The 72089-nt window shown below is 43.7% G+C and overlaps 1 protein-coding gene across 2 annotated transcripts; it reads right to left on the reverse strand.

Moving 5' to 3' along the window:
• Positions 1–25493: 25493 nt before the first annotated feature.
• LOC123119104 (putative receptor-like protein kinase At4g00960) lies at positions 25494–33306 on the reverse strand. 2 transcript variants are annotated; one of them, XM_044538780.1, is made up of 11 exons: positions 33173–33306; positions 30186–30346; positions 29810–30065; positions 29476–29704; positions 29207–29384; positions 28889–29113; positions 28047–28187; positions 26836–27094; positions 26537–26759; positions 26193–26349; positions 25494–26092 (listed from the first exon to the last, which is right to left on the reverse strand). In XM_044538780.1, exons 2-11 carry the CDS (start codon positions 30315–30317, stop codon positions 25931–25933), a joined length of 1962 nt encoding a protein of 653 aa, XP_044394715.1. In that variant the 5' UTR covers positions 30318–30346; positions 33173–33306; the 3' UTR covers positions 25494–25930. The 2 variants fall into 2 exon arrangements, with proteins under 2 accessions (XP_044394715.1, XP_044394716.1); XM_044538781.1 differs by lacking the exon at positions 28047–28187.
• Between the last annotated feature and the right edge of the window lie 38783 nt (positions 33307–72089).

Below are 72089 nucleotides of genomic sequence, written 5' to 3' on the forward strand. Positions count from 1 at the left end.
CAGAAGGGCGATACCTTTCACATGAACAAGGCTACCATGAATATTTAGGCAAGATTGACCAAATTAACTAAATTTGCAAACACTCTCATTCATTCAGCAGTAACCCATCACCTCTCCTGAAACTTAAAGATGCCAAGTTTGAGAAACCTGTAAATCACTGGAAGTGAAAGCCTGTGCCTGCATACATGCATAAGCCAAGGGAGAGTTGAGCGTACCAACATAAAGTGAGTTTAACTTATGTAACAACCAATTCCAAAACCTGCTCGGATGCAACAGTTGCAAGCTCATATTTAAACGCTAAACCCATCTAACACTAAGACATTTAAACAAGAGTACCTAAGTAAGCAGTGTGTCACTGACCTGACAAAACTCCAAGTCATGTTCTGGGATTTAGCCACCCTGATTACATGACAGCTTTTGCATGTTCAAGCAATCACTAAGAAAATTTAAGCCACTATAAGCAAATTTGGAGCAAAAATGTCAACGGATAATCAGGACTGCCTTTGTGAAGGCACCACTTTCATGTGTATCCTTGATCTGACAACATTCGTAGTTCCTTGGCTATCACACCATCCTGTCTGCAATGTGAACAATGCCATCCAAACACGCAGACATCAGAGGATCATCCAATACTCTCTTATCATTTGCAGCAGCATCGTATGCTTATTTTGTCAAAAGGTAAAAAGGATTGTGGAGGACTATATGCTAGTATTTTCTAGTAGGTAATACACTGAAACAACACAAATAGGCAAGCCTGACATGGCAAGAACAATTTTCAAAGATGCATCATCAAACCCTTTGTACAAACTTTCAAAGATTAAACCCCTACACATGAAAGAAAGAGAATTGAAATGTAAACTTAGTGCGAGGAGGCTACCGACAGGATTGTGGAGAATTGAAATGGGGCGTGCGGGGGGGGGGCGCGTTGCTTTGTGCCACCGACAGGCGTGCCAGGGGAGGACAAGCGCGCGCGTCCCATCCGTCCGCGCGCTGTCCGTTTCACCCCAAAAACGGCGCAAACTTTGGCCGGGATGGGTCTAAAGCGAACAGAAAACGGACAAATGTCCGTTTGTGACCGCGCGCTAGGCCGTCTGGTTCGTCCGTTTTACCCCAAACGGACGCATCCGGACAGAATGGGGTCCCGCGCTGGAGTTGGCCTAACAGAAAATCTGAGGTTCTAGCTTTGGCGCCACGGTGTTGTTATCCCTGCTGACGGCATTTATAAAATTTGGACAGTTAACCTAGTCCAATAAACATCGCTGTTGCTTCTGCCTCCTTCCACTGATTGACATACACCGACGTGCAGAAAAGAAAGACCTCGCCGCGAGTATTTCTGTTATTGTCACTAGTAGGAAAAGGGGCTTTTACCCCTTTAGTCCCGGTTGTTGAACCGGGACTAAAGGGTCGTTACTAATGCCCTAGCCCTTTAGTCCCGGTTCTTACACGAACCGGGACTAAAGGTCGTCCACGTGGCCGGTGCGGGGAGCCCAGGCAGGAGGGCCTTTGGTCCCGGTTGGTGCCACCAACCGGGACCAATAGGCATCCACGCGTCAGCACCTGGCAGGAGCTGAGGTTTTTGTTTTTTTGTTGAAAGGGGGTGGTTTAGGGGTTTTGGGGGGTTAATTTAGGTGTTTCATATATTATGTTAGCTAGCTAATTAATAGAGAGAAGTGTCCTCTCTTATCTCCGTGCTTGGTCGACGCTACGTATGGAGAGGAGTAGACACACTAGCTAGTAATCAAATGAAGGAAACAGAAAATCGTCATGAACATATGCATACAGAGAGAAGTGATATCGACCACCTCTCCTTCTCCGAGATATTGGTCGAACAACAAGTTCTCGTATATCTATCCGACACTACCAACTACATATATACAATAATTATCTCTTACAATACAATCTCCTAATTATATTGTAGGAACACAGGGTCCACATAGTATTCTCCGTTTTCAGCGATCACGTGGTCAAGTAAGAATGCCGCCAATTCCTCTTGAATTCCTCGCATACCATCTTCTGCTAGGAGTTCATCCCGCTTCCGAAAAATCTAATTTGAAGAAGGGGGTCAATACATATATATATGAATAAATGAAACTCAACACAAATGATGGTAATAAAATAAAATTGTGAATATTATTGCTTACGCACTTCATATTGTTCTTCAGTGTAGCCCCGCTCACAGGTATGGTAGCGGATGGACTCGCAAACTTAGTATCCACAGTAATTATTCCCGGGTTGCTGCCACAACCACTTTACAAGAAATAGAGATCTATCAAACTGATAAGCAAGCATGCTAAATGGTATTGATCAAACTAGCGCTTGAATCACTAGGAGATGCGCGGAACATGCTACTATAGTACTTACTTTCGGGTGTCTAAATTGCAGCTGGTTTGGCAGTCCCGGGGCTTTTGAGGTGAATTTTCTCCAAACCCTGCCAGACAAAGAAAACAATTACTTGATATCAGGAAATGAACAAAGTTGCTGATATGGTGGATAATGATCGATTTAACTTACTTCTGGAGCATTTGAGTCATGTTCGCATAGTCCTGGGGATCTTTTCGTCTCGAGTCTAAGACGGTTACTACTCCCGGCTCAAGCTTAATCTCTAGGAGAATATAGTGGAAGCTGCGCATGCATGCATAAGTCATCAATTACATTACCATAACCTGGACTAATAAGGGAAACTGAATATGCACAAGACAGTAACACTCACTTGAAGTTGTAAGGAAAGAGTATTATATCTTTGTTTTGATTTAATACCAACGATTGTAGCAAGTTGGCCTCGGCTTCTTTGGGATGTTTTTCAACCGTATATGCATCTATGAGATTTGTGTTAATGAACCCAATATCACCGATTTGTCTTTTCTTCAATTCGGCGATCTTCAATCTGCATAATATAGTGAGGATAAGTATAAATACATGCAATGAAAGAGCTGACCTATATAGAGAGACTTAATGACAGAAGTAGTACTACTTACAGACAGTAGCAAGTGATCGTTGTTTTATCGAGGGACTTTTGATTGTAAAACTGGAAGAAATCCTCAAATGGAACATTCAGCAGTTCAATTCCAACGAGGTCATGCTCCGGTTAACTCTCAGCGTCAAAGTACTCATCCCATCAGACTCTCTGCAGGTTTTCATGTACCAATTATGTAGTCTTCGCATCATCGTGCTTAGAGATCTGACATCTTTGACGAGAGGCTTCCCGTAATGGTATTTGTGTTCGTCCACCTCCATGATTTCATAATGTACATCGTCGGGCAGGTAATCTCCAAGATTGCTATAACCGGGCACCATACCCGGATCATTAGCGACGATGTCTTTTGACACCTTGAGCGGGGGGCACGATTGGTTCGCTTGTTCGCCGAGCTGGGTAATTTTTTTCCCAGCTCGTCGTTCTTTCATCCTTTTATCACTGACAGTACTTCCCGACCGCTCCGCTTCGGCATATGCCTTTCCAAGAACGCGCTCATAGTTGCCTCTCGGCGGAGACTTTGGTGGTTTTGTCAGGGCAGCCAGAGTGCGTTTTGCTTTCACCGGATCTACCTTCTCTTTCGGAGGTGGATGTTTCTTTGCTTTCACCCCTTCAAAGAAGTTCTTCACTTCGGCTCGCACGATCTCCGCGTTCTCCTCCTCGGTCCTCTCATATGGTAACTTCTCTGAAGTCTTCAGAGAAGGACCGAATCTGTATTGCCTGCCGCCTCTGGCAGCTGTACTGCTAGACGCCGGCAGAGCAGACGGAGCGGCTGCGGCTGTCTTCTTTCCTTGCTTACGAGGCGAAGGAGAAGGACTACGACGCGCCGGAGCAGCCGCAGCGGCGGCAGGTCTCTTCCGCCCTTGCTGACGAGGCGGAGAAGGAGGAGGCTGGCTGCTCTGGCGCGCTGGCGCTGGCGGAGAAGGAGGCGGAGTGCCGTCACGCGCCGGAGAAGGAGGCTGAGTGCCCTGATCACTCGCCGGAGGAGGAGGCGGAGGAGGAGGCGGAGTGCCCTTACTCGCCGGAGCCGTCCAGTTCGGAAGCTTGATGAGCTCCTTCCGCCATAGGCATGGAGTCTTCGGAGCTAAACCCAGCCGAGTCTCCCCTTCACCGGTAGGGTGGTCAAGCTGGAGGTCCTCAAATCCCTCCGTTATTTCATCCACCATCACCCTAGCATATCCTTCTGGAATCGGCCGGCAGTGGTAGGTTGCGCCGGGTTCAGTAGGTAAAACAGAGCCAACAGCCGCCTTGACTTTCAAGTTCTGCCATTCCGCCATAAGGTGGCAATGTTGAGACTCCGTGATAGCATCCACGGGGTAGCTAGGAGTAGCCGCATGCTCCAGCTGAGGCAGCTCGGTGGAAGCCACGCTGCTTCTACGCTGAGATGGCGGTGTAGCTTCGGGGGCAGTTTCGGCATCTCGATTGCCGTCTCGTTCCTCTAGCACTTGAATCCTTTCGTGCAGACGCTGAATTTGGATCTGCTCCACTTTTTTCCTCCTCTCCTGGGTTTTGTAACCGCCCGCGTCCGGAAAACCAGCCTTCCACAGAACGGAGCCTGGCGTGCCTCGTGTCCGTCCAGGGTGCTCAGGATTCCCGAGGGCCATTGTGAGCTCGTCGTTCTCTCTGTCTGGAACGAACGTCCCTTGCTGCGCTGCATCGATATAGTGCTTAAGCTTCTTGACGGGTATTGCAAGTTGCTCGTCCGTCCAACGACACCTCCCTGATACAGGGTCCAAGGTTCCGCCAGCCCCGAAGAACCAAGTCCGGCAACGGTCTGGCCAGTTCATTGTCTCTGGTTCGATCCCTTTATCAAGCAGATCCCTCTCAGACTTGGCCCACTTAGGCCGGACTTTGAGGTAGCCACCTGACCCCATGCGATGGTGAAGCTTCTTCTTCGTAGCATTCTTCTTGTTTGTCACTGACATCTTCTTACTCTTTTCCGATGTCTTGTGGGCCACAAATGCGGGCCAGTGATCTCTGATCTTCTCATACCGGCCGATGAATTGTGGTGTCTCTTCTTTGTCAACAAACGTTTTCAGCTCATTCTTCCACCTCCTGAATAGGTCTGCCATCTTCTTAAGATCATGAGACTTGATTAATTGCTCTATAACTGGCTTCTCCGGATCCTCCTCTGGCGGTAGGGTGAAATTTGCCTTCAGCTCAGTCCAAAGATCATCTTTCTGCATATCATTGACATAAGACACCTCAGGGTCTTCCTTCTTAGGCTTATACCATTGGTGGATGCTGATCGGGATCTTGTCCCTAACTAGAACCCCGCACTGAGCAGCAAAAGCATCCTTTGTCCGGAGGGGTTCAATCGGTTGGCCGTCGCGCGCGATTGCTGTGATCTCAGACCTTTCATCCGAGCGCAACTTTCTCTTCGGGCCTCGTCTCTTTACCGCAGTTGTGCTCGATCCGGAGGGCTAGAAAAAAGAAGAAAGACGAGTGTTAATTAATATGTGTACATACCAAAACAATGAATGCATCAATTAGCTAGTCAGCACAGGCTTAACTAATATATTTACCTGGCCGGACTCTGTTCGGTCACCGGAGCCGTCACCATGGGCTCCTTCTTGCACCAGCATTGGGTCACCGGAGCCATCATAATCATGTCTTTCCTCCTCCACTCTTCGATCACCGCAGCCTGCTTCTTCACCCTGTTCTTCCAGACCATCATTGTCGTTAAGATACGACAAGATATCACCTCCGGCTAAGATTATGTCCCCCAACACATCTTTTGCTTGCTCATCTCGTCCGTGCTCCATTGTTTCTGCAAATATTACAACATGGCAATTATTACACAAACATGACAGCAGGTAGATATATTAGTGCAAACGTAGACCTAGCTTATTCCGGGTTTGGGGTGGCCTAGGCAACGCTTCAAGGGTAGGGGCGCGGCGGGAGGGGGTAGGAGACCGACATCGTTTTTTTTCTAGGGTTTGGGTGTCCTCGAGAGTTTTGGTCGAGCGAGAGGGCCGGGGGGTGCTCCCGTGGTATAAGTTATCACGGTCGAGAGGGGGTATACATATCGACTGTCCATCATGTCGAAGTTATCTGGGAGGGAGTTATATATATCGACAACGACGACATACATACACGGGGAAATAATGTTATCGGGGAGGGGGTATATATCGACCCCCCCCCCCACGTGTTGAAGTTATCGGGAGGGGGTTTTATATCGACAGCGACGACATACATACATGGGAAAATAATGTTATCGAGGAGGGGGTATATCGACCCCCCCTCGTGTTGAAGTTATATCCCCCCTCGTGTTGAAGTTATCGGGAGGGGGTAATATCGACAACGACAACATACATACACGGGAAAATAATGTTATCGGGGAGGGGGTATATCGACCCCCCCCACGTGTTGAAGTTATCAGGAGGGGGTTATATCGACAACGACGACATATATACACGGGAAAATAATGTTATCGGGGAGGGGGTATATCGACCCCCCCTCGTGTTGAAGTTATCCCCCCTCGTGTGTTGAAGTTATCGGGAGGGGTATATATATATCGACAACGACAGACCCGATAAAACATAACAAAACGAAGAAGAAATAAAAAGAGGAGAGAAAAAGAAAGGAATAGAGGAGAGGATTGAAGAAAAAATAAGAAGAAAAAAAACAGGAGAAGAAGAAAGGAATAGAGGAGAAGAAGAAAAAATAGAATAAGAAGAGGAAAAAAGAAGAAAAAGAAGAGGAGAAGAAGAAAAAATAGAAAATATTCTATTTTTTCTTCTTCTCCTCTATTCCTTTCTTCTTCTCCTCTTCTTTTTCTTCTTCTCCTCTTCTTTTTCTTCTTTTTTCCTCTTCTTATTTATTTCTCCTCTTCTTCCTCTCCTCTTCTTCTTTCTTTCCTCTTCTTATTTTCTTCTTTCCTATCCTTCTTTTTCTTCTTCTTCCCTTCCTAGCTAGATATATAAAACTTTTCTAAAATAGTAACTTTTGCATATATAAAACTTTTCCATGTGGATCATCATTTCTCATATATATCGAATATATATCCATTGTCATATATAAAAACTTCCTATATATGAACAAAAAACTTTCTATGAACAAAAAAACATTTTTGACATATATATTCATACATTTTGAACATCTACATACATACAAATTTTTTTTGTTCACATATACATTATAGCCACATACACATATACATCACATATGAACAAAAAAATTAAACTAATAAAAATAAAAAAACAGAGCCGGGGCGGCGGCTCTCACAGCGGGGGCGGCTAGGACGATGGCGACGGCGGGGGCGGCGAGGGCGCCGGCGCGCGGGGCGGGACAGGGCGGGGCGGCGAGGGCGCCGGCGAGCACGCGCGGGCCGGGCAGGGGGCTCGGGGCGCCGAGGCGGCGCGCACGAGCAGGGGAGCACGAGGCGGGGCGGCGCGTGGGGGCAGGGCGACGACGACGAGCACCGGGCGGCGACCCGTCGAGGCAAGGGCGCGGGGCGACGGCGACGAGGAGCGGGCGGCGACGGCGAGCACGGGCAGCCTGGCGGCGTCGGGGGCAACTGGCGAGGTATCTCGAAAATTTCCTAAGTGTGGACTTATATAGCAAAGCCTTTAGTCCCGGTTCGTGGCACCAACCGGGACTAAAGGTGGGCATTAGTCTCGGTTGGTGCCACCAACCGGGACCAAAGGTCCCTTTTCAGCAGCCCAAAGGGCGGGAAGCGGCGGCCTTTGGTCCCGGTTGGTTGCACCAACCGGGACTAAAGGGGGGCATTGGTCCCGGTTGGTGCCACCAACCGGGACCAAAGGCCTTGCGCTGCCCGCGGCCAAAAGTTTAGTCCCACCTTGCTAGTTGAGAGGGGCTCGGAGTGGTTTATAAGCCCCACTGCGGCTGCCCTCTCGAGCTCCTCTCAAATGCAGGCTTACGGGCCTAATGTCACACTGTGCTGTCTGTTGGCCTATTGGGCCTTCTGCGGGCCTGAATCCTGGCCCAGGTTGGGTTTCTAGTCGTATTCAGGCCGTGGTGGCCCAATAGGGGCAGTTTTTTAAAAAAAAAATCCAGTTTTTTGGCTCTGTTTTTTGCATTATTTATTTTCTTTTGTTTTTTGCTTTATTTTTTAATTCTTTTTGCTTTTAGGTCAGCAAAATTATAAACTGTCTGTTAGTGCCATTAGTTTTAGAAAACATATAAACTTTCTATTAGTGCCATTAGTTCTTTATGAAAATTCTTTTTGCTGTATTTAGTTTTTTTTTTTTCTTTTTTACTATATTTATTTTGTTTTGTTTCTACTTACAACAGAAAACTTATTTATTTTATTTTATTTTGTTTCTATTACTTATTTATTTTACTTTATGATAATTCTTTCTGCTATTAAAGTTTCTATCAAAAAAGTTCTTTATGAAAATTCTTTTTGCTTTTAATGATTAAAAATAAAAAAGAGGCGCAATGCGCGTTGATTTGCTTCAAGCCTTTCGGAATAGTGTAGACTGCACTGCACATAGCTCAATGCAGTCTACCTTATTCCTCAAGGCTTGAAGCTAAGCAACGTGAGCATTGCGCCTCTTCTTCATCGTTTCATCCACATAGCATGTGCAAGAAAGTTGAGAGGGTTACGGCAAAAACTAGATGCACTTTTTGTACAAAACGGACAATGGTATCATACTCGTCTATTACAAAGTTGGCATGGTATCATCATAATAGTTGCGGGAGAAAGTCTTCACTTTTTCTTCGCTTGTGTCATTTGCTTATTGCGCCGTAACCATGGATAATCTTCATCGTTTATCAGGATGCTTGGGTCAGCCTTGACTTTGAAAGGAGGAATTTCATGAAACTTTTCATAATCTTCAGACATGTCTGTCTTGCCCTCCACTCCCATAATGTCCCTTTTTCCTGAAAGAACTATGTGCCGCTTTGGCTCACCGTATGATGTATTCGCTTCCTTATCTTTTCTTTTCCTCGGTCTGGTAGACATGTCCTTCACATAGATAACCTGTGCCACATCATTGGCTAGGACGAACGGTTCGTCAGTGTACCCAAGATTGTTCAGATCCACTGTTGTCATTCCGTACTGTGGGTCTACCTGTACCCCGCCTCCTGAGAGATTGACCCATTTGCACTTAAACAAAGGGACCTTAAAATCATGTCCGTAGTCAGGTTCCCATATGTCCATTATGTAACCATAATATGTGTCCTTTCCCCTCTCGGTTGCTGCATCAAAGCGGACACCGCTGTTTTGGTTGGTGCTCTTTTGATCTTGGGCGATCGTGTAAAATGTATTCCCATTTATCTCGTATCCTTTGTAAGTCAATACAGTCGAAGATGGTCCCCTGGACAACGAGTACAACTCATCACAAACAGTGGTGTCACCTCTGAGACGTGTTTCCAACCAACTGCTGAAAGTCCTGATGTGTTCACATGTAATCCAGTCGTCACACTGCTCCGGGTGTTTGGAGCGCAGACTGTTCTTGTGTTCACCGACATACGGGGTCACCAAGGTAGAGTTCTGTAGAACTGTGTAGTGTGCTTCAGACCAAGATTATCTGTCCCTGCATATTATTGAGCCCCCCCCCTCCAAGCGTGTCTTTTCCAGTCAGTCTCCCCTCATACCGCGATTTAGGGAGACCTATCTTCTTAAGGCCAGGAATGAAGTCAACACAAAACCCAATGACATCCTCTGTTTGATGGCCCATGGAGATGCTTCCTTCTGGCCTAGCGCGGTTACAGACATATTTCTTTAGGACTCCCATGAACCTCTCAAAGGGGAACATATTGTGTAGAAATACGGGCCCCAGAATGACAATCTCGTCGACTAGATGAACTAGGACGTGCGTCATGATATTGAAGAAGGATGGTGGGAACACCAGCTCGAAACTGACAAGACATTGCGCCACATCACTCCTTAGCCTTGGTATGATTTCTGGATCGATCACCTTCTGAGAGATTGCATTGAGGAATGCACATAGCTTCATAATGGACGTTTTCCGGTAGAAGCCCCCTCAATGCAACCGGAAGCAGTTGCGTCATAATCACGTGGCAGTCATGAGACTTTAGGTTCTGGAACTTTTTCTCTGGCATATTTATTATTCCCTTTATATTCGACGAGAAGCCAGTCGGGACCTTCATACTGAGCAGGCATTCAAAGAAGATTTATTTCTCTTCTTTCGTAAGAGCGTAGCTGGCAGGACCTTCATACTGCTTCGGAAGCATGCCGTCTTTTTCGTGCAAACGTTGCAGGTCCTCCCGTGCCTCAGGTGTATCTTTTGTCTTCCCATACACGCCCAAGAAGCCTAGCAGGTTCACGCAAAGGTTCTTCGTCACGTGCATCACGTCGATTGAAGAGCGGACCTCTAGCTCTTTCCAGTAGGGTAGGTCCCAAAATATAGATTTCTTCTTCCACATGGGTGCATGTCCCTCAGCGTCATTCGGAACAGCTAGTCCGCCGGGACCCTTTCCAAAGATTACGTGTAAATCATTGACCATAGCAAGTACGTGATCACCGGTACGCATGGCGGGCTTCTTCCAGTGATCTGCCTCGCCTTTGAAATGCTTGCCTTTCTTTCGACATTGATGGTTGGTCAGAAGAAATCGACGATGGCCCAGGTACACATTCTTCCTGCTTTTGTCCAGGTATATACTTTCAGTGTCATCTAAACAGTGCGTGCATGCGTGGTATCCCTTGTTTGTCTGTCCTGAAAGGTTACTGAGAGCGGGCCAATCGTTGATGGTTACAAACAGCAACGCGTGCAGGTTAAATTCCTCCTGTTTGTGCTCATCCCACGTACGTACACCGTTTCCATTCCACAGCTATAAAAGTTCTTCAACTAATGGCCTTAGGTACACATCAATGTCGTTGCCGGGTTGCTTAGGGCCTTGGATGAGAACTGGCATCATAATGAACTTCCGCTTCATGCACATCCAAGGAGGAAGGTTATACATACATAGAGTCACGGGCCAGGTGCTGTGATTGCTGCTCTGCTCCCCGAAAGGATTAATGCCATCCGCGCTTAAACCAAACCATACGTTCATTGGGTCAGCTGCAAACTCAGCCCAGTACTTTCTCTCGATTTTTCTCCACTGCGACCCGTCAGCGGGTGCTCTCAACTTCCCGTCTTTCTTACGGTCCTCACTGTGCCATCGCATCAACTTGGCATGCTCTTCGTTTCTGAACAGACGTTTCAACCGTGGTATTATAGGAGCATACCACATCACCTTCGCAGGAACCCTCTTCCTGGGGGCTCGCCGTCAACATCACCAGGGTCATCTCGTCTGATCTTATACCGCAATGCACCGCATACTGGGCATGCGTTCAGATCCTTGTACGCACCGCGGTAGAGGATGCAGTCATTAGGGCATGCATGTATCTTCTGCACCTCCAATGCTAGAGGGCATACGACCTTCTTTGATGCGTATGTACTGTCGGGCAATTCGTTATCCTTTGGAAGCTTCTTCTTCAATATTTTCAATAGCTTCTCAAATCCTTTGTCAGGCACAACATTCTCTGCCTTCCACTGCAGCAATTCCAGTACGGTACCGAGCTTTGTGTTGCCATCTTCACAATTGGGGTACAACCCTTTTTTGTGATCCTCTAACATGCGATCGAACTTCAGCTTCTCATTTTGACTTTCGCATTGCGTCCTTGCATCGACTATGACCCGGCGGTGATCATCATCATCGGGCACTGGTTCCTCTTGATCTTCAGCAGCTTCCCCCCTTGCAGCATCATTGGGCACATCGTCCGGTTCCTCTTGATCTTCAGCAGCTTCCCCCGTTGCAGCATCACCGTATTCAGGGGGCACATAGTTGTCATCGTCCTCTTCTTCTTCGCCGTCTTCCATCATAACCCCCATTTCTCCGTGCCTCGTCCAAACATTATAGTGTGGCATGAAACCCTTGTAAAGCAGGTGGGCGTGAAGGATTTTCCGGTCAGAGTAAGACTTCGTATTCCCACATATAGGGCATGGACAACACATAAAACCATTCTGCTTGTTTGCCTCAGCCACTTCGAGAAAATCATGCACGCCCTTAATGTACTCGGAGGTGTGTCTGTCACCGTACATCCATTGCCGGTTCATCTGCATGCATTATATATAATTAAGTGTGTCAAAAACCATTACAGAACATCATGAATAGATAATTAAGTGACCAAATTAATAGAAGTTCATCATCACATTAGAACCAAAGTACATACATAGTTCTCATCTAACAACATATATATAGCTCTCCAGAGCATCTAATTAATTAAACCATACATTGAAACTATGTAAAACATTTTAATGCGAAAACAAATGCGATCATAATCGCAACCAAGGTAACAATTGATCCAACGGCATAATGATACCAAGCCTCGGTATGAATGGCATATTTTCTAATCTTTCTAATCTTCAAGCGCATTGCATCCATCTTGATCTTGTGATCATCGACGACATCCGCAACATGCAACTCCAATATCATCTTCTCCTCCTCAATTTTTTTTATTTTTTTCTTCAAGTAATTGTTTTCTTCTTCAACTAAATTTAACATCTCGACAATAGGGTCGGTTAGAATTTCCGGTTCAACCACCTCCTAGATAAATAAAATCTATGTCACGCTGGTCGATATATTTGTCATAAACAATAAATAAATCAAATAGTTATAAAAAGATAATATATACCACATCCGAATCATAGACAGGACGAGGGCCGACGGGGGCGGATACCAAAACCATCGCACTATGTAATAAGAAGGAATAAAATAGTAAGAAAATTAGACAAGTATCTATCTGAAGTAAGAATTTTTTTTCTTTCAAAAAGAAGATAAGAACAAGAGGCTCACCACGGTGGTGCCGGCGACGAGATCGGCGCAGGCGGTCGACGGCGGTGAAGACGGGAATGGGACGTGACGGGCCGCTAAACCTAGACAAATCTCGAGGAAAATGGAGTTTTGAGGTCGAGCTTCGAGAGGACAAAGCTTAACTAGTGTGGCTCGGGCATTTCATCGAACACCTCATGTGCATAGAAGGTGAGCTAGAGCACCACAAAGCCCTCCCCTCGCCGGCCAGAGAAAAACAGAGCACTGGAGTGCTCTGCTCGCGGGCGAGGGGTATATATAGGCACCTCATTGGTCCCGGTTCGTGGCATGAACCGGTACTAAATCCGGGCCTTCTGTCCCGGTTCATGCCAAAAACCGGGACCAATGGTTGTGGGCCAGGAGCGAGGACCATTACTCCCGGTTCGTGCCTCGAACCGGGACAAATGGTTCCATACGAACCGGGACCAATGCCCACGAGGCCCCGGCCGGCCCCCTGGGCTCACGAACCAGGACCTATGTGAAAACTGCCCTGTGACCTAGGCCCTGTTTTCTACTAGTGTGTTTAAGGGGTCAATGCGAGCTTTGTGGCGTGCCCGCTTTTCCGGCCGGTCATGTGATCGATACGGGCAAGCAGTTCTGTAACCTAGACTCTAGACTGGCTGTCGTGATGGCATGCAGCGGATTTTACGTCCATCTCTGCTTCCTTCACGGGATATATAGTCAAGTCAAACAAACAGCCGTATCCGTATGGCTGCTCGGTGACAACGATGCTGGTGGTGGACCTCAGTACACCATCACCAACACAATATGCCGCAGGTGGCGTCTCGTGTTGATTCGGTCGGTCCTGCTGCTCCCGCTCCACCGTTAATAAACTACAGCAAAAACAATCATGTAGTACTAGTACATCATCCTCTATAACACTACACTAAGGGCCTGTTCGTATTCACTCCACTCCGTCAGATCCTTAGCTCCACTCCCAGCTCCTAGGTTGCTAGCTCCACAGGGCAAACGAGGAGCAGACAACTTGTTCGGCAACTCACTCCACTCTGCACTCTGGATTACAGGCTCCCCACAACACATCAAGCTGGTTTGATACTGGTCAGTACGTGGATCACTTGTTGTGCCAATGATGCAACACAGTGCAGAAAAAATGCACAAATATGCTGAGTTTACTGAAAATAATGCTGAAGTTTCGCACATAATTTCTTTGTGCAAAAATTCACTTTATCGCACAAGAACGCTTCAGCATGAGTTTGCTGAAATTACATGATTTTAGCAACATAGACAAATAGGGTTTTTCATAAGATAAACACAAACAATGGCAGCATAAACACATGTACTTTGTAGACATCACTCTAGTCCAGTGGAGGTCCTGCAGAAACAATTTTCAACACATGAAAACCTTTATGCATTGCTGGTGATTGCTTGAATAGAACCAAAAACATATATACTCTGCTTCGGATGGTTTCACCTACAAAATTACGAAATTTGTTAATAGGTACAGATACATATCAATTGTGAAAGAAGAAAATCATGTTATGATTGAACTAGCTAAGAACATCTTCTGGATTCTAGACTTATGCATCTTGCTACAAGGAAATAAATGACAAGTAATATTGTGACTAATATTTCAGCTACTGACAAAGACAGTGAACAGTTTCGACATGTTTGGAGACAACATTCACTTGTTTAACTTTACGACCAGTCATCTATGAGAAAGCATGAATTTATCAAGCAAGGTAAAAACTAAAGAATTGTAGCAAATAAAAACACATGAATGCGGTAGAAACTAGTATACTCACATTTATAGCAGAACTGGAAGTCACCAACCAAGAGCAATATCAGTTGCTAGTCTATTACGGAACCGGTCCATGTCTTTATCACTAGCCTCCGAGGTTGACGCATCCGATGCATTCCGAGGGATGGCATACCGTTGATACCTTGAAGGGATAGTTGGGACATAGTTGGGATCTCTGTCGACTCGAAGAAAGTGAAGATCCCCCTTATCATGATATCGAACGTAGTTGTGGAGGGCCATAGTTGCAGCCACTATCATCTTTTGAGTTTCAACTGAATAATTGGGCATCTTTAGTAGAATCTGCCACTTCATTTTCCACACACCAAACGCTCTCTCGATCACATTACGCTTGGATGAGTGTATCTTGTCAAATTTCTCCTTAGGTGTTCTTGGCGCCACACCTCGTTGAAAATCAGGCACGTGGTACCTTTCCCCCTTGTAAGGTGCGAGATATCCAGGTCTATTAGGATAGCCCGCGTCCACAAGATAGTACTTACCTACAAACAACAAGCAGATTGCATGTAAGGCCTATGATTTGTTTACAGAATTTAAATAAAAGAAATTATTATAGGAACTACTAACCATTTGGAGGATGAGGGAAGGTATCTTTGTCAGCTTCAATTGCATGATACAAGACACTGGTATCATGCATAGAGCCGGGTTGACCAACTGAAGTGTACATGAAATGCATGTCAAAATCACATATTGCCAGAACATTCTGTGTTGTTGATCCTGACCTTCCAATGTATCTAACTTGGTCACCAGCAGGAATGGTAGCTCTGACGTGAGTACCATCTAGTGCGCCGATGCAGTCCTTAAGATGTGGATAAGCCCTTCTATCCTTTTGAATCCTTGGGTGCACACTACTAAAGTTTGGGTCCTTAGGTTTCAGGTAATCTGCTGCCATCTTAATCACACAGAGTAAAACCTCATGAAACTTCCGGTGGACTGTATCTCCTGAGTGCTTGAAACGATTTTGTGTTCTCCTATTAGACTCGCAACCCCCTAAAGTCCACAAGAACATTGCAAGCGCCTCATAACTGCTCACGAAACAGGTTGATTTGAAGCCATACCTTTTGACCAACAAGTCATGCAATTGAAAGAAGAGGCGTGCGTTCATCCTCAACATGGTATATGTTTCTCCAGGTGTTGACACTGTCTCTTGCAGCCATCCGAACCCACTGAGAATAGAATTCCTTGGGTCTGCCTTGATGATGCACCGGCATAGATGTTGGACATTGATTGGACATGGTGGCATACCCTCTTCTTCCTTTCTTCATAACTATCACTATCATTGTCACTATCCGATGACATCTGAACATACACAAGTAACAACAATTAGTACTTAATTATCAACCAGATTAGTCATAGAAGAAAGATAAGTAAGAATCATATGTAACATTAAAGACAAGTCATATGTAACAACATTTATCATGTAACCATCAGCAAGATGAGTCATAGCAGTAATATAAGTAAGATTACAAGAAATATTACCCAGATTGAAGACATACGGCTGAAACAAGGTAAATGAAGACAAACAACTGAAAAAGGGAAGAATGGGACTAACATAGTAATGTTACAACCCAAATAGTCTTACAAGTAAACCAGAGTACATAATTAAGTTCAAACTTTAAATTAGTATTACATCCCAATAGGCACAAACAACATCAGTAGCATCTAATGCCCATACTTGGTGTTGTATTTCCTACATTATACATTAATTGCAAGCATTACAATTTAACACATATCGATGAACAATCATCAATCATGCTCCTAGTTACATACCAACAAAGACCATGGTGAAAAAGAATCAACACAGCTACTGTAGTACAAACAAATAATAATGTCTTAAGAAAATCCTGAAACAACTAATAATCTCTTAAGCAATCTCAATACTAACATATTTCAAAGACAAGTAATATTGACTCAACTGCACTAGCTAGAGTTTATGAGCATCGGAGCAGATATCATATCCTATTCTCTCGCTAAAGGAAAAATAATAGTTACAGGTTATAGGCAGAGAAGGGGTTCACTAGCTAGTTCACTCCATCCATGTCAATCAAGGCAAATAAAAGAAACAGATGCAATACGTATATGTTTACAACATCCATGGTAATCATGCAGTGTGTATTTGTTATCTCTGAAGAAAAGGAAACTCTATCTGTCTCTATGCACTCTGTCGCTCATCCCCTTTCTATACCAACTCCCCTAATTCATCCCCTTCCTCTCAATTTCCTCACATAATCCTTGCAGGAATTATAGACATGTTGTACTACTACTTACTGGAATCAAGAACCAAGAATCAAGAACACCTGGAACTATACAGGAATATGAATCAAGAACAGTAGAGGAACAAGGGTGAAGAGGAGATATGGATCTCACCTTGATGGATGTGATGTAGGTGTGGATGCCGACCTTGCAAACGACGAATCCGAGCTGCCGGGGACGAGGACGAGGCCCTGGTGATCTCAGCCGCCAGAGGTCCACTCAAACCGTATGCCCTCACAGTGGTTGCCGAACAGAAAAGCCGCCTTGGATGAGGAGGGGGCGAGGAGATGGCGAGGTCGCAGGGGCATGGATTTGGCCGGAGGGGAGCTGGGGATCCGCGGCGGCGGGGTGGCGGCGGGCGGCGGCGCAGCGCTAGGGTTCCATGGTCACGGGAGGACAGGGGAGTCGCTGCACGGGGGAGAGAGAAAAGGATCGAGTGAAGCGGTAAGTTGTGCGGGGAGTGGCACGCGGAGCTCGGTTTCGCTGACTCCGCTGAATTGAACTATGGTCTGGTCCGCTCCGCTCTTCCTACTCCGTGGAGTCGGACCGTTCGGCACTGCTCCGTCCGCTCCGGGAGCAGAGTCGGGGAGCGGAGTGAATCCGAACACGCCCTAAGCTCCCTAATTTTAAAAAGCTCACGTTCAATTGAGGTTTTCAGTTACAATTTGGCCACCTAATTTTAACCGGGCAACAATTTCTCAAAGTTCTCTCAATCAATTTTTTCTATACTATACACCATGCTTCCTAATTTTTAAGGTGTCACAATTAATTGAGGTGTTCAATTTAAAATATATCCTCTAAAATACTATGCTTCCTAATTTTTAAGGCCAGGCTATACATTCAATTAAGGTCTTCAATTTGGAATTGGATCATCAATTTTGACCAGGTCAATGATTTAAGGTGCTCTCTCTTCAATTCTTTTATGATCTAATACACCATGCTCCATAATTTTTAGAGCTCTTCCATTCAATTCAGGTGTTACACATTCAATTAAGGTCTCTAATTTGAAATTGGGTCATTGATTTTGACCGGGTCAATGATTTAAGGGGCTCTTTCTTTAATTCTTTTATCATCTATCTAATGCACTATGCTGCCTAATTTTTGGAGCTCTCCCGCTCAATTGAGGAGTTCGTTGGTTCTTGATTTCTACCAGGTCAACGATTTCTCACGGAGCTCTCTCATTTAGTTCAGGTATTTAATTTTGGATTTGATTCACGATTTTTACTAGATCGACAACTTCTCAAATTAATTGGAAACAACCATTCTATAGAAACACATCTGTCCCGTACACCCTCCCAACTAACAAAGAAGCGCCAACACGTGCACTGTAGCACTAATATAGTACCCGCGTCCACGAACGCAGAAAACTTTTTCACGTATGGGTTGATCAGCAGATAACACAAAATCATACTACCAAAAAACACATCAAAACATTGTATTATAAAAAAGAAAACACACTTCACTATCTTCCCCACATGTCAAACAAATTTTGATCACTATGAAATCCCAACAACATAAACAGCGCAGCAAAGCGCGCCTAATCCTTCTAGTCTAATACACTATGCTCCCTGATTTTAGAGCCCTCACATTCAATTGAGGTGTGTTATATTTGGATTCAGTCCAAGATTTTGGCCTGGTCAACGATTTCTCAAGGAGCAATCTCATTCGGTCAAGGTATTCAATTTTAAATTTAATTTACAATTTTGACTGGGTAAATGATTTCTTAAATTAATCGACAGCAACCAGCCTAAAAACACATCAGTCCCGTGCAACCTCTCACCACCTAGAAAAAAGAAGCATCCACATGTGACACAATAACACCATTAGAATACATGTGGCCACCAACGCAAAAACCCCACATAAGTATGAGTTAATTAGTAGACAACCCACAATCACACTGCCAATAAAGCTCGCCAAAAGGGGCAATTTTGGACTGTTGGTAGGACATTCCTCAGAACTAGCCCATTTCTTTGGATCCAGATACTGCAACATCCTAGCGTAACCACTTCCATTCCAAAGTGGGAAGCTAGTTCTGCTTTGGCAAGCAGAGTTTCCCCCCCAAAAAAACAGAGTTACCTCTCTTTTTGATAGGTATCAGAGTATTTCAACATCTTTGAGCGTAGTTGCAATCCCAAAGCAGATGCAAAAGGGTTTATTCTGACCGCTGATTGCAGTTTGGGCGGACATAATCGTCCAGATGCATGCCCCTTCTCCTTAGCATATCTCTAGTATTAGCTCTGTCATGTGCGACTAGCCAGAAGAACATTTTGTGTTTGAATCTGCCAGAGCTGCCCCAGATGTGACTGAAGAAGATGTGCCCCCCTTGGTTTCCAAGCAGATGTCTGTACAATTTCATGGAGGAGTATTTGCTGCGTTGCCCCACGCAATTCCAATTATCCTTTGCCAGGGAATTAAGTGTAGGAATGAGATCACTGAGTTGAAGAAGTTGCTCATGGACTTGTACAGATAATGGCAGATGAAAGTTGTCAGTCCAATCTTGTTGTTCAACAAAGCCTTGGATTGAAATGAAGCTATGTTAGGCAAAAGAGTGAAGATGGGGAAAATTTTGATGCCGTGGTTCAGCTGTCCAAGTGTCAATCCAGAGATGAATGGATGTCCCAGACTGAACTACAAACTTGCAAGCTTGCCTGTAGACTGGAGCAGATTAATGTGGGCCTTCCACCAAAAGGGTCCTTCCTTTTTATCTGAAGGCAAAGCAGAGGAGTAATAAACTTCCCAAATAAGATTAACCCAAGGCAGCTCCTGAGATGTTGTGGCGTTCCTCATAATTCTTTTAAAAATTGTATGTAGTACTAATTGGCAAAGTGGGTTGTAGACTTGTCGGGGGTTCGTGCCTTCGTGGCACAGTTCTGCTAGTGATGTAGCACTAGTATGGTGTGTGGTATATCAAAGTAGTTTATCTATACCTAATAATAAAAGGGCTTTTGCTTCTGGCGGTACGTCACCGAAATCGCCCCAAAGTTGCAAAATATTACCCACTGATGTCACTTTTTTAGGGGCCCACGGATGTCAACTATAAGTGACACAAAATGTTTCACACAGGCGAATCCTCGTCTGGGCCGGCCCATGCAGTAGGAACCTTCTATACCGTGTTCTGCACGCTGGGAGAAGACATACAACACCTGTTTGAGCCAGCCCATATCCGGGTTACCTGTTTCTTAAATATCATTTTTTTCGTCTTTGTTTTTTTTCTATTTTAAATAATTTGGGACTTCGACAAGTTCCGTTTTTTTAAAATCAGAAGTTAGAAATAAAATGTTTAATAATTCATAAATATTTGTGGATTCTGAAAATGTTCGCAATTTTAAAGAATGCTTGCAAATTCAAAAAACGTTTTCAATTTTGGACACAAATGTTCGGGAAATCAAAATATGCTCATGATTTTTTAAAACTATTTTGTATTAAAAAATGTTTTCAATTTTGGACACAAATGTTCGGGAAATCAAAATATGCTCATGATTTTGTTAAACTATTGTTTATTAAAAAATGTTAATGAAATTGAACAAAAATTTTCCAAATCAAAAAGTGTTCATCAATTGAAAAATATCTTGAAAATTCAAAATTGTTGGTGACTTACAAAATAGTTTATTTGTGCATAAAATGTTCGCCGATTCAAAAAATGATCTTGCATTTCAAAATATGTTTGTCAATTTAAAAAATTGTTCCACCAATTTCCAAAAAAAAAATGTTCGTCGATTCTAGAAATGTTCGCCTATTCAAGAAATATGTTTTAAAAAATGTTCATTTTTTTAAAAAAATGTTTGCAAATAGTATCAAATGTTCACGAATTAAAAAATGTTCGTCAATCTGTAAAAATGTTCACGGATTTAGAAAATGATCGTGATTTCAGATATGTTTGCGGGTTTAAAAGATGTTTGTGATTTTCAAATTTTTTTCATGATTTCACGAAAATGAGAGTGATAATGTATCTCAGTGGTGCAACAAAATATGATCATGGACATTGGAGATTATGATTTTTTTTCTCCCGTTACAACGCACCGGTCGTTTTGCTAGTGAAGCCGAAGCATGGAAGATTGGAGGCCCTTTCAATATTTGTTTTTCAAGTATTTGTAATTTTAGTTTTAAATGTAGATTTTCAACTACTCCCTCCGCTCACAAATATAAGATGCTTTCAACTTTTCCTGAATCAGATGTATATAGACATATTTTAGTGTGTGTTTTTACTCATTTCAGTCTGTATATAATCTATATTAAAATACCCAAAACATCTTATATTTATGAACGGAGGGAATACTTATTTGCGCACATATTGAAATCCAAAATAGTAACATACATTCGTATAATTCACGGATATTACAAATTCTTTGTTTACAAGTTAACTTATTCAAATTCAAATGGGAAGATTCAAATGAAGTAGAGGTTATGCCCTATGTCGCCAACCCAATTGTCCCTGTCAGTGCAAGACACACCGTGCCAGAGCCCCGTCTTGGCATCACGCGTGAGATGGCTGACCTTGCTGTGCAATGCTGCACAATGGCCAGGGATCTCTGCAAGGCTCTCGTGCTTGAACACGTTACAAAATACCCAAAACATCGTATCCGTGCTGCGCAGAAACAACAGAGCTTATGGACGTCTTTTCCAATCGAACTCAAAGTTTACGGCGGAGCCCGTGAGAAGTATAGCTGGCCAAACGGGCCGTGCTAACCGGGCCGGCCCGGTAGCACGCAGGAACGACACGACCCAGGCACGGCACGGCCCGGGCTAAACGGGCCAGGCACGGCATGCGTCACGCGATGATCCATGCCTGGGCCTGGAGGCTGGGCACGCGGACAGGCACGGCACGGCCCGTTTAACTTTTTTTGGAATATATAAATAAATGTGTCCTATATAAATACCTAGTACTTAATATGTTCAATAATTTTGTAGTGCATGCGTACATTTGTAATGCTCTAATATATTTCTTTCTATTTCTTTTAATCTTTTAGTATTTCTAGAGCATAGCTTGTACTCTTTTACTTCTTTGAAATGGAAGGTTTTAATGAGGCAAGCGCTAATAAAACTCTAGATTCATCCCACATAACACTGTACGTTCTTTTGCACTTTTCTACATTTTTTTGACATTTTTTGGACTTTTTTTGCTATACAGAGGGGAAAACGCGCCAGCCGAGGTAAATATGCGCCAGGCGGCCCAGCGTGCCATAACAGGCCGGCGTGCCTGGGCGTGCCACGTTCCGGCCCAGATAGGCTGCGAGCTCCCGCCCGTGGGCCGGCACGGCACGGCCCGGCTAATAATCGTGTCGTGGCGGGTCGTGCCATGCCAGGCACGATTGCCGCGGGCCGGGCCGTGCCGGGCCGTGCTGGCCCGTTTGGCCAGGTATAGTGAGAAGGGCCTCATAATAAGTAAGTTAAAAGGCGACAAGACAAACCTCTCCTTCCATGCCACCATCGGAAATGGAGATGTTGGAGTATTTAACCAAAAACTACCACATTTCACGGAAACGTGACAGAAAACTACCACTTTACGATTTTGTGCGGAAAACTACAGATTTGTCCTAATCCATGGCAAAAAACTACCAAGTGTCGAAACCGGCCGCTTCGCCCACGCTAAGCACCAAATTGACCAGCCGGTCCCACGTTTCAGGTGCCACGGTGGCCAACCGCCGCCCGCCGCGCGTTAACGGCGCGTCCGCAGTACAAAACGGCTGCTGTCGGTCGGCCAGGTCAAGACCTGATCCAATCCATTCCCCTCTCGCGCTTCACTCTCTCCCTCCTCTCCCTCTGTCCTCTGTCTGACCTAGGTGGCGGCCGCCATGGCGTCGGTGAATCCGGACGGTGGCGGCGGCGATATGGGTGGCGGAGACGTCGGCGGCGACGACGGCGCCGGTGGCACAAGTTTGGACGCTGTGGGCTCGTTCTCTGAAGTGGATAACTGGTTGGGGAGCAGCAGCTACGCGACGCAGGTAGGGTTTCAGCAGCCGGAGGCACCGCTCGCCCAGTCATCGCCGGCGCCTGGATGTCATCTCAAGACTTGGTTTTGGAGCTTTCCCACAGTTAGTAAACCCTGCCTGCGTCGCGTAGCTGCTGCTCCCCAACCAGTTATCCACTTCAGAGAACGAGCCCACAACGTCCAAACTTGTGCCACCGGCGCCGCCGTCTCTCCCACCCATATCGCGGCCGCCACCGTCCGGATTCACCGACGCCGTGGCGGCCGCCACCTAGGTCAGACAGAGGACAGAGGAAGAGGAGGGAGAGAGTGAAGCGCGAGAGGGGAATGGATTGGACCAGGTCTTGACCTAGCCGACCGACAGCAGCCGTTTCCGACCGCGGACGCGCCGTTAACGCGCGGCGGGCGTCGGTTGGCCACCGTGGCACCTGAAACGTAGGACCGGCTTGTCAGTTTGGTGCTTAGCGCGGGCGAAGCGGCCGGTTTCGACACTTGGTAGTTTTTTACCACGCATTAGGACAAATCTGGTAGTTTTCCGCATAAAATCGTAAAGTGGTAGTTTTCTGTCACGTTTCCGTGAAATGTGGTAGTTTTTGGTTAAATACTCGAGATGTTGGGAAGACTACTCTGGCTAAGGCTGTGTTCAATGTCCCCTAAAAAAAGGCTGTGTTCAATGAACCCACAGTATCGGAGGATTTTGATATACTATTGTGGGTCTATGTCGCTGCCTATTGTTTTTTTCGAAACGGAAGCTGTCTATTGTGGGTTATACACGCAATGTTGGAGTCCTTACTAGGGGACAATCATTGAAACATCAAGGGCCTGACGGAGCTCCAGGGCATTCTAGAATTAGCATCGAAGTCGAAACGAGTTCTACTTGTTCTGGACGACATGTGGGAAGATGGATAAGCCGAAAAGGAAAAATGGGACGGGCTGTTGATTCCACTGCCTGCCAACGACGTCCAGGGGAATAAAATCCCGGTGACAACTCAGAAGCCATCCGTGGCCAAGTTCATTGGAGCAACATACAACGTTGATCTGTATGGTCTAAAACCGACTGACTTTTGGCAATTTTCCAAAGAATGTGCATTCAGAGATTCGAACTACAGAGGAGAACGGAGCCTTGAGAAAATTGGGCGAAAGTAAGGGTAATCCTTTGGCAGCAAAGAGTGTGGGCAGAGTACTCAAAAGGAGGCTTGATGTTGAGTACTGGACACGAGTTTTGGATAACAGTGAATGGAAGCACCAAAATGATGAAAATTGATATCATGCCAACCTTGATGATCAGCTACATATATCTACCAGTCAACCTCCAGGCTCCAGCCTTGCTTCTCTTACTGTGCTCTGTTCCCCTAGTACAATAGATAGATACGAGAAAGAACGTCTGGCCAATATCTGGATAGCCCACGGATTGATATGTTGCACTGACACGCATAGACGACTGGAAGACATTGGGAGTGAATTTTTCGATGGTCTGGTCGAATGGGGATTTCTCCAAAAGGAATTTGAATCGGGAAGGTTTCTTACCATGCATGATCTCATTCATGATTTGGCACAGAATGTTTCATCTGATGAGAGCTTCAGCACAGAGAACAATGAGCCTAGAGCTGCATCACGGCTTGTCCCGTCATGTCAGCATAATCACGGCTTGTCCGTCATGGGGTGGGGGTGGGGGTGGGGGTGGGGGGATAGCGTGGACCGACAAAGTGCTGGTGAAACTGTACGTTGAGCCGAAAGATTATGAGTGTGTTTGGTTTGGGAATGAGGTGGAAAAAATGGCATGGTTCCATTTCATTAGAATGGGTTGGTTTTGTCCTTATGTTTGGCAGGAGCAGTTTCGAGGAATGGAATAGTTACATTTTGGTGTTCGGTTCGAGAGATGGAATGGAATAAAATTGTTCATCTCACTTCATTACATTGATTCATACCGAATTACTCCCTCCGTTCCTAAATATTTGTCTTTCTAGAGATTTCAACAAGTGACTACATACAAAGCAAAATAAGTAAACCTACACTCTAAAATATGTCTACATACATCCGTATGTTGTAACCATTTGAAATGTCTAGAAAGACAAATATTTGGGAACGGAGGGAGTAGATTTTTGATAGAAACCTAAACTGATTGCTGAGCACTTGATTACATCACTTATAATGAACAGATGTACTTGACGCTGCAGTACAGAACACCCACGGAACACTGAATGCTGAATACAGAAGGATAGATGCACAGAATACACAAGGCCAGATGCACTTAAGCTGCAGTATATTGATTCTGGAGTTCAGGTCCTGCAAAAAACACCCACGGCGAATGTGACTGCACACCACGGGCTCCTCGGTCCGTGCGATGAATTTGTGCAAAAATTCGGGACCAGTTAGTGCAAAAATTCGATGCAACAATGAATTTGCCTGTGGTCCCTTCAAAATCTCAAACTGGGGGAAAAACATCATGTTACCAAGAAAGTTTACCAATTTAACTTTTTGGATCGAATGAAACTCAAATGTGTCCAAGAAAATCACAGAAGGTAACAAATGTTTCAAAAACAAATATCACAGAAGGTGGCTGCTAGCACTACAAATTTACTAGTAGTTGGCAAGAGAAAATTAGTTGTCATGGAATCGCATACAGTAAAACAGTTTATGTTGCCTTAACGGTTAGTAAATTGATTACTGCGTTGGGGTAGCAAAAGCTCTGCTTTTACACTATATATACAAGGGGGGGGGGGGGGGGGGTAAAACTGTACAAAGGCCAAATTCAGGAATAAAACTGTACAAAGGGTGCAAAGAAGTGGAAGAAAAGGCTCGACTAGCAGGTCGAGATCAACACGAATTAGGCAAAGGCGGAAACGCCATGAAGAATTCTCCGGTTACGCTCTACCTCCAAATATGTCAAGCAACCACTGAAGCCAGAGCACTCCTTAATCTTTTGGGAGATGCGCATGACTTGTTAATCTCTGCGTATTAGCGTCTCTTCAAGGGACAATCTGAATGGCACATAGATGCCCAGATCCATGTTAGAGCATGGACGGGCTGGAACGATGCTGACACTAGCTGCTCCATGTTTCAGCAACCTATTTCTGCAGGTACACGTCCATACCGCTGCAACTTCGCCAAGAGCCACACGGCCGCGCACATGCAGCATTTCTTGCCTCTATATATATGGATCACGCTGCAGCGGTGGTTTTGTCTCCGGCATCAATCAGCATCAAATTAAGGCCGCAGTTTACTAAGTCATATTGAGTTCTTCGACAATCTCGGTTATACTGGGCCTCTTTGCTCGATCGTCCTCCACACATCTTAACGCCATCTCGATGCATTTCTGAACCTCCAGTAATGCTTCCGTCGACATTGCATTTGCCTGCACCCGGCTGGACCAGTTTCCGGTAACCTGCAACAGTGGAAATAATGGTGCCACACGCGGAAATAAGACACGGACCGAAAAATGATAAATGATAGGACTGAGATACCTGCTTTTATTTTGTTCTTACATGTTCAACGAATTCCTTGGGAGACTTATATACACATTTGAAATTGTAGTAGCCCTCTGCTCCTGCTATTACTTGTATGATTATAATACCCAGGCTGAACACATCAAACTTCGAGGAGATTTGTAGCCCGTACGTGTACTCTGGTGGCATGTATATACTGCATGCATGCACACGGTGTCAAATAAAAAAATTTGTATGAAAATCTACAGTCGCCTAGCAAAGAAACTGAAACTGATAACATGAAAATGAAAGCGAATCCAGTGACATGATTTTTATTCACACAATGACCTATGTTTCTGGACGCAGGTAGTATATTTTACGAGGTATATCATATATCAACTTACCGTGTTCCTGAATTTGTTTTTGTGACAAATGTTCCCATTGAACCAAGAAGTCTTGACAAGCCAAAATCTCCAATTTTTGGTATCAGGTCCTTATCCAGCAATATGTTTGCAGGTTTTAAGTCCAGATGGTAAATAGGATCTTTGGATCCCGTGTGAAGATGCTTTAAACCCTGACATATCCCTTTAATTATTCTGTAACGTGCCTCCCAACTTATTAATTCATCTGTACAAGCAAACATAATTTTATCCATGCACATTAACATAGAAAAATTAAGTATAGAGGGTTGTCATGTATATACCGGAAAGAAGCTCCTCAAGGGTTCCACCCTGCATGTATTCCAAACATAGAGCTATTTCTTGCTCGTCAGCAACAACAAATCTCCCTTGGTACTCAACAACTTTATCTCGTATTTCATAGCAGTAGCCAACCAATCTTATGATATTTTGATGTTGGGCCCTCATAAGATTCAGAAGCTCATTCTTAAAACCAGCTTCGACTAGTCCGGGCTGGTTGTACAGTTTCTTCACGGCAATCACTTCCCCGTTATCAAGTACTCCCTGTTCAAAATCCCATGTTTAAAAGTAATAATGCAAGGGTTCAGGTAGCTAGTGTAGTGGTGGCATCTGTTTAAAAGTATTATTTTTTTCGTAAAATGCGCTTAATTTTCCTCCCAGCAACCTTTCCACCAACTGATGCACATATAACTTTGCGGTTGTAAAGTAGAAGATACAAGTAAATAATCATACTTCACACAAAAGCCTTAGAAACTACTCCCTATCCACCACAAACAATTATACGCTGCTTACAAAAATTAACGGGAGAGGAAATTACTGCCTTGGTGCTGCACTTGTATCCTGTAACATGGCTGGCTAAAATGTCACCCTCTCATATCTCCTCACCTTCACACAGCATTTTAAATATACCTTTTTGGTGGGCTTTGTGCTGATCATGGGCATGCTGTGCTTTCGCCAGTAGCCTAGAATGTTCCTTGGCTGAATTCTAAACCATAAATTATTCTGTCGTGTGTGCGGCAACCCAGAGTGAATGTTTGCCAAAGGAAACAAGATGCGTCCCTAAAATGTTTAAAATAAATTGTTGTTTTGTTCAAATAGTGTCTTGCTTGATGTTGTGGTGCCATACCAGCATGCCGCTAAGCTAATTCATTCATTTGGCGTATACTCGAAGCAGAACATCATTTGCATCTCATCGGTTTACACATATCCTTCTTTGTGCTCTACAACTTTGTTTCGCATAGTAGCCAGTTAATCTGACAATATTTTCATGTCCAAACGTGTAATCTAACTCATTTTGGAAACGATGATGGTCAGGCAACCCTGTGTCCTCCTTAAAATCTTCACAACAAGTTTTTTTTCCCATCCTCAGAGTCCCTATTTTTTAGGATCCAACTCTAGGAATATAATCGATTCTTAGTTTGTTGACCAGAGGCGTTACAGTTAGGTGTATACTCAAAAAATGTAAACGCTAGTTGACCATAGTAGGAGTATATACCTTGTAAACCCTTCCATACCCACCCGTGCCAAGTAATTGCTTTTCAGAGAAACCATCTGTCATGCGATGGAGTTCCTCGAACGTCATTGCCCTCAGCTCAGTAGCATGCATGCTTTCAGCTTCAGCAAGCCCTTGGTAAAACTATCAAGATATCAGGGAGATGTATATATGTATAAACTCATTGAACATAATTCAAACATTTTTTCTTTTCATCAAAGGTATAAAACTATTGGAACTACTATCACTGACGATGACTCCAAGTCAGCTCGCTCCCGCAGTGTCGTCATTGTCAATGCTTTCTAGCAACCCCTTCACTTGGAAACCTGAATCCCGCTTCACCAGCAGTTCCCCTCCTCGGCGCCCGCACTCCACCCCCAATCTCATCAAATCTCTCCATGAGAGATTGGGCACCGAGTGCGGCGTCTCCACTTCCTTTCCCCTCGCGTGTCGGCGGCTGAACGTGCCAGCAGCGATCTTGATCCATCAAAGGCCACACAGTTTCTCGCCAGCTTCAGGAAGGAGGGGTTTCACCTCAGAGGATAGAGAGTGGCAGAGCAGCACTGGAGGTGAGGCTCTGGCCCACCCGGTGGGTGCTGGAGAGCGGTGGGGTTTGGGGAGGTCTAGGTGAGAGCAAACACAAGTCATTTTTTCAATCGCTTCCCACTTTTGTCACTATTTTCTACAAAAATATTATATCGTCATGGTGTACTACTATAAGCTAAGCGCATGTATTGATAAGCCCTAAGCTGATAAATAAAGGGAGCACAAAATGTCAACAGCCATGCCCAAAATTAGCGAGTCAACATATATGAGTATATACAAAGGTTATTTATATACCGTACCAGCTTGTGTATAGGTGGTTTCGGATCTTCCTTTAACATCTGCTCCATCTTAGAATCTAGTTCCTTGAGCTCACCCATGATTTCTCTTACGTAAGGTCTTTTGTCTCGTTCATCCTCCACACATTGCATTGCCAATTGAATACATGTCGTTACTCCTAGCAGGTCTGTTCTGTCCCATCTATAACCTTGGGATGTCTGCATATTTGTCTTCCAATATTCTTGTACCTGTCAAGTTGCATTCAATATATATTGTGTTATCTACCACTCGCATCGAAAGCAAGGAAAACAAAACAAAAAGGAACAGAGAAATTATCTTACACTCTCAATAAACTCTTGTTGAATTTTTGGGGAAAAATTCGGACGATGACGCGCGTCCCAATAATCGTCATAGCCCTTTTTCCCAGCCATCATGTGGAAAATTATGACTCCGAGACTGAACACGTCAGTCTTTGGTGACACCCCACGACTGTCTTTGTATTCTTGTGGCATGAACCCACTGCATGACAACATATATATGCTCAGTAAATATTTATAAACCGAACTGGGTTATATATCTACACATGAGCCGTATACATATATTAACTTACATTGTTCTCCTCATAAAGCTTATTTGGTGGGTATATGAACTACCAAAGAGCTGGGGTAAACCAAAATCTCCTATTTTGGGTACCAATTCTTCATCCAGCAATACATTTTCCAGCTTTAGGTCCAGATGGAAAAGCTTACGTTCTCCTCCTTTGTGAAGGTGGTGCAGGCCCTCGCAAGTCCCAGTGATTATTTTGTAGGTTGTCCGCCAATCATGTATGCATGAGTCGTCTGCATAAGGGGAAGAAAACAATGTCATAGCATGGCGTAATCATATTTCATCAACTGCAACCTAAATGGTATAGCATATTTGAGGTACATCACCATGCATCATACCAGAAATATGCTTGGCAAGGCTTCCTCCCTTCATATATTCAAAGCAGAGTGCCCTTTCTATTACTTGAGACCAAATTAATTGTCCCTTGTATTCCACATCTCTACATGATATCTCATAGCAGTAACCAATCATCCGTATGACATTTTTATGCCGAACCTTCTTGAGGTTACGAAATTCATTTTCCAATGCCTCATCATCAATTCCATGGATGGGAAAAAGCTTCTTCACAGCTATTTCTTCTCCATTAAGTAATCCCTGTTTATTGATCAAGGATTGGTTGGTTGCTAGATAGGGGTACCAATATTCATCCAGTATTTACAGAAAACATTGTATGATAAGTTCTACAACAAAAATTATATATGTAACTATACATACCTTGTAAACTTCTCCATAGCCACCAATACCAATTTTCATGTTTTCCGAAAAATCATCTGTGATTGTTTTTAACATATCGAAACACATAGGCGGTGCATCCGACGAGGACATTTTCTCCATTAAGTACTGCATTGGACGTCGTTATTTTTTTCCAAGAGAGCCTTCAGTAAGACAATATATATGTATCTTAGATTTAATATTCACCAACAACAGTTGTGGCTGGAAATTAGTAAAAGTAGTCTAATACCAAAGAATACCAAAACCACTATATCTCGAAGAGTTTTTGCCTCCAGGTTTACCCACTTGTGTGAATGTGACTTCTTGATCAGCTGGATGGTGACACGTGTATTATTTTGGTAGATTACCGTGTAGAATCACGCGGTGGCCGTAGACCTTCGATGAAAATTTTGTTAACTGATTCACATTTTCGCGTGTGCACTTGGGGTGTCTTTAGCGATTTTGGTTCAGATGATTGTTTGATCTTGAAAGCAACCTATGGGCGTTTGGGCTGTTGATGCATTTTTTTTGGGATGTGGCTGTGTACAAATGCATGTGTGGGCATATATGCATCGGCTAAATTTTTTGAACGTCCTTGCTTCACTGCCGTGTGCTTCTAGCCGTTTATGTTGTAATTAAGTTGGCCATGCGGTGTGTTGGTTTCCAGTTTTGCTTTCGTCGTCGGGAACAAACAAGAAACAAGCAAATCGATGCTCAGCAAAGGAACATGGGCAAATCAGTCACCACATGCATGCAGACCAATCAGAACACATTGCTTGGATATGCGGCCGACCAATAGCAGTCTGACGAAGCGGTGATCGGGGGATGGGCAACTACGTCAAGTTACAAGGCACATGCGCAGGCAGCGAGACGGGCAACTACATCCAATTACAAGACGACAGAGGGATATGGCCAAGACAGCCACCGCACCGCTCGGGCGCGATTCTAGGCCAGATACAGGACATTCCTTCTCTCTCCCTCGCATGTGCGCTGCATGCATCCCGTCCAATCCACCGCTTTCGTTGCTTTCTTATCTACCTCACCGCTTACTTCTTTCTTATCTCTTCTTCTTCTAGATGCCTCTGTGGCTTACCACCCTTGATGATCGAGGTGTTTTCCGGAAGATTCCGGTTGAATCATCCACCGCCATAAGCATCTATAAATCTCTCCTTCCTCTTCTCTGTGGTCATCACTCGCTTTCGCATCTCAACCGAAGCACCACCGAGAAATAGCGTCGGCACAAAACATCGAGCCTCTCTCCGCTTCTCTCGTGTGGGATGGAAAGGAGCTTCGTTTACCACCTCGCCGGGCATGGCCCTCCCTCCTAGGCTCCTCCTTTCTTCGACGTGCAGTACGGAACAAGCTCGGCCATCGCGAGCAGTGGAGCCGCGCTCCAAGGTTCAGAGTGGCTTCCCGCGGGCTCTCCCCACGCTGCACCTCCGGACTTGCCGGGAAGGAGCTGCGTCCAGCCTCCGTCGCTGCTACTCTGCCGAGCGAGAAACTGCATCATTGTCGCTACCATGTGGAGGTTGTCGATGTCCACCACGGGACAGCGAGGTGTTCGACGGCCGACGGGCACGCCTACGAGCTGGTTCCACTTGGGCGCCTCAAAGACATGGGTGACCGCCGGCGACGTGTCCCTGGCGTCGCTGGACGCGATCGCTTCCCTGGAGTAGTTGGCGACGGTGCACGAGATTGGCGGCCTGCTTGGCTCGGTCACTTCTCGGTGATAGTAAAAGAAGGACAAAATTATTAACTACATACGGTGTATATATAATTCTGACTATTTGCGTCTCTTTACTACTTCATCATAGGAGCTAATCCAATGGGAGGCTACACCAGATGATCTAATCTGGCAATGACTCGCACCACGTTCGGCAAAATAAATCATCCCTACTAGAGATGTGTCATCGTGTATTTCCCTGTTTGTTCACATGCATCATCCCCCATCTTTTTTTTCCTACATCCATAGTTTTTCATGCGATCATCTGGCATCCCAAAATAACAACACTTATTACAAAGAAGAAACATAATCCATATAACCGCACCGTATCGACGGGCGCGGCGTGCCGCAGCGCGGGGGTAAGCTAGTTATATCCATAGACATACAGCTGGTGCTTGTCTTGTGAATCCTAAATATATCATGATGGATACTATTTCTGCAGTGACCAGCAAAATAACTGGAATAAAATAAACTTCATCGGTCAGGAAAATCCCTAAGCTAGGCAAGCACCACATAAGCGAGAATCCCACTTCACGACCCGGTTGGATTTAGCAACAAATTTCCAGTCTAGAAATACAAATATTTCTGTTTTCAATGGGAAACTGGTTGAGATAATCTACTAGCTATTTCCAAATAACTATAAGACTTCAAAGAGTTTGTGCAGCCAAATAGCAGTATATCACTCCAGCTAAACAAACATCTACGGAACAGAAAGACCGACATGCTATCTCCAAATAGCATTAGTGTACACTAAAGACACATATGCAAGTACTAGTGAGCTGTGAGGATCCAATATGGGATAGAAAGAAGATCATAGTTATGACTAGAACAGCTTTCTCTTTGATACAAGCATCTAATATGGGATAGCAAAGTCAGTAGATCTACCCGAAGTAGCATGAATAGAAATGCAAATCTTGCCTCAGGGCCACCTCTAACATGCTAATCACTGGCAATTATAGAGATAACATTGGGAGAAGCTGCACATCACTAATCTCGGGTACAGTCTACCAATAATTATCGATCCATATTGCTGGGATTGCAGCTGGAGAATGGAGAGAATAAACAAAACAGGGAAACTGAAGTGGCCAAGATACAAATCGGCAGATGCACGTCCAACAACTTGCTCCGGACCCAGTCGCCGTCCTCGTCCATGCCCAGGAACTTAGAGAGAGATGGGCGGCGATGGGAACCGGCGATGAGGGGGGAGGAGAGAGGGGAGGAGCCGTTGGGGAGAAGCAGATAGGGGAGGAGAGGAGCAGACGCTTACTGGAAGAAGGCCAGGTCCCCGGCGGCGGCGGCGGCGCGCGCGGGGACGCCTTCACATTAACAACTGGACAGATCTCTAGCTGGAGGAATCAAACATGTTCTCATTAGGAACCCTATAAGGTATATACACTATGGAGATTGGTCCTGACCTGAGATTAAAGAAGTCCTTCTCCATCTAATTACCATTTCTTAGGCTGGTCATAGTGGGGAGGAACTTATACTAGTGTCATGCATATGACACTAGTCTAAGTTACTACCTCTATAATGTAAAGTAGTGTTATAGGTTGCTTCATTTATTAGCTCATAGACTCATTTTGACTCGGGAAACGCTATGTTATAGTAACATATTATGTTACCACAAACACCTTTTTCCTCATTAAATACTTGCCACGTAAGTAAAATTGTCTTGAGATGTGTTAAGTTACTACCTAAGTTACTCCCACTATGGCTAGCCTTATTTTCTAGAGAAATTTCTTGGCAAGATGACAAAGTAGTGGTCCTCCCGCGTCATTGCTAGCTTGACTTAAGAACTAAGGCCCTGTTCATTTCAAAGGATCCTAAACCATAGGAAAGTATAAAAGTGTAGGAATAGGGAAGCCTTGTAGGTACAATACGGAGGAATTGAAAATAGAACAAAGAAACAGTAGCTAAGCGTTGTGGACGTCGGATGGATAAGAGAGGGTTGCGGGAAGTTGTACCAGTACTAACCACGCATTAGCTGAGCCATGATAATTTTTTATTCACATGCTAGCCATTCTTCCTCACGCATGGACCCACCCTAGCATATTTTATTTAGCTTATCAGTGGGTAGCCTCGGGCTTCCGCAAAAAAAAAGGTCAGGGCAGATTTGTTGATTCCTATGGAATCGTCACTGTTAGCAATCCTTTCCTCTGATGTACTTAGTAAATTCCTTTGTACCGAATACAGCAAAGGGAAAAGAAACCATGGAATCCACAATTTTTTTGGAATGTCTAGAAATCCTTTGAAGCGAACGGGGCCTAACTAGTGGATGTGTGATTGGAATTGTCTAAATGTATTTTCTTTTGTGACTTGGTTGTTCCTCCTTCTCCCCCCTTCAAGTGTGGAAAGATTGAGCCTCTACCCATATCACTAATCCAACTATTAAAGCAAGCTTCATCTTTTTGTAGTATTCCTCTACTGACTTGGTGCCTTGTATGAGAAGTTGGAGCTTCCTGAAAAGGTCACGAGTGTAGTGGTGTGGGCATAAATTTTGCTCTCATGACTTCCTTCATGGCATTCCAAGTTTTTTTTTGAACTTTGTCATTCCAAGTGGTGACATTGTCTTCTCCTTGTTCTCATCTTCTCTCAATGAGTTGTTCCCACCATATGAAAGCATACTCGTTGAACTTGAGGGATGCCATAGCGATCTTCTTATATCTTTATCATAGTTGTATAAGTGGAAGATCTTGTCCACTTTGAGTGCTCATGATAAGAAGTGCATACTTTTTTATTTACAGTGTTTTTATGATGCGTTTTTCTGATATTTTTCTAGTCAAGTTACATTATCCCCTGTGCCAGTTACAGAGAGCCAAATTGGAATGTCCCTCGCGAAGACACCGTCCAAATCTCCCACAAAGTCAATGACGAAACCTCCCAAAAAGTCATGCTGAAGAGGAGGAAACTCCATCTATAATATTTGTTTTAGTCATGAGAGAGAGTTATTTTGTGACGCTGTTATATGAAACTTCTTTGTTGTCAAGTTTGCGACATTTGAAGTTATTTTGTCAATAATTTTGTGAGACGTAAAATCACTTGGACTGCAAAAGATGGTCATGCATAAACTACCTATTAAGCCTTTTCCTCAATGCCACACTCTAGGGGACACTTTAAACAACTATTTTGTCATTTTAAGATATCATGTGTTTGAATCAAAATTATGTGTGTTTTCATATATCTGGCCGTACCATAGCTGCCGGATTGTTGCATACACTAGGCACCACTTTTTTAACATGGGAAGGGACCGGAAGGTCCCAGAGCTGGCATTACTTGACAAAAGTTTTACAACACCGTGTAGAGGATCACAAAGGAAAACAAAATTATAACTAAGTCCTCCTACTTTACATACAAGACCCCAGAAGAAGAAACAAGAGCGCAATCGGGTGCATCCAGTACTGCTCTGTCTGTTCACACTTAAAATTGTTGCATCTGTGTTTAACTTTACAGCCCCCAAAGCAGGGGCGTCTAACGATTTGCCACACTGAAGTGCTTTACACAGGATTGCTAACGCAAGATTTATGCCCGACGGGATTACAAGCCACACATATTAAACAAACTAGGTAATCGAATGGTGTAGGAACGTTGTCGTGTGTGGATCGTGCATGGAATCATCATGTGCATAGCAGTGCTCTTTGCCACAACCTCGCCTGAGCCAGCAACCCGTACATTCGGCTATGTTCTGACGATAGTCCTCCAGAACTCCGAAGCCTGGGTCTGATTCCAGTTAGGCTTCTTCCTCAGCTCTCAAACCGTCAGCATATGTCCGGACCACGGAAGTCATCCAACGCAAATCTATATCGGTCTACGTCGCAGCCCGGATACACTTTCTTTCTCAATTTGAAAACAAAGTGAGGGTGCGGTTGTCTGAGCAGCAGCCATGTAGTACTCCGACACCCCCGGGCTGCCCAATCCCCCATCCCGTCCCCATTTACTTTCACTCCGCCCCTAAGCACCAAGAAAATACGACCGGGGTGTAAACGGTGGAGGGGGCACCGCACACGGTTAGACAATGTTCTTGTATGTTGGACGCCCCCTCCCTCATATATATAGGTGGGAGGGAGAGGGGAGAGGCCAAGGGGCGCCCCAAGTAGGTCTGAATCCTACTTGGGCTTGCCCTAGGCCCCCCCTTTCCTTCTTTTGGCACTAAGGGGAAGGAAGGGGGAGGTGGCGCCCCCCCCCCCTCCTTTCCTTTCTCCCACAAGGGGGGGAAGGTAGGAGGAGGTGGCGCCCCCCTTTCCTTCTTCTAGGGCCGGCGGCCAGGGAGAGGGCGCGCCAGCCCCTCTGTAGGCTGGTGTGTGCCTCTTATTGGCCCATTAGGCCCATAGACCTCCCGGGGCCTTCCGGAACCGCTTCCGGTGATCTGATGACTACCCAGTGCACTCCGAAACTATTCCGGTGTCCGAATACCATCGTCCTATATATCAATCTTTACCTCTCGACCATTTTGAGACTCCTTGTCATGTCCGTGATCTTATCCGGGACTCCAAACAACATTCGTCACCAAATCATATAACTCATATAACACTATATCGTCAATGAACGTTAAGCGTGCGGACCCTACGGGTTCGAGAACTATGTAGACATGACCGAGACACCTCACCGGTCAGTAACCAATAGCGGAACCTGGATGCCAATATTGGCTCCTACATACTCTACGAAGATCTTTATCAGTCGAACCGTTATGACAATTTATGTAATTCCCTTTGTCCATCGGTATGCCCGAGATTCGATCGTCGGTATCTTCATACCTAGTTCAATCACGTTACCGGCAAGTCTCTTTACTCGTTCCGTAATACATCATCCTGTAACTAACTCATTAGTCACTTTTCTTGCAAGGCTTCTTATGATGTGTATTACCGAGAGGGCCCAGAGATACCTCTTCGATACTCGGAGTGACAAATCCTACTCTCGATCTATGCTAACTCAACAAACACCTTCGGAGATACCTGTAGAGGATCTTTATGATCACCCAGTTACGTTGTGATGTTTGATAGCACACAAGGTATTCCTCCGGTATCCGGGAGTTGCATAATCTCATAGTCGGAGGAATATGTATTTGACATGAAGAAAGCAATGGCAATAAACTGAACGATCAATATGCTAAGCTAACGGATGGGTCTTGTCTATCACATCATTCTCCAAATGATGTGATCCCGTTCATCAAATGACAACACATGTCTATGGTTAGGAAACTTAACCATCTTTGATTAATGAGCTAGTCTAGTAGAGGCTTACTAGGGACACTGTGTTTTGTCTATGTATCCACACATGTATCAAGTTTCCAGTTGATACAATTCTAGCATGAATAATAGATATTTATCATGATATAAGGAAATATAAATAACAACTTTATTATTGCCTCTAGGGCATATTTCCTTCAGTCTCTCACTTGCACTAGAGTCAATAATCTAGATTATAATGTAATGATTCTAACACCCATGGAGTCTTGGTGTTGATCATGTTTTGCTCGTGGAAGAGGCTTAGTCAACGGGTCTGCTACATTCAGATCCGTATGTATTTTGCAAATCTCTATGTCTCCCTCCTTGACTTGATCATAGATGGAGTTGAAGCGTCTCTTGATGTGTTTGGTTCTTTTGTCAAATCTGGATTCCTTCGCCAAGGCTATTGCTCCAGTATTGTCATAAAATATTTTCATTGGACCCGATGCACTAGGTATTACACCTAGATCGGATATGAACTCCTTCATCCAGACTCCGTCATTCGCTGCTTCCCGAAGCAGCTATGTACTCCGCTTCACACGTAGATCCCGCCACGACGCTTTGCTTGGAACTGCACCGACTGACAGCTCCACCATTCAATATAAATACGTGTCCCGCCACGAAGCAACTATTGAATGGTGGAGCTGTCAGTTGGTGCAGTTCCAAGCAAAGCGTCGTGGCGGGATCTACGTGTGAATCGGAGTACATTGCTGCTTTGGAAGCAACGAATGAAGGAGTCTAGTTGAAGGAGTTCATATCCGATCTAGGTGTAATACCTAGTGCATCGGGTCCAATGAAAATCTTTTGTGACAGTACTGGAGCAATAGCCTTGACGAAGGAATCCAGATTTCACAAAAGAACCAAAACTCCATCCGTGATCAAGTCAAAGAGGGAGACATAGAGATTTGCAAAATACATACAGATCTGAATGTAGCAGACCCGTTGACTAAGCCTCTTCCACAAGCAAAACATGATCAGCACCAAGACTCCATGGGTGTTAGAATCATTACATTGTATTCTAGATTATTGACTCTAGTGCAAGTGCGAGACTGGAGAAAATATGCCCTAGAGGTAATAATAAAGTTGTTATTTATATTTCCTTATATCATGATAAATATATATTATTCATGCTAGAATTGTATTAACCGGAAACTTGATACATGTGTGGATACATAGACAAAACACAGTGTCCCTAGTAAGCCTCTACTAGACTATAGCTCTTAATCAAAGATGGTTAAGTTTCCTAACCATAGACATGTGTTATCATTTGATGAACGGGATCACATCATTAGGAGAATGATGTGATGGACAAGACCCATCCGTTAGCTTAGCATAATGATCGTTAAGTTTTATTGCTATTGCTTTCTTCATGACTTGTACATATTCCTTTGACTATGAGATTATGCAACTCCCGGATACCGGAGGAATACCTTGTGTGGTATCAAACATCACAACGTAACTGGGTGATTATAAAGCTGCTCTACAGGTATCTCCGAAGGTGTTTGTTGGGTTGGCATAGATCAAGATTAGGATTTATCACTCCGAGTATCGGAGAGGTATCTCTGGGCCCTCTCGGTAATGCACATCACTATAAGCCTTGCGAGCAATGTGACTAATGAGTTAGTTGAGGGATGATGTATTACGGAACGAGTAAAGAGACTTGCCAGTAACGAGATTGAACTAGGTATGAAGATACCGACGATCGAATCTCGGGCAAGTAACATACCGATGACAAAGGGAATAACGTATGTTGTCATTGCGGTTCGACCGATAAAGATCTTCGTAGAATATGTGGGAGCCAATATGAGCATCCAGGTTCCGCTATTGGTTATTGACCGGAGAGGTGTCTCGGTCATGTCTACATAGTTCTCGAACCCGTAGGGTCCGCACGCGTAACGTTCGATGATGATTTGTATTATATGAGTTATGTGATTTGGTGACTGAATGTTGTTCGGAGTCCCGGATGAGATCATGGACATGACGAGGAGTCTCGAGATGGTCGAGAGGTAAAGATTGATATATTGGATGATAGTATTCAGACACCGGAAGTGTTCCGGAGTGTATCGGGTACATATCGGAGTACCGGGGGGTTACCGGAACCCCCGGGGGAAGATATGGGCCATATGGGCCATAGGTGGGAGGCAAACCAGCCCACAAAGGGGTGGCGCGCCCCCCACAGGGAAGGAGGCCGAATTGGACTAGGGGAGGGGGCGGCGCCCCCCTTTCCTTCATCCCCTCTCTCTCATTCCCCCTTTCCCCCTCCGGTAAAAGGAGAGGGGGGGGGGGGGCGAATCCTACTAGGAGCCCAAGTAGGACTCCTCCTACTTGGGGCGCGCCTAGGGCCGACCTCCTCCCCCTCCCTCCTTTATATACGTGGGGAAGGGGGCGCCTAGAACACACATCAATTGTTCCAAGCCGTGTGTGGCGCCCCCTCCACAGTTTACGCCTCCGGTCATATTCACGTAGTGCTTAGGCAAAGCCCTGCGTGGATCACTGATGACCCACAAGTACAGGGGATCAATTGTAGCTCTTTTCTATAAGTAAGAGTGTCGAACCCAATGAGGAGCAGAAGGAAATGACAAGTAGTTTTCAGTAAGGTAATGTCTGCAAGTGCTGAAATTGTGAGTAGCGTAGTAGTTTGATAGCAAGATAATTTGTAACGAGCAAGTAACGATAGTAGTAAAAAAAGTGCAGCAAGGTAGCCCAATCCTTTTGAGGCAAAGTACAGGCCAAAACGGTCTCTTATGATAAGCAAAGCGTTCTTGAGGGTACATGGGAATTTCATCTAGTCACTTTCATCATGTTGGTTTGATTTGTGTTCGCTACTTTGATAATTTGATATGTGGGTGGACCGGTGCTTAGGTGCTGTTCTTACTTGAACAAACCTCCTACTTATGATTAACCCTCCCGCAAGCATCCGCAACTACGATAAAAGTATTAAGAATAAATTCTAACCATAGCATTAAACTCTAGGATCCAATCGGTCCCTTACGGAATAGTGCATAAATTGGGGTTTAAGTTTCTGTCACTCTCGCAACCCACCATCTATTTACTACTCCACAATGCATTCCCTTAGGCCCAAATATGGTGAAGTTTCATGTAGTCGACGTTCACATGACACCACTAAGGGAATCACAACATACATACTATCAAAATATCGAACACATATCAAATTCACATAATTACTTGCAACATGATTTATCCCGTGACCTCAAGAACAAAGGTAACTACTCAGAAATAATAAACATGCTCATGATCAGAGGGGTACTAAATAGCATCATGGATCTGAACATATAATCTTCCACCAAATAAACCATATAGTAATCAACTGCAAGATGTAATCAACACTACTAGTCACCCCCTAGCAACAATCTATAGTTCCGGTAACAAGATTAAATACAAGAGATGATCTAGGGTTTGAGATGAGGTGGTGCTGGTGAAGATGTTGATGGAGATTGCCCTCCCCAAGATGGGAGAGTTGTTGGTGATGATGATGACGATGATTTCCCCCTTCGGGAGGGAAGTTCCCCCGGCAGAATCGCTCCGCCGGAGGGCAAAAATGTTCCTGCCCAAGTTCCGCCTCAAGACGGTGGCGCTCCGTCCCGAAAGTCTTCCTCTTATTTTTTTCTAGGTCAAAATGACTTATATACCAGAAGATGGGCACCGGAGGTGGGCCGAGGAGGCCACAACCCACCAAGGCGCGCCAGGGGGGACCTGGCGCGCCCAGGTGGGTTGTGCCCACCTGGTGGCCCCCTCTGGTGTTTATTGGCTCCAGTATTTCTTAAATAATCCACAAAAAATCTCCGTGAAGTTTCAGCTCATTTGGAGTTGTGCAGAATAGGTGGCATGACGTAGCTTTTTTCAGGTCCAGATTTCCAGCTGCGAGAATTCTCCCTCTTGGTGTGTACCTTGCAAATTATGGAGAAAAGGCATTAGAATTACTCCAAAAAGCATTATTATGGATAAAAACATCATAAATAACAGCAAGAAAACATGATGCAAAATGGACGTATCAACTGCCCCAAGCTTAGACCTCGCTTGTCCTCAAGTGAAAACCGAAATCGAGAAACATGTCCACATGCTTTGAGAGAGAGGTGTCGATAAAAACAAAATACGGACATAGAAGCATCATGTTGATTATTATAACAGCAACAAATTTAAACATAAAACTTTTATCATAGAACTTTTATCATACACTTCCCATGAATAAGTGATAGTTCATCACACAATCGAAGTATAAAGCAAAAAAATCTATTAGAAACCAACAAACTATGTTCTGAGTCAACTTTGCAACTACAATTCATCATCTTTTCAGGAAGGGTCACGTGTCGGAGCCTTTAGGCAAGTCCACATACTCAACCATCATATAGCCTTCTATGATTGCTATCACTCACCGAGTACACATGAGCAAAACGTTTCAACCGTACACATAGAAAGATAGGGGCTTATAGTTTCGCCTCCCAACATACTCACCTCAAGGGTGATGTCAACAATACTAACTCATGCTATCTATATTCAACTGGACATATGTGCCTAGATCTTTCCTCACCACATGATGCTTGCCAAAAGAGAAAAATAAAAGGAATAGAAGGAAAACTTTGACTCTTTGCATAAAAGTAAATACATAAAAGTAAAAGATAGGCCCTTCGCAGAGGGAAGCAGAGGTTGCCATGCGCTTATTTGTTTGCATGCTCAACCCTTAGTGCAAAAGAACATCACGTTACATTGCCCCTTAAGATGACAACCTTTATTATGCAGTCTGTCGCTTTTATTCTTTGTCATCCAAGTTCGTGCAACGCTCAATTTTCTCTTACACTAAAAGATCTCACATATTTAGAAGCAATTTTTATTGCCTTTTTGCACCGATGACAACTTACTTGAGGGATCTTGTTCAATCCCTAGGTAGGTATGGTGGACACTTGAAAAAGATTTGGGTTTAGGGGTTTTTGGATGCACAAGTAGTATCTCTACTTAGTGCGGAATTTTTGGCTAGCAAAGATAGGGGGCAAGCACCACATGTTGAAGGATCTATGACAATATGACTTCTATGTGAATATAAACAAACATAAACCATTACGTTGTCTTCCTTGTCCAACGTCAACAATTTTGGCATATAATATTTTGATGAGGGCTCACAATCACAAAAGATTTCTAGGATAGTATATTTATATGTGAATCTTCCCTTCCCTTATTAATTATTTCATGAGTTGCATCACTGACCAATGCTATGTTTGTCAATCCCTAATAAAATTTTCTTACTTATACTTTTCCTTATGTGGTGCTATCACCTACCATAGGATTAGTATATTATCTTATTGGTTTATTTCCTTTCTTTTGTTTGCTCTCTTTCTCTTTTTCTTTTCTTTATTTGCAACATGAAAGCAAACAAAATAAAAACTCAAACTAACTTTATTATATAACTTGCACACGATAACAATGATAGATCACTAAGCAAACTCTCAAAGAAGAAAAGATCAAACTAAACTTTATTCATCTAAGGAAAAGATTGAACTAAGATAAGTAAAAGCAAAAAGATAGTGGGATGATACGATATCGTGGCACCTCCCCCAAGCTTGGCAGAAGCCAAGGGGAGTGCCCATACCCGATACTCAGTTCTCCTTTGGTGGTGAAGAAGGTGATGGTGGTGATGAAGCGATCCTGTCCTTAAGGGTCAAAAGATCCTGCAGCCGACGGATGACGGCGTCCGTAGGCTCCTCCCTCTTCGTCTCAATCTTCATCAGCCAAGCATCTTCTTCCATGTTGTTGGAGGAGCAGGAAGACATGATGCCTGGCTTGATAAATCTGACCAGAAACAGCAAGAAAAGATAACAGAGGATTTCTTCGCGATATGGTGGTTAACCAGTTATGGAAGTATATATAGAATTTTTATCTTGCAGGACAAGTATACAGAAGAAAAAATGGAGTCCGGGAGGTGCCCTAGGTGGGCACAACCCACCTGGGCGCGCCAGGCATGCCTGGCACGCCCTGGTTTCTTGTGCCCACCAGGGGACGCTTCCTAGAAGTTTCTTTATTCCCAAAATTCTAACTTATTCCAAAACTGACAAAAAATAATTTTGCAGATTTTTCGGAGTCTGTTTACTTACCGTACCACGTACCTCCTTATTTTGATGATTCTGGAGTGTTCCGGAAGGACTCTTTTATGTGTTCTTCCAGTGTCAAAGTTTGGATAATATTACTTTCAACATTAATAGGCATACCTGAGATATAATGCTTTATTCGTTACCCGTTGACAACCTTCGGGTTAGTGCCTTCGAAATTATTTATTTTGATGGTTCTAGACCGGTAAACCTCCTCGATGACATAGGGGCCTTCCCATTTTGGGAGGAGTTTGCCTGCAAAGAATCTAAAACGAGAGTTGTACAAAAGAACATACTCTCCGACTTTAAACTCATGTTTTTGAATTCTTTTGTCATGCCACCTTTTAACTTTTTCTTTGAATAACTTTGCATTTTCATAAGCTTGGGTTCTCCATTCATCTAATGAGCTTATATCAAATAACCTCTTTTCACCAGCAAGTTTGAAATCATAGTTGAGTTCTTTAACTGCCCAGTATGCTGATATGTCTCCGTCTAATCTATAATTTTTGATTGTTCCATGCCAATATTCTACAACTTTTACATACTTTTGGCAACTTTTTATACTATTTTTGGGACTAACATATTGATCCAGTGCCCAGTGCAAGTCCCTGTTTGTTGCATGTTTTTTGTTTCGCAGAAAATCCATATCAAACGGAGTCAAACGGGATAAAAACTTACGAAGATTTTTTTGGAATATATGTGAATTTTGGGAAGTGGAATCAACGCGAGATGATGCCCGAGGGGCTCACGAGGGTGAGGAGCGCGCCCCAGGGGGTAGGGCGCGCCCTGGGCCCTCGTGGCCACTCCGTAAGGCGGTTTGTGCCCTTCTTTCGCCGCAAGAAAGCCAATATCCGGATAAAAATCGTGTCAAAATTTCAGCCCAATTGGAGTTACGGATCTCCGGGAATTTAAGAAACGGTGAAAGGGCAGAATCAGGGAGCGCAGAAATAGAAGGAAACAGAGAGAGAGATCCAATCTCGGAGGGCTCTCGCCCCTCCGTCGCCATGGAGGCCATGGACCAGAGGGGAAACCACTCTCCCATCTAGGGGGAAGGTCAAGGAAGAAGAAGAAGAAGGGAGGCTCTCTCCCCCACTCTCCCGGTGGCGCCGGAACGCCGCTGGGGCCATCATCGCGACAACAATCTACACCAACCACTTCACCGCCGTCATCACCAACTCTCCCCCCTCTATGAAGCGGTGTAACCCCTCTTTTACCCGCTGTAATCTCTACTTAAACATGGTGCTCAACGCTATATATTATTTCCAATGATGTATGGCTATCCTATGATGTTTGAGTAGATCCGTTTTGTCCTATGGGTTAATTGATGATCGTGATTGGTTTGAGTTGCATGTTTTATTATTGGTGTTGTCCTATGGTGCTCTCCGTGTCGCGCAAGCGTGAGGGATCCCCACTGTAGGGTTTGCAATATGTTCATGATTTGCTTATGGTGGGTGGCGTGAGTGACAGAAGCACATACCCGACTAAGTAGGTTGTTTGCGTATGGGAGTAAAGAGGACTTGATGCCTTATAATGCTAGGGTTGGGTTTTACCTTAATGATCTTTAGTAGTCGCGGATGCTTGCTAGAGTTCCAATCATAAGTGCATATGATCCAAGAAGAGAAAGTATGTTAGCTTATGCCTCTCCCTCAAATAAAATTGCAATAATGATTACCGGTCTAGTTATCGATTGTCTAGGGACAAATAACTTTCTCGTGACAAAAAGCTCTCTACTAAAACTAACTTAGTTGTGTCTTTATCTAAACAACCCCTAGAATTTATTTACGAGCTCTTTATTATCTTGCAAATCTATCCAACAACACCTACAAAGTACTTCTAGTTTCATACTTGTTCTTGGTAAAGCGAACGTTAAGCGTGCGTAGAGTTGTATCGGTGGTCGACAGAACTTGAGGGAATATTTGTTCTACCTTTAGCTCCTCGTTGGGTTCGACACTCTTACTTATGGAAAGAGGCTACAATTGATCCTCTATACTTGTGGGTTATCAAGACCTTTTTCTGGCGCCGTTGCCGGGGAGCAATAGCATGGGGTGAATATTCTCGTGTGTGCTTGTTTGCTTTATCACTAAGTAGTTTTTATTTTCTATTCTAAGTTGTTCTCTATCTTTAGTTATGGATATGGAACACAAAATACCAAACAAATTAGGTGTACTTGCTACTCATGGAGATGGGGAGCCTCCTAAAACCCTCGATGCTCATTATGTGAAAGACATTATGCACTACTTTAATAATCTTGAGAAAACCCCATTCAGTTATATAATGGGAGACACGTTGGATCAACGTGAATACTTTAGGGATTATCGCTTGACTCAAAAAGGGAAACTATTATGGGATCAAATTCATATGTTGCATTGGTATGCTCGGCAACTATGCTTGAGATATGATTATACTTGTTGCTCTAGGATGAAGGCTCCACACCTTCCCTTTTCATGCAGATTTAATGATAATAAAACCTTGGCTTCTTATGCTAGAGGTATATATGATTACTATGACATGGAACGTATAGAAGAATTTGTTGCTTTTAAGGGTGCATGTGAAATTGAATCTTTGTTTAAAGAGTTTGAAGATTTTGATGATTCAGTTTATAGACCTGAAAATTTAGCTATCCTGAAATATTACTATGAGAATTATAAATACAATTATGATATTGATGAATTTATTGAGAAAGTCTCCACTGTCCGAGAAGAGACTAATATTTTGCAGGAGTCTACGGAAGAAGGAATTGATGAAACGGTGAGCTCATTGGATGAAAAAGATGATGAGGAGAGCGAAGAACAAAAGGAGGAAGATCGGATTAGCTACCCGTGTCCACCTTCTAATGAGAGTAACTCTCCAACTCATACATTATTTAATGTCCCTTCGTTCTTACCGAAGGATGAATGCCATGATAATTGCTATGATCCCGTTGATTCGTTTGAAATATCCCTTTTTGATGAACTTGATGCTTGCTATTCTTGTGGCCAAGATGCCAATATGAATTATGCTTATGGAGATGAACTTGTTATTGTTCCTTATGTTAAACATGAAATTGTTGCTATTGCACCCACACATGATAGTCCTATTATCTTTTTGAATTCTCCAAACTACACTATATCAAAGAAGTTTGCACTTATTAAGGATTATATTGATGGGTGGCCTTTTACCATTGCACATGATAATTTTGATGAATATAGTGTGCATGTGCTTGCTGATCCTACTTGCAATTATTATGAGAGAGGAACTACATCTCCGCCTCTCTATGTTTCCAACACGATAAAATTGCAAAAAACTTCTTATGCTATGCATTGGCCTTTACTTGATGTGCATGAATTGTTCTTGTATGACATGCCGATGCATAGGAAGAGAGTTAGACTTCGTCATTGCTTGATATATCTTGCTTTGTGCTCACTACTAAATGACAAATCATTGCTAATTCAAATTGGCTTTGATATACCTTGGGATCCGGGTGGATTCATTACTTGAGCACCTTATGCCTAGCTTAATGGCTTTAAAGAAAGCACTGCCAGGGAGACAACCCGGAAGTTTTAGAGAGTCATTTATTTCTGTTGAGTGCTTTTATAGAGTTTAAAAAAAAATAAAGAGGGGAACCCAAAACTTTTCAAGGAAAGTGAAAGTGAGAGAGACAAGCATTGTTGAAGTGGGGGAGCTCCTTGAACTTTGTTCATGCTCACGAAAACTTTATGAATCTTGATTACAGAAAATTTTCAACATAAATAATTATCCCCTTGTACAATTCCATTGTATTAGAAAAATAATGTGCCAAGATTTGCCTTTAGGATGATTAGATTGCTTGTTGGTTTGTGCGGTGCGGAAACAAAAACTTTGGCTGTAGCGCGTGAATTTTATTTTTTACTGGAATGTCGAACGTTTCTGAAACTTTTTTGCACAGTCTTGCCATACAAATTGTTTATCTTGTCCTAATTTTTCAGAATTTTTGGAGTACCAGAAGTATGGTAGTGTTCAGATTACTACAGACTGTCCTGTTTAAGACAGATTCTGTTTTTGATGCATTATGTTGCTTGTTTTGATGAAACTATCGATCCTATCGGTGGTATAAGCCATGGAAAAATTATATTACAGTAGCTACAATGCAAAAAAATGAATTGGTTTGCAACATTACTTGCAGTAGTGATTTGCTTTATTATACTAATGGATCTTACCGAGCTTTCTGTTGAGTTTTGTGTGGATGAAGTGATCAAAGATCAAGGAGGTCTCGATATGAGGAGAAGGAGGAGAGGCAAGAGCTCAAGCTTGGGGATGCCCAAGGCACCCCAAGTAAATATTCAAGGAGACTCAAGAGTCTAAGCTTGGGGATGCCCCGGGAGGCATCCCATCTTTCTTCAACAAGTATCGGTATGTTTTCGTCTTTCTTTCGTTCATGTGATATGTGCAAATCTTGGAGCGTCTTTTGCATTTAGTTTTCACTTTTCTTTGATGCACCATGCTGGTATGAGATAGTCCATGATTGATTTATAGAATGCTCATTGCATTTCACTTATATCTTTTGAGTATGGCTTTATAAAATGCTTCATGTGCTTCACTTATATCATTTGAAGTTTGGATTGCCTGTTTCTCTACACATAGAAAACCGCCATTTGTAGAATGCTCTTTTGCTTCACTTATATTTGTTAGAGCATGGGCATATCTTTTGTAGAAATAATTAAACTCTCTTGCTTCACTTATATCTATTTAGAGAGATGACAGGAATTGGTCATTCACATGGTTAGTCATAAAATCCTACATAAAACTTGTAGATCACTGAATATGATATGTTTGATTCCTTGCAATAGTTTTGCGATATAAAGATGGTGATATTAGAGTCATGCTAGTGAGTAATTGTGGATTTGTAGAAATACTCGTGTTAAAGTTTGTGATTCCCGTAGCATGCACGTAAGGTGAACCGTTATGTGATGAAGTCGGAGCATGATTTATTTTTTGATTGTCATACTTTGTGTGGAGGTCGGGATCACGCGATGGTTAACTCCTACCAACCCTTCCCCTAGGAGCATGCGTGTATTACTTTGTTTCGATGGCTAATAAAATTTTGCAATAAGTATGTGAGTTCTTTATGACTAATGTTGAGTCCATGGATTATACGCACTCTCACCCTTCCATCATTGCTAGCCTTTTCAGTACCGTGCATTGCCCTTTCTCACCTCGAGAGTTGGTGCAAACTTCGCCGGTGCATCCAAACCCCGTGATACGATACGCTCTATCACACATAAGCCTCCTTATATCTTCCTCAAAACAGCCACCATACCTACCTATCATGGCATTTCCATAGCCATTCCGAGATATATTGCCATGCAACTTCCATCATCATCATATACATGACTTGAGAATTCATTGTCATATTGCTTTGCATGATCGTAAGATAGCTAGCATGATGTTTTCATGGCTTGTCCGTTTTTTTATGTCATTGCTACGCTAGATCATTGCACATCCCGGTACACCGTCGGAGGCATTCATATAGAGTCATATCTTTGTTCTAGATATTGAGTTGTAATTCTTGAGTTGTAAGTAAATAGAAGTGTGATGATCATCATTATTAGAGCATTACCCCATGTGAGGAAATAAAAAAAGAGGCCAAAGAAGCCAATGAGAAAAAAGAGGCCAAAGAAGCCAAACAAAAAAAGAGAGAGAAAAAGAGAGAAGGGGCAATGCTACTATCCTTTTAGCACACTTGTGCTTCAAAGTAGCACCATGTTCTTCATAGAGAGAGTCTCCTATGCTTTCACTTTCATATACTAGTGGGAATTTTTCATTATAGAACTTGGCTTGTATATTCCGATGATGGGCTTACTCAAATGCCCGAGGTCTTCATGAGCAAGCAAGTTGGATGCGCACCCACTTAGTTTCCAGTTTGAGCTTTCATACACTTATAGCTCTTAGTGCATCCGTTGCATGGCAATCCCTACTCCTCACATTGACATCAATTGATGGGCATATTCATAGCCTGTTGATTAGCCGCGTCGATGTGAGACTTTCTCCTTTTTGTCTTCTCCACACAACCTCCACCATCATATTCTATTCCACCTATAGTGCTATATCCATGGCTCACGCTCATGTATTGCATGAAAGTTGAAAAAGTTTGAGAATACTAAAGTATGAAACAATTGCTTGCCTGAAACCGGGGGTTGTGCATGATTTGAATATTTTGTGTGACGAAGATGGAGCATAGCTAGACCATATGATTTTGTAGGGATAAATTTCTTTGGCCATGTTATTTTGAAAAGACATGATTGCTTTATTAGTATGCTTGAAGTATTATTGTCTTAATGTCAAATGATAGACTATTGCTTTGAATCACTCGTGTCTTAATATTCATGCCATGATTATATTACATGATCAAGATTATGCTAGGTAGCATTCCACATCAAAAATTATCTTTTTTATCATTTACCTACTCGAGGACGAGCAGGAATTAAGCTTGGGGATGCTGATACATCTCCGTCGTATCTATAATTTTTTATTGTTCCATGCCAATATTCTACAAATTTTACATACTTTTGGCAACTTTTTATACTATTTTTGGGAGTAACATATTGATCCAGTGCCCAGTGCCAGTCCCTGTTTGTTGCATGTTTTTTTGCTTCGCAGAAAATCCATATCAAACGGAGTCCAAACGGGATAAAAATTTACGGAGATTTTTTTTGGAATACATGTGAATTTTGGGAAGTGGAATCAACGCGAGACGATGCCCGAGGGGCCCATGAGGGTGAGGGGCGCGCCCCAGGGGCTAGGGCGCGCCCTGGGCCCTCATGGCCACTCAGTAAGGCGGTTGGTGCCCTTCTTTCGCCGCAAGAAAGCCAATATCCGGATATAAATCGTGTCAAAATTTCAGCCCAATCGGAGTTACGGATCTCTGGGAATTTAAGAAACGGTGAAAGGGCAGAATCAGGGAGCGCAGAAACAGAAGGAAACAGAGAGAGAGAGAGAGATCCAATCTCAAAGGGGGGTCTCGCCCCTCCGCCACCATGGAGGCCATGGACTAGAGGGGAAACCCTTCTCCCATATAGGGGGAAGGTCAAGGAAGAAGAATAAGAAGGGGGGCTCTCTCCCCCTCTCTCCGGTGGCGCCGGAACACCGCCGGGGCCATCATCGTGACAACAATCTACACCAACCACTTCACCGCCGTCATCACCAACTCCCCCCCTCTATGAAGCGGTGTAATCCCTCTTTTACCTGCTGTAATCTCTACTTAAACATGGTGCTCAACACTATATATTATTTCCCAATGATGTATGTCTATCCTATGATGTTTGAGTAGATCCGCTTTGTCCTATGGGTTAATTGATGATCGTGATTGGTTTGAGTTGCATGTTTTATTATTGGTGCTATCCTATGGTGCTCTCCGTGTTGCGCAAGCGTGAGGGATCTCCGCTGTAGGGTTTGCAATATAGTCATGATTTGCTTATGGTGGGTGGCGTGAGTGACAGAAGCACAGACCCGAGTAAGTAGGTTGTTTGCATATGGGAGTAAAGAGGACTTGATGCCTTATAATATTATGGTTGGGTTTTACCTTAATGATCTTTAGTAGTTGCGGATTCTTGCTAGAGTTCCAATCATAAGTGCATATGATCCAAGAAGAGAAAGTATGTTAGCTTATGCCTCTCCCTCAAATAAAATTGCAATAATGATTACCGGTCTAGTTATCGATTGTCTAGGGACAAATAACTTTCTCATGACAAAAAGCTCTCTACTAAAACTAACTTAGTTGTGTCTTTATCTAAACAACCCCTAGAATTTATTTACGTGCTCTTTATTATCTTGCAAACCTATCCAACAACACCTACAAAGTACTTCTAGTTTCATACTTGTTCTAGGTAAAGCGAACGTTAAGCGTGCGTAGAGTTGTATCGGTGGTCAATAGAACTTGAGGGAATATTTGTTCTACCTTTAGCTCCTCGTTGGGTTTGACACTCTTACTTATCGAAAGAGCTTACAATTGATCCCCTATACTTGTGGGTTATCATATGCTTTATGTTCTAACTCAAGAGGCAAATGACAAGCTTTTCCATAAACCATTTTATAAGGAGATATACCCATAGGATTTTTATATGCTGTTCTATAAGCCCAAAGTGCATCATCTAATTTCTTAGACCAATTCTTCCTAGACCTATTAACAGTCTTTTGAAAAATTAATTTTATTTCTCTATTCCTAAGCTCAACTTGACCACTAGACTGAGGATGATAAGGTGATGCAATTCTATGGTTAACATCATACTTAGCAAGCATCTTACGAAAAGCACCATGAATAAAGTGTGAACGACCATCAGTCATTAAGTATCTAGGGACTCCAAACCTTGGGAAAATAACTTCCTTAAGCATTTTAATAGAGGTGTTGTGATCAGCACTACTAGTTGGAATAGCTTCTACCCATTTAGTAACATAATCAACAGCAACCAAAATATGTGTATACCCATTAGAGGAAGGAAAATGTCCCATGTAATCAATCCCCAAACATCAAATGGTTCAACATTAAGTGAATAATTCATAGGGATTTACTGACGCTTACCAATATTACCTATTCTTTGGCATTCATCACAAGATGAGACATACTTACGAGCATCCTTGAAGAGAGTAGGCCAATAAAATCCAGATTGCAATACCTTGTGAGCAGTTCTATCTCCAGCATGATGTCCTCCATAAGGTTCGGAGTGACATTTCCGTAGGATTTGTCCCTCTTCATGCTCAGGTACACAATGTCTAATAATACCATCTACTCCTTCTTTACAAAGATGTGGGTCATCCCAAAAGTAATGTCTTAAATCATAGAAGATTTTTTTCTTGTGTTGGTAAGTAAAGCTAGGTGTCAAATATTTAGCAACAATGTAATTAGCATAGTCAGCATACCAAGAAGTACTATTAGCAACATTTATTGTAGCTAACTGCTCATCAGGAAAACTATCATCAATAGGAAGTGGGTCATCAAGCACATTTTCAAGCCTAGACAAGTTATCAGCTACGGGGTTCTCAGCTCCTTTTCTATCAATAATATGCAAATAAAATTCTTGTAAAAAGAGAACCCAATGAATAAGTCTAGGTTTACCATCTTTCTTTTCCATAAGATATTTAATAGCAGCATGGTCTGTGTGAACAGTCACTTTGGAATCAACAATATAAGATCTAAATTTATCACAAGAAAACACCACTGCTAAGAATTCTTTTTCAGTAGTAGCATAATTTCTTTAAGCACTGTCTAGAGTTTTACTAGCATAATGAATAACATTCAATTTCTTATCAACTCTTTGTCCTAGAACAGCACCAACAGCATAATCACTAGCATCACACATAATTTCAAAAGGCAAGTTCCAATCAGGTGGTTGAACAATAGGTGCAGAGATGAAAGCTTTCTTAAGTGTTTCAAAGGCTTCAAGACAATCATCATCAAAAACAAAAAGGAATATCCTTTTGCAACAGATTAGTGAGAGGCCTAGAAATTTTAGAAAAGTCTTTGATAAAACTTCTATAGAAACCAGCATGGCCTAGGAAACTACGAATACCTTTTATGTCCTTGGGACATGGCATTTTCTCAATTGCTTCAACCTTAGCTTGATCTACTTCAATACCTTTTTCATAAATTTTATGACCCAAGACAATACCTTCATTAACCATAAAGTGGCACTTCTCCCAATTCAAGACAAGATTTGTTTGTTCACATCTCTGCAAAACTCGATCAAGATTGCTTAAACAATCATCAAAAGACTTCCCATAGACAGAGAAATCATCCATGAAAACCTCAACAATCTTTTCACAAAAGTCAGAAAATATAGCCATCATACATCTTTGAAAGGTAATAGGTACATTACATAAACCAAAGGGCATACGTCTATAAGCATAGGTTCCAAAAGGACAAGTAAAAGTGGTCTTTTCTTGATCAGGTTGAGAAACAGGTATTTGTGAGAAGCCACAATATCCATCAAGGAAGCAAAAGTGTGTGTGCTTAGACAATCTTTCAAGCATTTGATCAATAAAAGGCAAAGGGTAATGATCTTTTCTAGTAGCTTTATTTAATTTTCCGAAATCAATTACCATTCTATAGCCTGTAACAATTCTTTGTGGGATAAGTTCATTCTTGTCATTAGGAACAACAGTAATACCTCGTTTCTTAGGGACACAATGAACAGGACTTATCCATCTACTATCAGCTATGGGATAGATTATACCTGCTTCCAGAAGTTTTAATATTTCCATTCTTACCATTTCTTTCATCTTTGGATTTAACCGACGTTGATGATCAACAACTGGTTTAGCATCAGGTTCCATATTAATTTTGTGCTGACATAGAGTGAGACTAATGCCCTTTAAATCATCAAGAGTATATCCAATAGCAGCTCGGTGCTTCCTTAGAACTTTCAATAATCTTTCTTCTTCATGTTCTGAAAGGTTAGCACTGATAATAACAGGATATATCTTCTTTTCATCAAGATAAGCATATTTCAAAGTGTCTGGCAATTGTTTTAACTCAAACACGGGATCACCTTTAGGTGGAGGAGGACATCCGAGAGTTTCAATAGGCAAATTGTGTTTAAGTACAGGACGTTGTTCAAAGAAAATCTTATCTATTTCATTTCTTTCATGCATATGTAAATCATTTTCATGCTCTAGCAAGTATTGTTCTAAAGGATCAGTAGGTGGCACAGCAATAGAAGCAAGACCAATTAATTCATCCTTACTAGGCAATTCTTTTTCATGATGATTTCCACTAAACTTGGAAAAATTAAACTCATGAGACTCATCACCAAAGCTAACACCCACAATTTGTTTTTGGCAATCTATCTTAGCATTAACTGTGTTCAAAAAGGGTCTACCAAAGATAATGGGACAGAAGTCATCTTGTGGGGAGCCAAGAACAAGAAAATTAGTAGGATATTTTATTTTCCCACACAAGACTTCAACATCTCTAATAATCCCACAAGGTGATATGGTGTCTCTATTTGCAAGTTTAATAGTAACATCTATGTCTTCTAACTCTGCAGGTGCTATGTCTTTCCTAATTTCTTGATACAAAGTGTATGGAATAGCACTCACACTAGCACCCATGTCACATAAACCTTGATAACAATAATCTCCTATTTTAACTGAAATGGTAGGCAGGCCAACAACTGGTCTAAGTTTATCCTTTTTATCGAGTTTAGCAATTCTAGCAGCTTCTGCACAGAAGTAAATAACATGCCCATCTATATCTTATTCTAAGAGATATTTAACCATAGCAACATTAGGTTCCACCCTAATTTGTTCATCTGGTTTAGGTGTTCTAACATAACTTTTGTTAACCACAGTTGAAACTTTAGCATGTTCCTTTATCCTAATAGGAAAAGGGGGTTTCTCAATATAAGCAGTAGGAACAACTGGATCAACATTATAGAGTATAGTTTCTTCTTTAACTGGTACTGGTTCTTAATTTAATCTTTAATAGGTGGGTGATATTTAAACCACTTCTCTTTAGGGAGTTCAACATGAGTAGCAAATGATTCACAAAAGGAGGCTACTATCTCAGAGTCAAGTCCATATTTCACTACAAAAAAAATACACTTCCGTGATGATACGTGTTTGTCATAGTAGGTCGCATTTTTTGTCATGCATGTACATCCATGACGATTTTATGACAGAATCAAGATAGTCATACATGTGCTGTCGTAGAAGTGTTCCATGACATTACCAAAATTATCATCACGGAAGTGTCCACTTCCATGACGATAAATCGCGTGTCACAGAAGTGCTTTCGTCAAGGGTGACCGACACGTGGCATCCACCGTAACGGGACGCCGTTAAGCTATCGGGTCGGGTTTTGGATCCGATAACCCGTTAACAGCCCCGACCAATGGGGATTTTCCACGTGTAAAATCATCATTGGCTGGAGGAAACACGTGTCGGCTCACTGTTGGGACAGATGTCATCCGCTCATTGGACCGAAGGTGCCTATGATACGGTGACACGTGGCACGGCCCAATAGAGGCCCATTCCTGTGAAAAGGCCGGCCCGTTTGACTTGGTCAAAAGGTGGCGGGCCGGCCCACGGAAAGCCTGTTAACGGCCTGTTCGCATATAGCCCATTTACAGCCCGCTAACCCAGGGCCCGTTACGCCCTATCTGAATTAGGCCCAGTAGCGTCATCTGGGCCGTCCAATATGATTCAGCCCGTTTTAACTTTTGGCCCATGTGTGGCCCATGACTTCTTTCGGCCCATATGAGGACCTTTGTAACTCTTGGCCCATTAACGGCCCGTGGTGAAACTGGCCCGTAATGAACAGTGTATCACTTTATACCCATTAACAGCCCGTTATTCCATTGGGCCGTTTCCAGCCCAAGTTATCTTTCGGCCTTCTCAGGGCCCATTGATTCTTGGGCTCATTTGTAGAATTCGGTTACATACCTGTCATTTTCTACTTGTGGGCCAAATTCAGCCTGTTGTTACAGTCGGCCCATGGATCGTTAATACGTTGGGCCGTTTTCATGTCAAAAAAACCCGTTGGGCTGTTTTCATAGAGTTATCAAATACGGCCTATTAACGGCCCGTTATGGTCCACGAATAGTACGACCCGTGATTGGCGAAATGATGATACGCCCCGTAGAAGGCCCATGGATCCTACGGCCTATATGAGGCCCATGGATAGTATGGCCCGTAGAAGGCCCATGGATCGTACAGCCCGTAGAAGGCCCATGGACCCTACGGCCCGTAGAAGGCCCATGGACCCTAAGGCCCGTATAGAAGGCCGATGGATCCTACGGCCGGACGAAGGCCCATGGATCATACGACCTGCAGGAGGCCCATGGTTACAACAGCCCGTGTGTTGCCATGATTATTTTGGCCTAGTTACCAAAATAGGCTATTGTGGCCACTAGAAAAAAACAGATAAAGAACTGCAGTGACTGCAAACAACTAAACAAGACAATAAGGAAATAAATAAGCAAGCAATTAACGCTAGCCTATTACCGCTATTACACATATTACATCCACTGCGCATCAAAGTTCGCCACCAGTGCAAATATAGGGAACAAAGCAGCACATTACATACACTGGCCGTAAAAATTGGCCACCAGTGCAAATAAACGCGGCAGCAAAACAAGAGCATAACTGAAACAACTTCAGAAGAGCTCAAGAAATGTTATCCTGGGTATCCACCATGCTGGCAATAAGCTTAGCAAGCTGATTAGCTTTGTCCTGTTTGGCGCTAAAATCCTCCAACGCTTGTTGTTGCACCAGAAAGTATGCATCTGAATGCTCCAGGGACTTCTGCAGTCCTTCCGCTTCTTGTCGCAGCACAGCTGATCGATGTCTTTCAGCTTGTAGTTGAGACTCAAGAAACCGAACTGATTCAGACAGTGAGTTTGAATAGCTTGTGCAAGCGGTAGTGGCCAGTAACTCGAACACTAAACCAAGACAGGACTTTGGGGTTGTCTCACTGTCTTCAAGATAGTCTTCCTTAGCTGTTTTATCAGCTTTGTTGGAGACCAACAAGGATGTGTCACTATCCTGAACCTTATCTGCATTACTTCCTTTACCATTGCTTAATAAGGCACTCTTCCCCAATATTCTGTCAGCATTCTAAAAGAAGAAACAAGCAGACACATAACAAGTTTAGCATGTACTAGTATATGAAACTCATTTCGGTGAACCAGTTCATTAGTAAGGTGGACAGGATTAAACTACCAAGTCTTCTATTGCAAAGTACTAGTACATAATAAAAGCATCAAACAAACATATATCTATGTCCTATGGTCACTGCATTGTCTTGCCAAATCAAAATAGAGACACGGTTCAAATCATATCAGTTCAAGACAAAGCAGCAGTGAAAGAATACAAAGCGTGGGAAACTACACGGCACAACAAGATTTCAGATGGGTACCATGGGTCTACATGTACAACAACACTATTGGCTCTGTTGTGATGCTAGTAATGTGCATGATATGAAAGTCAACTGTATACACAATTGAAATTGGAACCAACAGAGCTATTGATAAGAGCAAACCTGTTAAAGAAACATGCGTGAACATATCTGCTATGCCATTGGAGTTTCGATTGGATCCTTCAATTTAAAAATAAGTTTGTATGAGTAAATACAGTGATACAAGAGCAAAACAATCATAGTTAAAAAAGGCGCGCCTAAGCGAGCGCTTAAGCGCGCCTAGGCTCTAGGCGTTGGCAAAACGCATTGCGCATAACTACGCATAACATGTGCATAACTGCGCATAAGCATGCGCTTTGGTCAGTAAAGCGCAAGGCGGTGGCAAAATGCACAATTAACGCCTAGCGCTTTTTTGAACTATGATAGCAATGGAATCTTAAATTAGAACAGTTGTTCTTCAGGTTTAGGCACTTGTTTTACATGAACAGAGTACAGTAAGACGCAAGAATATAATACTTCAAAATAGAAAATGAGCTCATAGACCTTACCACATTCTTGGTTCGGGACCAGTACAGAACAAGGCATTCCCAGTCATCGTCCAGTAAATGTGTCTCAGGAGAACGTAAGGGAATTTGATGAGTTTCTTTGCCGGTGAAGTACGTTTTCTTCAGGTAATTCCGATACTGCCACCAAGCATTCTCGAAGATAGCAGAGTTATTAGCACAGGTTACCTCATCCTGAGTTTCCAAATCGGTCCTTCTCTATAGAGAAAAATGGGAAACTTTGTTGTATTATAACCATCATGGAGGTAGGATGTATGGGACGAAGCAAAGTAATTGCCATGAATAACATTACTTACACATAACTCCTGGACAAACACCTGCAACTGGCATTTTCCTTCATCTTCAGTATAATATTTCCAAGATGGGAAGATACGCACATACGATTTAACAACATCAAATGCGATAGATGCTAAACTACGACTAGCTGGTTGTGCTTCCTCCACAGGAATAGGCGTACTAACTGGTGGATTGGGGTTCGCCGTGATAGTACTGGCCCTTTGGGCACTGGAGTTGCCTTACTAACTACTCTTGTTTGGGAGCTCTGTGGTGGAGATGGTGCTGTGTCAACAGGAACTGGGTTACTATCGGCTGGGGTTGGGGTTAGATTGGGTGAAGCTGGTTCACTGTCCATCGCAGTAGGGGTACAATCTGCGAGAGTTTGGGTTATGTGTGGTAGGGCTGGTTCTTGTGCATGGACAACCGGGGCGCTATCTCCACCAAGAGGTAGCATTGTTTTATTTGAAGACCGTGTTTTTAGTCCGCTAGATACTGGCATCACCCGCTCCAATTCAAATGGCTGATAAACAGGAAACATAGTTGAATGTACAGACATTGTATGAGAGACAGATGCAATAGATAGTGTGGAAAAAAGAGGGCATGAAATAGTTGACATGTATATTGTTTAACTAAAACGGATAGCATGACATAATTTCACATATATGATGTCTATCTAAACTGGATAGCATAGCATAGCATAATTCAAAGACATGATGAATAACTAAACAGGATCGCATGACATAATTCACCTACATGTTATCTAAGTAATCAGGATCGCATCATTTAATTCACATATGTGATTTATATGCTAAACAGAGGGCATTCGATATGATGTCTGAACTAAGAACATGGTGTTGAATATTGTGTATATGATGTCTAAACTATGCAATGCAAGACACCGTATGCATGATATGAGCAGTATAACCGTGCCAAGTTAGAGCATACACCTCAGTGGGGGAATAGGACTGGTCATCTGTCTCTGAATCCATCTCTGAGGAGCTATCGGGACCCAACAAGAGATCTGCTTCGACAGGTAGCACTGTCTGCTCTGAAGGCCTTGTTTTCACTCCAGATTTTTCCATCTCCCACCCAAATGGCTGATTCACAGGAAGAGTAGTTTAATGTACAAACATTGTCGACAAATGGAAATGTAATGAAGAAAAGGATGGGCAAGATATCATTCAAATATATGATGCCTGGTTAAACAGGATGGCATTGCACATTTCACATATATTATGGCTGGCTAAAAGACATGAGACTGCATAATTCCCATATATGATATAGAAACTAAACAGGTGGCATTACAGAACATGTCTAAACTAAGCAGATGACATATATGATGTCAAAAGTAGGCACTGCAAGGCAACATATGCATGATATGACTAACATCATCATGCCAAGGTAGAGCAAACACCTTGGGGGGTAAATAGGAGTGGTCAGCGGCGTCTGAATCCGCCTCAGAACAGATATCTTCCTCTGGATTACAATCTGGAGAGGGGTGGGGAGGGTTTGCCATTGAACCCACCATGGAGCGATGTCTGCATGACATTGTATTGCCGCGCAAAACTCTTCTCTTTTTCTCTACATGTTCAGCATGACTGTGTACAATATCTGACATGCATACGAAAAAAATATGGTGAGATTATGTAAGGAGAGCATGCAGAAATTTAGAGTGATGGTAACAACCAGTGGATCGACGTTTTTCCGTTGAACCAAAATAGCCCTAATGGATCGACGTGAATGTATAGTAATAAGTGATGCAACAAGTGTACAACCTCTTTGCCGTAGCCGTGTCGACCTCAGCATCATTGGGTTGGTCGCTGAAGCAGTTGAGGCAGAGGTGGCTGTCGGAGGTGTGGAGGAAGATCTGAGGAATCTGTAGACGGCGTCCAGGGCACTGCTCTGTTGTGATGGATCGTTCTGTCGTTGGAGCAGCTCCGGTGAGCCGTAAGACGTCAAGGCTGAAGCAGCACAAGACAGACATCGTCAATCTCAAGTGGGATTCTAATAGCATCTCCAATAGATGATGTAAAATGGATGTAAATTAACATCACCAAAAACCACCTGACTACAACAGATGAGGTAAAAACTGTTGACTCTGAACTTAACTGTCGAAACTGAAATTTACTGTGGAATCTGAATGCTACTGTCGAAACTGAACGCAATGGTAGCAGAGAGGCACTTGACATGTAGTTTAGGGAGGGCCTGCAGTTCATCTTCAACCTGCACCCCCCTGAGCCGCCAGCCACCACCGGCCGAACCGCCAGCCCCAGCGCCGCCTCGCCGCCCCGAAACAACTCGCCACCGCCGCCCTGGCCAGCCCTCTAGGTCCCCCGCCCCCACCCTGAACCCTAAGATAGATAGTGGCGTACCTCTCCGGTGAGCCCCCGTCCCCGCTGCGGGTGGTTCTTCCTTAACTTCGGTGAGCCCCCCAACCCCTGAAAATCGACTGACCCAAAAGTCGATTCAGTCGACTGAAGTGTGGCTTAATCAGAGCAGAGCAGCAGCACGAGCGAGGGGGAGAGCAGCAGCAGCTGGGCGAGCAAGCGATTGAGCGAGAGCCGGAGCAGCAGCAGCAGCGCGAGCGAGCGTGCGAGAGCCGGAGCAGCAGATCCGGCTGGTATGGACGCCACCGCCAAAGGGGCCTCGCACTGGGGGAGAGCCGCCATGGAGATGTCGGCCGCGGCGCCGGCTTCAAGGTAGCCGCTCCATGGGGGTGCGGGATGGAGCACCGTCGGCGCCGGGAGGTCGAGTTAAGGAGAAGGTGCGATACGATGAGTGTACAACCTCTTTGGTGGCGCCGAGTAGGCCTCAGCTTCGTCCGAGGAGTCGGTGAGGATGCTGCGGTTCTGGTGGAGCAGGTTAAGGCGGCGCTGTGGGGATGGAGCAGCCGCGATAGATGAGGCAATCGTCGGAGCAGCTCCTTGGAGGTGGAGGACGGGGCGGCTGAACCGGCGGGACGGCGAGATGGACGACGGATCCTCATCCGGGGAGGTGGACGAGGGACGTCGAGCTGTTGTGGTGGACGACGTCGTCGGGGAAGAGGCTCCGGCTGGGCAGCGGTGACATGGCGGACGAGGAGGGTGGGGTTTCGCGGCTGGAGCGGAGAGGTTATGGCGGCCTGGGATTTCGAATGGCGAAAAGGGGGCGATGGGAGGGGGTGAAGCATGACTTAGGGACGCGCTTGTCCAAAATGTAGGGTGTGTTACAAAAGTACCCCCCACCGATTTGAACTAGCGGCCCTTTCGGCTCAGGGTTAGAAGGGGGATTTCACGTGTCGGGATTTGGCAGCTGGAGGGAGTTTTCGCGCGCGTTGTAATTTCGGGATAGCAAGGCGCGGGTTGTGAAGGCGCCAGTTTTGGGAGCACGATATCTGAATTTTCGGGATATAACAAGACGCGGGTTGAATTTTAGGGACAAGCCTAACGTGTAGTAATATTGTACTTGTACGTACCAAATCAATTCGCACTTCCCTCAACCAAAAAGAAAACGAAAAAAATAAAACTATTCACACCACACAAAGAGAGAGTCTTGCCCCGTTTTACTATACAAATGCTATTCAAAGCTACTCCCTCCTTCCATCTATATAGGGCCTAATGCGTTTTTTCGATGCTAACTTTGACCAAATATTAGAGCAATGATATATGACATGCAACTTACACAAAGCACACCGTTAAATTCGTCTGTGAAAGGTTCTTTCAATGATATAATTTTCACATTGTGCATGTCATGTACTATTAATCTTGTCAATAGTCAAAGGCGGTCTTAAAAATCTCATTACGCCCTATATAGATGGAAGGAGGGAGTATGAATCCATGTTATGTCCGATTAAATTTTTCGCTTGCTGTATAATGCATGTAACCTACTCATACCAACATTTTAGTGCATTCCAAATGTCTATACTACCGCTGCAATTCGAACTAAATTTGAATTCGTTTCTCTATTTCAATAAGAATCTACAATCATGATTGTTGCCAACTTCAACCATCATAGTTTCCTTGCTATCCGCCAGATATAAATCGGACGGCCTATAATGCAGGATGGCAGGCACACCATCATCAACAACTCCGTTTTTTATAAGAGTAGAGATAAAATATATTAAATGTAGTATAACATGTTCATAACCACACCATGTGTATCACCGTTATATATATTCACACATGCGTCGGTTTGAAACACTATGATAAATTCTTCAAATATCCGAATTCGCTTTTTATAATGAAGTATATATGATCTCTATTCGTCTTTTACACCCACACAACCCTCTTATCTTTGTAGCTAGCGCTAACTTTCTCTTGTGCATGCACACGCCCGCATCCCTCTCACCCTCCCTTCAGCATTCTCTAGCTCCATCACGCAAATTCGTCTTTTCACTTTAGGTCGTTCACCCACGGTGTGTGTAGGCCCCCCAGCTCCTTCTTTACGGCACACATCGATCGATATGCCTCTCTAGCCAGGTGTGCCTAGCACAAACACAAGCTTCCCCTCTTCTCTTGTCATCGTCCATGCCTCACTCCCACCACTCTTTTCATCGTTCTCGTACTCGCACACTCCTCCCCCCTCGATATAGTATGCCTCTCGTACCACCTCCTACATGCATCCCTCTCTCTCTATCCTTCTCCTCGTGCCTCATTTGCTTCTAACACACACATGCATGTATACCGATCGATCTCCCAACATATACCTAGATCGACTTTAACTACCCCCCATCGATCGACGTACCTCACAAGTTATGTCTCTCCTTTCTCTAACAAAGGGCGATTGATCTTCCTATGTAGTTACGTCTTCTTACCACAGCCACATCGCCCCCCTCATCATTCGTGCATGCCTCCTGACCCGTCTCTCACACGCATGTGCACAGACAACAAGCAGCCATCTCCTCTCTTATTGATATTGCAGGCGTGCCCTCCGTTTGTCTAGCAAGCCTATCCCACCATTTGTTAGAAGCAACTCCACTACCACCCCCTCCAACACTCTAGCTCTGTCTCTCTCCCAACCTTATTCCTCTCCTGCACATATGCATGGATGCCGATCGATCTCCCTTAATACATGAGGCAGATCGATCCCCTTAATACATGAGGTAGGCCTCTCTCCTCCTCCACACATATACCAGCCATTGTACCTCTATAGTTAATTGGGCCTCCCTCTTCCCCCACCACACATCGATAGTCGAGCGCTGCAGGTAGGTATCCCTGCCACAGAGACAAACTGCACATGTCCCATCTCACGTTCCAGTAGGCCAGCCACTCTATATCTTTGACGTGGGCACACACAAATTCGATGGCACTCTTTATCGATCACGCGCGCACACACACACACATCATCCCTCTCTTCGATTCTATGGACACCTCAAGCCGATGATACCTCCACTCTCTTCTCGTGGATCGCCCCCTCTATATATATGTTATATCCAGGACTCTATTTCACACACATTGCATATGTTACATTTTTTGATTGACCCCCCCCCAAAAAAACTCTCAAGAACCCACACACTATATCTCTCTAGGTTTGTATCTCTCTCAGACAACCCCACGTAGGTGGTGTATGTATACAAGAAGAGAATAGGTGCACCGTGCACGTACTCATGCTTCGTGCCCAGCCACACCCGCGCGGGTACATGGTGGAGCTCATTTCTTTACGAAATGGCAGCCCACGTGCTAATTTGAATGCCTGTAGTGGTGGTTTACCTAGGGAGGTCGTGTACCGCGCGTGCACGAAACAAAGTTTGACTTGACGCGTTGTTGCGTTATTTTTAAATAAAGTTATAGCGCTCAATGGCACGTACACAGAATATAAAATGATTTTTATGGAGAAAAAGGTAGTCCGCTCACTATATACAATGGAGCATGCCTGCCTGGTTTGTCGCTCTTCAGAGTATCTCACACAAGGCTGCGGTGGCCTCTCTCTCTCTCACCCTTGGTCACTGATCCGGCCGCATCCCGTCCGCCGGGGGAAAGGGAGTGCGGTGGCCTCTCTCTCTCTCACAGTTGGTCACTGATCCGGACGCATCCCGTCCGCCGGGGGAAAGGGAGGAAGTGCATCGTTTCTCCATTCGATAGCGCCGAGGCAGCACGTCCCGATCTGCGGTACACGCCGTTCTCTCTGACCAAGCTCCGGTGCGGCAGGGCCTACGCCACCTACTCGCAGATTCTGCCCGCTGCCGCTGACCTAGTTACGTCTCGACGACCTCTAGGTATCCCCTCCGGCCTTGCTCCACTGCCCGTCTTCCCACGTCGCTGCATGTGGATCTTCCATAGTTCTTTGCCCAAAACTAGCTCGTCCGGCGTACTTTCCATATTGCATTCTCATCCTCACACCGTTTTAGACAAACACAACCGTGTTGTTATCTTCCCTTAGGACAAGGAATATGCTTCTTTTTTGTCGTCGCATGTGTCATCAACTGTTATTGGCCAGTAATTTTTTCCTTTCTACCTCTTTTTGGCAACAGGGCTATCCATTTCACCTCGTTGCTATTGCGACCTTTTGGTGAACTGCACAAATCACTTTTTTCTTAAGAGTGTTTTGTGCAGTTGTACTAAAATGTCACACGGGCAACGTCTCTACATTTCAGTGCGACTGCACAAAGGGAGATTGGTTTTGCTCTATCCTCCTCATCCAACTCCGAGCCTAATCTTCTCCAACTAGTTAGTCTTAAGAGAGACTGCAAAGGTGACCGGCTTCTATTTGTGTGTTTATTGTTTCATCAGCAGTCCTCTATTATCGTAATCACACTTAATATCTTTGGAACAGGGACGCTGAGCTCTATTTTAGTGGAACTGCACAAAATGATCGGAATGTTGCGTGCTCCAGACAACTATTTTTTTTCCAACATGCCTTGTTGATTTAGACAGAGTTGGGGGGACATTGCTGCCAATGAAAGCATGGATCAATTTTAATTTAACACCTTCTCACAACTCTGTCTTCAGTTGTGATGTAATTATTAGCTCTGATCTGCTAATAATTGACATGCATTAGCAAGGAAGTTAGTTTTTTTATTATTTCCGAAAGAGCATCGATGGCAAGACACGTGAAACAAAAGCTGAAAGCTCACACCATTGTACAATTTCTTGTCGCTGGAAAATTATTTGTATAGTACATCAATTATGTAAACAAATGATGGAAGCTTGACAGTATTGCCAGAAGCCTCTTCATCATCCGGGTCCATGTGCCATGCACAAAATTATACTCCTTCGTTCCTAAATACTTGTCTTTTTACAAATTTCAAAGGGCATATTTTAGAGTGTAGATTCACTCATTTTGCTTCATATGTGTACTCCCTCCGTTCCTAAATATTCTATTCGTCTTTCTAGATATTTCAACAAGTGACTACATATGGAGCAAAATGAGTGAATCTACACTCTAAAATATGTCTATATACATCCGTATGTGCCAGTCCATTTGAAATCTCTAAAAAGACTAATATTTGAGTAGTCACTCGTTGAAATCTCTAGAAAAAAAATACTCCGGAGTATATTTAAGAACCGAGGGGGTAGTGCACAACCGCTTGGGAGACTCAGCCCAGTCGTTGCGCCGCATTAATAGTGAGTAATGAGCAGTCAAATCATAAGCCCCACCTTTCCCACTGTAAGTTGCTCTGAAGAAGCAACCATCAATACGCTCTTCTTTGAATCCGCTCATACTACTCCATCCGTCACTGTTTATACAGCACACTTCAGAAAAAAGATAAAAAATCTGTGGGACCAAGGCGACTAGCGATCGGCCTGCAAAAATAGCATTGGTAGTTATAGCACGGCGTCTATTATTAGAGGGAATAATGCGTACACACATGCATATAGTGCTTCCACCCCGGGTACACACATGCATGCACTTACTCCACTCCGTAGTAGTACAGTACATGGAGAGAAAATTGTGGACTTGATTGCGGTTACCACGCCCTAATTAATTGAGCATTAAACCAAACGTGTCTAAAGTCTCTCTGGTGGTGGAAATGCATTGTAAACTGTGACAGAGGGAGGAGTAGTATGAAGGTGCAAAACCAAGTACGCGTATGGCTAGTCGGTCAATGCACCTCCTCTTGGCATATGACTGACATGTGGGATAGGAGTGTGAGCAAACCGATCTCAATTGACGACAAAGAGCCAACCCGCCGTTCCTTGAGAGAGACGAGGAGCAAGAACACACAGACGGGCTCGCACGGAGGCCAAGATATATTCGAGCATGGTTGGTTGATCGATATCATTCATTACATGTTGGGCTACCATTTTCCGCCCTTCTCCGGAATAAACGTGTACTTTATCAGAGATAAAAAAGAGTACAGACGCTCCACCATGCGGTTCTAGTAGTAGTACTACTCGTACTACTGCGCTTGGCTCTTCGCCTCTTCGTGAAGTCAAACAATGATGGTACTCCGCATGTTGGGTATTGCAGTGTATGCTCTGACAATCTGACACCGAATGGACTGATGCATGTCCACCGAGGGTAGGTTGCATTAGTCAAAAGGCATAAGCGAGCTTCACCTTGTCCTGCAAGCTTCTCCTTGTTCTGCGAGTTGACGGGACACACCAAAAAGTAGTGCTAGTCCATACTCCCTCCTTTCCGGTTAATATGGCTTAATCTTTTTTGTGGGTAAATGAGAGAGCTTTATTCATATATAAGCATTCTTAGGACGATCAGCCAAGACACTGGTCACTAGGAAGTGAGGTACCCCGCAAAAAAGAAGTAGGAAGCGAGGTGTTTCATCAAGCCAACTCTCGGCCACATTCAAAGTGCAGCAAGCACGGTTCGCACGAAGATGCACCGCAAGGTTTGCTGACATGTTTACATGCTGAACAACAAAAAAGAGGAAATATTACCGAGCGCTACTATTTGTAACAGGATATGAGCTAGAATTAAGCGAGAATTGTGGTGAGTGTTCTATGCAATCAACTTCCATTATCACATGCGAGAACCCTTGAAGAGAACCAAATGTGTTGAAGATTGCTTTATCACATTTTAAAATTATAATAAGAGTGCAGACGCTCCTCCATCCGGTTCCCAGTACTAGTATAGTACGTACCTTTATAGACTATAGTAGTAGTACTAGTAAACTTTGCGCTTGGCTGTTCGCCTATTCGGGAAGTCGAACAATAATAGCACTAGTAGTATAGTGTATGCTTCTGGCAATCTGACACCGAATTAACTGTTGCACGTCCACCGCCTGAGCGAGCGAGAGCTTGCATTAGTCAAAAGTTTCGCCTTGTCCTGCGAGCCACTGCGCGCAAGCTTCTCCCGTCCTGCAACCTTCTCCTCGTTCGGCAAGTTGATGGGACACAACAAAGTAATGCTAGTCCATACTGCCTCCTCTCCGGTTAATATGGCTTAATTTCAAACGAGATAAATACACTATCTGTCACTGTTTATTTGTAAAAATACGGTCAGTGGACTTCATAATACGCTCATTGCGCTCAATATATATATTTTCCGGTGTTTATACGGTCACTATCTCACCCTGACTGAGTATGTGTGTGCATGCACGTGTAGGTTGAGCACTTGAGCGTGACCGTGTGTGTTCCGTCGTGTGCTCGGACATGCATGCATTAGGGCATCGCGCGCGTTTTTGCGTCCATGTGTACGTGTGACTGTTGCATACACGTAGGGGGAGTACGTGTTAGGGGCCACTAAGGAGCAGTCAAATCACACAGTAAGTTAGTCGGAAGAAGCAATCATCATTTCACTCTTGAATGACATGTACACAATATAAAATGGTTGATATGGAGAGAAAAAGAAAACCACTATATATACACTAGCAGGAGCCTAAGCTACAAGCCTGCTTGCTCAGGTTGCTCTCTTCACAAGCATAGAACGACTGGCTTGATCCCGCAGCTGGGGGAAGGGAACAATGTTCTACATAGACGCGGTCGACATCGGCAAGGGAGAAAACCCACAGTCGGTGTGTCCCAATCGGGGGTCACCGCAGTATGGGCTGATGCCTCGTCCCAACCGCCCTTCTAGCTATAGCCCGACGTCCCAGGTAGTCCATCTTCCTTTTGGAGCCGGCTTGCTCCACTGCCGTAGCTCCATCTCCATGTCGATCTTTCTCTACTTCTACCGGCTTCTACTTGTGATGAGTTTATGTCTCATGAACTAGTGCCAGTACTATTATTCTAATCACACTTCTTCAATATCTTTGCCATCAGGGATGCTCAGGTCGATTTTAGTGGAACTGCACAAAAGCATCGTATGATCCGAGGGTGCCAGCTGTCTTTCCTTCGACAGGTTCTACCTGGCCAGGAAATTAAATCATGTTTAGGGTTTAGGGTTTAAGTCGTATTGACCCCATCAGTAGTTTTTCTTTCGTACATGCTCTCACAACTTTTTTCTTTAGTTGTGAAGTAAATATTGGCTATGATCTGTGAATCATTGAGATGCATCAGCATGCGTGTTAGTTTTCCTTTGTATTTGATGGAATGTTGTAACGGGGAAACCTTGGAACAGGAATTAAAATGGAGTGGAAAGTTTCCGTTTTTTCGGAGAAAAAATGGAAACGGAGAGAAACCAATGTTTCGTTTCGTTGGATCGCGCCATCAAGCAAAACCAACGTTTAAATCACGTCTGTCGTGTTCGTTCTCACCCTCCTCCACGGCTCGACCCCACACGGTCGCTCGGCATGCCACTCACCACAAACCGAGTATACGATAACTTTCCCTCCTGCTTGTCGATGGATCGCACCATGGAGTACTAGCACTACTGGAAGAGATTGACGAGTTGGGGGAGGACAGCTAGCTGTAGCACGGACTCCCAAGAAATTTTTACATGCATGTTGTAGCCGGCTATTGCGACCTTTGAACGCGGAGCAGCCGTGTGCACCCAGAAGCGGTGCGGGCGACGCTCTCTCGACCGGCGCGCCGCTTCAATGCCGGCACCAGCGAGAGGTCGCGTCCGCTCTGGCCGGGCATGAATGCGGCACTGACCATTTCGGGCGGGAAGCACGCGTGGGTGATGAAGAGGGTTCGGGTTGGTCAGGACCGACCGTGGCAGCGCTCCGGACGTGCGCAAACAAGAGATGTTGTACGTTAATATTGCTGCGTATATAATTAACAATGTAAATAATGTGCCAGTTGGACAAATATAATTGGAGATGGAGATGGAAATGGAATTTTACGTAAACTACAGTAGTATGTAAGTAGGTGCAGTGAAGGCACCGGAGCTCAGTCTGTACTACAGTAGTATATATATAAGCGGGAGCCTCAGCGCTTGTTCGCTAGGGTTTGCACTCTCCACACACTCGCCGCACTACATATATGTTACACGCTGGAGGCTCAGCGTTCATTTGCTAGGGTTTGCTATATTCACAGTCTCTCACCCTCTCTTCACCAGATCTAAACAAGACTGCGTTGGCCTCTTGTCTCTCTCCCCCCCCTCACAGCTGGTGAAGGAGGCGTCTGTATCTCGTCGCAACAGGAAGGGGAGGAGGTGCAGCGTTCACTCTATCGCCTTCGGCAAGGGAGGCAATCCACTACCGGCTGTGCTGTTCTCTTTCACCCAGCGCCTGTGTAGGAGGGCCACCGACCCCTTCTTCCTCGCTGCCGTACGTAGTGTGGGCAGATCCGGCCTCCCGCCGCACGCCTTGCCACATCCCGACGACCCTAAGGTATAAGTTTCTTTGAAAGGATCGTTTTCGATCTGTAGTCGAATCTAGTTCTTGGTTCAAAGAGGAAAGAAGGGTGCGGTGGGCTGGAGCAAGAATCTAGGACGTGGTTCAATGAGGAAAGGAGGGGCGGAAAGTAGTATAGACTGGCTATCCAGCCGCTTTGTAGGTCAAAAAGGGGAAAAGGGGGCAACCCAGTACACACATCTGTAAGGAACCGATCTCTTTGTTGAAAAGGGAAAGAAACTGGGGGTCGGGTAGTTTGTGCAGGACTAGATTTGCTGCCCTCACATAGGAAGAAGGTTCAAAGAGAACAAATATGGGACCAGCGCATATATGCTGGTTGGCTACATACTCTGTATCACCCATTTATACGTGTGGACGCACATGGTGCTGGCATGTCCCATACAGCTATTTTGCTGTTGTTAATCTAAGAATGCCGCCGGAAAATTGAAGCAATGCCACTGTTAAAAGTAAATTACATTTTTAACGAATGTTGTTTCAAGAGAATGTCTCGGTTAATATGAATCAATGCAACCGTTTTAGAAATGCTACTGTCCTACTTTGTTTTCCATCCAAGATAAGTTAGATGCTTCTTTCTGTCACCGTTTGTTTCATCCTCCTTTATCGACAAGTAATTGTTTCCTTTTTTGCTTCTGTTAAAATAGGGGTATCGATTCAACTTGTTGCTATTGCGACATTTTGCTTCGCTACTCGAAACACTTATGTTTTAAGAGTGTTTTGTGCAGTTCAACTTGAATGTCACACCGGTGACTTTGCTTAATTTTCGTGGAACTGCACAAAAGGAGATCGAAATTTGTTTCCAGTCTTCGTGGCGAGTTGTTTCAAATCTTGGTCTCAACCACATGTTGTGCAGTGTCCTTTGAGATGTTGTGCTACTTGTTTTGGCACTATTTTAAATAAATGTTGAATTGAAGCTATTGTATTGCTGTCTTTTCCCATTAAGTAGTGAACAAAAATGGGACCAACCTAGACATGATGCTTGTTGCTTTGTTACAACAAATTCAGCATCACCCCCTTTATAAGCCAGTAATTCATGCCACTCTCAGAATTAACTACTGAATCTTATTTCAAAACTGCAACACTTGTTAGGGATTGGCGGGATTACCATTTTTGTGGCCGCATGTTTCATCCTCCTTTATTAGCCAGTAATTGATTCCTTTTTTTGCCCCTGTCTAAACAGGTATATCTATTCAACTTGCTGCTATTGCGACATTTGCTTCGCTACGCGAAACACTTTGCTTGATTTCAGTGCAACTACAAAAACAAGATTGGATTTCCTATTCGTGTTGGCAGATTCGTATTTTATCTTGTCCGTCTCATGAAAGGTCAGTACAGGCCTTCATCCACATGATTGTGCAGTGTGCTTTGAGATGTTGTGCTACTTGTATTGGTACTGTTTTAAATAAATGTTGAATTGAAGCTATTGTATTGCTGTCTTTTCCCATTAAGTAGTGAACAAAAATGGGACCAACCCAGACATGATGCTTGTTGCTTTGTTACAACAAACTCTGCATCACCCCCTTTATAAGTAGATGGAAGCACATACTGTTGTTGCGCCCACTCTCCCTTGGAACTGTTTATGCTTTGTGTTAATCTAATGCCGCTGGTAAAATTAAGCAATGCCACTCTCAGAATTAATTAACTACTGAATCTTAGTTCAAAACTGCAACACTTGTTAGGAATGGTACTATCCTGCTTTGTAGTTCTTTCTACATGTTTAACCAAGGTATTGTTAAGATAATGTCTCTGTTAAAATGAATCAGTTGCATTGTTTTAGGAATGGTACTTTTCTGCTTTGTCATTCTTTATACATGTTGAAACAAGGCATTGTTAAGATAATGTCTTAGTCAATATGAATGAATCACACTGATGGAGAATTGCTACTCTCTTGCTTTGTTTCCCATTAAGATAAAGTAGATCAGTAGATGCTTTTCTTCTGGGAGTACAAGTCATCAACCGTTATTTCTCAATAATTGTTTCCCTTATACCTATTGTTGCTTACATGGATATCAAAATTAAAGCTCGGTTTTATTCCGACTTTGATTTTAGTTGAACTGCACAAAAGGAGCCAATGTTTAAGGCAAACTGCTGCATTACTGGATCTAGTTGGTTGTTCCACTTTGCAGAAAGAAGCAGTCACTGTTCGTGCTACATTAAAGAAGGAATGACCGAGAAGCTTTATAGAGTATTATTATACACCGGTGACATGACTAGTCTACAGAGACCATTGGCAATTTAACAACACGTGGAGTGCCCTGGGCAAAAAGTGCCCCAAACAAGTACAAGAAGCTACGACAGGACTCCATGATCATAGGCATTACATATTTTGAATGGCAAAAGATTGTCAAAGTTTAATCATTTATGTTAGCAAGAAGACGTTAGTTTAATATATTGGAATTTGAAAACCTTGTCAAAATTTGCTCATTGATGTTAGCCAGAAGACATGCATTTGATATTTTTGAGTGGGACGCCCTTGCTGTGAGGAGCGTCGAGTGTTTTTTCCTATTCCTGTGTTCAATTTAGAAGTAAATAGTTACTCTGGCTGAG

Source organism: Triticum aestivum, chromosome 5D (assembly GCF_018294505.1).
Source record: "Triticum aestivum cultivar Chinese Spring chromosome 5D, IWGSC CS RefSeq v2.1, whole genome shotgun sequence".
Lineage (NCBI taxonomy): Eukaryota > Viridiplantae > Streptophyta > Magnoliopsida > Poales > Poaceae > Triticum > Triticum aestivum.

Excerpts from the sequence above, each read along its gene's own strand:
- LOC123119104 (XM_044538780.1), bottom strand. The coding sequence starts at position 30,317 with ATGCAGTACTTAATGGAGAAAATGTCCTCGTCGGATGCACCGCCTATG. Across the intron at positions 29,114-29,206 it reads AACAAGAGTTTATTGAGAGT|GTACAAGAATATTGGAAGAC; the intron begins GTAAGATAATTT and ends GCAACTTGACAG. Across the intron at positions 26,350-26,536 it reads AAAACAAATTCAGGAACACG|TATATACATGCCACCAGAGT; the intron begins GTAAGTTGATAT and ends GCATGCATGCAG.